General features: G+C 32.0%; 7 protein-coding genes and 1 long non-coding RNA gene across 8 annotated transcripts in view; 4 read left to right on the top strand and 4 right to left on the bottom strand.

The window, feature by feature from the left end:
* The window catches only part of LOC128182882 (uncharacterized), a 9005-nt gene extending 6414 nt beyond the window's left edge, over positions 1–2591 (bottom strand). Inside the window, exon 1 of the mRNA XM_052851647.1 lies at positions 2051–2591. Coding sequence (XP_052707607.1) covers positions 2051–2591 — 541 coding nt within the window. The remainder of the gene's footprint in view (positions 1–2050) is intronic.
* Positions 2592–14488: 11897 nt separating this feature from the next.
* On the bottom strand, positions 14489–19641 carry LOC128184485 (uncharacterized). Its single transcript, XM_052853989.1, has 3 exons — positions 18814–19641; positions 18050–18178; positions 14489–14968 (listed from the first exon to the last, which is right to left on the bottom strand). Exons 1-3 carry the CDS (start codon positions 19556–19558, stop codon positions 14562–14564), a joined length of 1281 nt encoding a protein of 426 aa, XP_052709949.1. The 5' UTR covers positions 19559–19641; the 3' UTR covers positions 14489–14561.
* Positions 19642–23009: 3368 nt separating this feature from the next.
* Positions 23010–25768, top strand: LOC128184365 (baculoviral IAP repeat-containing protein 3-like). Its single transcript, XM_052853807.1, has 6 exons — positions 23010–23245; positions 23337–23509; positions 24217–24298; positions 24420–24560; positions 24763–24870; positions 25183–25768. The coding sequence occupies exons 1-6, from the start codon at positions 23044–23046 to the stop codon at positions 25374–25376; spliced, it is 900 nt and encodes a 299-aa protein (XP_052709767.1). The 5' UTR covers positions 23010–23043; the 3' UTR covers positions 25377–25768.
* Positions 25769–26737: 969 nt separating this feature from the next.
* LOC128186146 (baculoviral IAP repeat-containing protein 7-B-like) lies at positions 26738–32049 on the top strand. Its single transcript, XM_052855883.1, has 7 exons — positions 26738–26918; positions 27225–27373; positions 27535–27683; positions 29752–29863; positions 30419–30567; positions 30769–30856; positions 31331–32049. Exons 2-7 carry the CDS (start codon positions 27229–27231, stop codon positions 31480–31482), a joined length of 795 nt encoding a protein of 264 aa, XP_052711843.1. The 5' UTR covers positions 26738–26918; positions 27225–27228; the 3' UTR covers positions 31483–32049.
* LOC128186145 (uncharacterized) lies at positions 32045–35666 on the bottom strand. The gene is made up of 4 exons (XM_052855882.1): positions 35485–35666; positions 34711–35175; positions 34446–34546; positions 32045–33905 (listed from the first exon to the last, which is right to left on the bottom strand). The coding sequence occupies exons 1-4, from the start codon at positions 35555–35557 to the stop codon at positions 33642–33644; spliced, it is 903 nt and encodes a 300-aa protein (XP_052711842.1). The 5' UTR covers positions 35558–35666; the 3' UTR covers positions 32045–33641.
* A 5860-nt stretch (positions 35667–41526) lies between these two features.
* On the top strand, positions 41527–61169 carry LOC128184343 (uncharacterized). The gene is made up of 16 exons (XM_052853784.1): positions 41527–41824; positions 44195–44362; positions 44902–45032; positions 48159–48288; positions 48578–48646; positions 49858–49973; positions 51469–51553; positions 52268–52522; positions 56192–56286; positions 56627–56743; positions 57282–57342; positions 58242–58352; positions 58935–58999; positions 59380–59451; positions 59790–59959; positions 60174–61169. The coding sequence occupies exons 1-16, from the start codon at positions 41690–41692 to the stop codon at positions 60314–60316; spliced, it is 1923 nt and encodes a 640-aa protein (XP_052709744.1). The 5' UTR covers positions 41527–41689; the 3' UTR covers positions 60317–61169.
* Positions 61170–61314: 145 nt separating this feature from the next.
* LOC128184344 (uncharacterized) lies at positions 61315–64286 on the bottom strand. The gene is made up of 4 exons (XR_008243725.1): positions 64027–64286; positions 63761–63910; positions 63096–63127; positions 61315–61815 (listed from the first exon to the last, which is right to left on the bottom strand). It is a non-coding gene; the product is annotated as an uncharacterized LOC128184344 (long non-coding RNA).
* A 3390-nt stretch (positions 64287–67676) lies between these two features.
* Positions 67677–69910, top strand: LOC128184949 (uncharacterized). The gene is made up of 2 exons (XM_052854599.1): positions 67677–67812; positions 68064–69910. The coding sequence occupies exons 1-2, from the start codon at positions 67722–67724 to the stop codon at positions 68402–68404; spliced, it is 432 nt and encodes a 143-aa protein (XP_052710559.1). The 5' UTR covers positions 67677–67721; the 3' UTR covers positions 68405–69910.
* The last annotated feature ends 2179 nt before the right edge of the window (positions 69911–72089 follow it).

Raw genomic sequence — 72089 nt, 5'->3', positions numbered from 1 at the left:
GCCGAAGGGTGATGGATTCAACTCCGGGTAAATCCACGTACACCCTTGATTTCACCTTGATAACGAATATTTATTTCCTATGTAAAAAAAAAAAACAACAACCCAAAAACCTTTCTCATGTCCATTCAAGGTTGTATTAAACCTTCAAGATATGCCATAAACGCATTTATTTATATTTTATTTGTAAGTCGGGTGTACGGAAATCTACACCCGGCTTATTAGCCAATCAAATAACATGTTACAAGCTACGTACATAGGAAATAAATGCTTTTTATCCCACGAGTTGTGTGTTTTTTTGGGCGGATTTTTTTGAGGATAGAATTTTTTTTGGATAAAAATCATATACCATCGCAAATCATGAAAGATTCTTTTTATCACGTTTTACAACGTCTTTCGTTCAATTCTAAAAAAAGAAATTAATTGTGAGCCGCACGACACATTTACTACATGACGTCAACAGCTTTACCCATGTAAAAAAGTTCCTTAAAGATTAGCAAACAAACGTTGCATTTTCAAATATATATTTATCAATTCATAAAAAAAACACCATGAAATGCTTCAGGTACAACGCCTCACTTTTCAACTGAATTATTATTTTATTTTTTTTACTTTTTCATTCTCATCAATCAACAGCTTAAACCTGAGAAATGTTTTTAGTGTGGTATCAAACTTTTATTGGATGTCATTTAGTGATATCTACCATATATTGAGTTAAACGTGCGATATATTTAGGGTAGCTAGGGTAGTAATGATATTTGATTTTTATCCAACGAGTTGTTTTTTTTAAATCTCCGAGCCTTGGCAAGGGAATAGAAACCACAAAACAAAATGGATAAAAATCACGTACCATAGCAAATAATAAGAGTTTCTTTTTATCTCATGTTTAACCACGTATTTTGTTAAATCTTAATCTTTTCTGTAAATTTTATAATTTTGAGCTGCAAAGAACAATTCCTACAAGAAGTCAACAACCTAACGCAGAGAAAAAGTTCCTTAAAGATTGACAAACAAATATTTTATTTTTTAACATATTTATATCAGTTAATAGGGAAAAATGAAACAGCATTAAATGCTAATTCCATTTATAATTCTTCACTTTTCTACAGTTTTATTCCGTTATATTTACATTTTAACTGCCTTTGCCTGTGATCACATTACATCATTTTTGAAGCCTATAGCCCAATAATTTCATAAAAAATGATCGACACAAAATCGGCGTGTCTTATTGCATAACCTAAAAACGGTATTGGCTACATCGCGTAGTGATACATAGTAATACATGTGCTTCATGAAAAAATAGTGGTTTTAAATTGCTGTTCTAAATTGTACAAATTGGAAATAATATAAATAAAGTAATAAGGAATCATTCTTTGAATATCATGAGGTAATAATTTCGGTCGGAGCGTGGTCAAATCTATCATAAAGCACCTCTGGCTTTATTGGATTTGACCACGCTCCGAGCGAAATTATCTCCTCATAATACTTAAAGAATAATTCTTTATTCCTAATACATTTTCATTTTACGTCAATCAATCCCTTTAGGCACGTAATGTTTATGACGTCACGGGGCTGAAGAACACACAATGTAATATCAAAAATTTATCACATGAGTGATATCCACCGCATATTGAGCTAAACATGTGATAAAACATATTTTATTGTTTCAACCTAGTAACCTGTAAAAGGAACGTAGAGTTTCGTTTTCATTAAAAATAAGTTTAATTACATTTAACAGTAAGTATGTCCTAAGTTTCGCTTCGGTCACCTTTGGCAATTTTTAATGAAAATAAACAATCCTTTTAATTTTACCTGTTAGTTGTGTGCAATTGAAATAAACAGAGGGCAACAATAATATCAAATTATCATATCTTTTTAACAAATAGATATTCAAAAGAATAATTTTTTAAACGTTCTATTAAAGGGAAGTCTTACACATTGTACCACTCGCGTTCATATGCATGTACAATTGATTTTTGTAGGAATTACGTTATTTTGACACTGCTTTCTATAGGAACTGTAAAACTGTAAGACAGGTAAATTCTAAACATACTTGCAGTTTGGTCATGGACATCGCGTATTGCACTAATCAACGACTCGTTCAGTCGTTGTATTGTTGATCTGTCTATTTCTGATTGCTGTCTGAGGTTTTCCAACTTCATGTTTTGGCTACTAATCTGGCGTGTTAAGTTATTAACTTTTGCCTCGCTTTCGACCGATTTTTTTGTTAAATGGTTCATACCACTCAAATACGTAGAAAATTCCTGAGAAGAAGGAAGTTTGGATAGTTCGCTTTGTTCCGCTTCCAGAAAGAACACTCTGTTCTGTAGCATTTGTATTGTAGATCTGTCTTTTTCAGTCTGTTGGTAGAGAATTTCTATCTTTGCAGTTTGTTGCTTCAGATGTTCTATCTCTGTAGTTTGGTTTAAGAGCATTTGCATCATGATCTGCATCGTTTGCATCATGTCAGCAGGGTCGACGTTGTGTCCAGGGAAACCGTGAATGACATCAGTCAAGTTTACAGCGTTCCCTGTTACCGTTATAATACCCAGAATGGACAAAATGATTCTATGAAGTGTATTTTGAAGGTACATGTCGAAATAAAAACCTTTGAACGTGATATCGGACCTCTACTTTTTTCACTATCCTCGTATAAACCAGTTTTTTTTTTATTTATATACTTGTAAGCTAATGTCATGGTACGCTCAATGACACATAATGTACACTAGAAATTGATATATTAGTTTGATAATGAATTAAACACCACCAGAGGTATTGAAACAGACGAGTATAAACTGGACCTTAAACTCATTTAAGTTTGCTGCTTAGAAACATAAAAATCCGTTTCTTTGTAAATTTTGTCTAACAACGGTGTACATATAACAACACAGGTATCTGATTAAAAGTTCAAACCAATCCTTTATTTACTTTTATTTCGAACTGAGTAACTAGGGAATTAAGTAAAGAGGCATTATAACTGCATGTATAAAAAATAATGTTCATAAAATATTATAATATCTCTTAAAACAAAATGGCATTGTTAAATGCCTTGATGAACATCCACATATATTTAGTTTTCGTTGTAGTTTATACTTCCGTCCGTTCACTTTTAAGTTTTTTGCACAGTTAGTAAAAGGATCATAACTCTTTAATTATTTGATAAAAAGCAGGGCTGTGTAGCAACCTCTAATGATACACCGTCCACAAATGATGTAATGTTGCATTAGTGGTCAGGATGTTGACCACTATTGATATAATTTTATCATTAACGAACAAGCTAACCGTCCGATAATAATATAATTTCAGATTTATATCAATAGCGGTCAAAAATCCTAACCTCTAATGATATGGGGAAAAAAATGAGAAATAAGTACTACCTTGACCACTAATGATATACATTTGCACACATTTTCAATTGCATTAGTGGATGGATTTGCAACCTTTAATGATATGATATGATACGATACGATACGATACGATATGATATGATATGATATGATATAATATGATATGATATGATATGATATATGATATGATATGATATGATATGATAAGATATGATATAACTAGTTAAACAATAGTGATCAAGTCAAAGAATATTGACCCGGGTTTCATTTTTCAACGTTGATTATTGATTCGGGATGGGGGTTGGGCTTTTCTAAAGTTGAAAACGGAGACCAAAAGTCATGAAATTTATACCCTGGGTCATTTTTCAACAGCTTTAAAAAAGTCTTTTTTCTAATCTCTGATGAACTCACACGTTGAAAATTGACCAACTACAGGTTTTAAACTGTCTTTGAAATGGAACTTGCTCTACGCAATTAACATGTATCTGATTAAAATTTTCAGTTCCATATTTCAATTCTTAATATTGTACGATATTCATGCCGGTAAGGATTTAAAAAAAAAATTCTTCATTTTTCCGATTACAACAGTTTGTTATTAAGACTACATGTATGAACTCTGTGTCCTGTTATTCAACTGTGTAGATACAGCTAAAAAGAACATACGTCAAGAACAGCACCGTCTGAAGCCACGGTCCGTATATATTATAACTCTCTCCAACATGATCTTTCATGTTGGCCGCGGTTTGCGAAGGTGGTCAATATTTCCGGCAAATCACTACAACTTTATTTTGAGAAGTCATGATAATTAACTGACAGCACAATAATGAACAGTTGCACATATTTGTATTAGACAAGTCGCGATCAGTGAATATTTGATTAATTCAACTTAATAATATCTTTTCTTAAACTTGCTAGATTACCTATATTAAATGATGAATAATCAGCTACCGATCTCTGATACTGATGTCTTGACAGAGAAAAATAATGTGTACTATACAGATACAAACACTAAACAGGCACCTTTTCGTAGGTGTGTTTAGGGAGTATTGGACATTTATGACGCATTCGCCGGTGTACCGAAGAATATTGACCCGGGTTGAAATTTGATTTGGGGGGGGGGGGGGGGCATTTTTCAACCTTGAAAATTGAGACCAAAAGTCGTGAAATTTATACCCGGGGTAATTTTTCAACAGCTTGAAATATTTTTCAAATCTCTTATGACATCGACACGTTGAAAATTGATCCTGTTGAAAATTGACTCCGACTTCAAAGTTTTGAACTGTCTTTGAACAGAAGTGTAACTTGCTTTTCACGGTCTTACTGTACATGTATGTACTTAAAAATTTCAGTTTCAAAACTTTAACTCTTTCATACTGTCCGCTATATTTGCCGACTTGGGTGATTTGACATTTCAAATGTTGATTTTTCTGACTTCAATCATTTAATTTTTCATTAGACTGAAAACGTGGTATGTAGCAACCTCTAATGATGCACTGTCCACTAATGATATAATGTTGCTTTAGTTGTCAGGATGTTGACCACTAATTATATAGTTTTATACCGGGTCAATTTTCAACCCTGGTCAATATTCTTTGTTACACCGACAATCATATGATCACTATTGTTTAATATTTTAATTGAACCAACTTGAATTGATATTCTTTGTTGTTCTAATCAATAATTAACAAACCTACATATTCAACTTATCAACAGATTTGTGATTCAGTTGTATTACAGACCACAATAGTAGTCTAATGTAATAGTCGAATTAGGCCTTTTTATGTTAATGAAATCACTCTAAAAGTTGTACAATAATTTTTTAAAATCGTAAAATTGCTTTTCTTCAAATGTTTAATCTACTAAAAATATCTAGCACAACTCATTCACACTTCACAGCCTACTCAATATTCAGGGTCATGAACCCTTGGGAGCCATCATTGTTCCCAACAGAGACAACTCTTGAAAACGTGCATTGACTATAGTCTGTTTCTTTTATCTTATTAAAATAAATAAATTCAGAAACGTTTTCAAAGCATTTTAATTATACATCATACATATGACAATGAGTATAAGGCATGAAAAATGCATGAAAGAAATACATTATCAAATGTAGTACTAGTAATACACTGTATTATGTAAATTGAAAAAAAATACACAGGTTGTAAGAGATTTTTTTTAAAATAAATTTTCTTAAAATGAAAAATAAATCAATAAAATTGCATATATCAATCTTTAAAAATCATAAAACTAATAGACATGCAGTTCAACATAAATAAAGTGATATATTAAATGAATAGGATATACTGTACAGCAATTAAAGATTTAGATGCCATATTTCAAATGATAGGTAATTAAAAATTAATCACTAGACTTGTTTCAAAAGCTCCATACCATTTAATCAATGAAATAATTGCAGTAGGGCTATTTGTATCTAGTTTAATATAATGAAAATTAATTAATGACCCTGTATACATCATTCTAAGAAAAAAATAAAGTAATTGACATGCTGTTCTAGAAACTAAAGTGATACATGTATGTTACAGGGATCAATAGGATATACGTTGCAGCAATATTAGATATGAATGGTACAAATTTTATTGGCTTTGTTTCCAGACATATGATTAAACGGAAAAAAAATTATATTTTAATTCTTTTTCATCTTAAATGATATTCTAAAATATATTTATTTTTGTATTTGATGGCTAAAACTTAATATTTTTCTGTCAATTTCTTTTGTTCATGAACAAGACCTATACCATTTATCAGACAATTTTTATATATATTATGTCCATTTCCAATTGTAACTGAGTACTTTTGTTCTGTTTGTATACAAAAGAGTATTTTTAAAAAAAACTTACATAAAATAGTAATGCTAAATTTAAATTAAATAAAGATAGCTGTTTCCAAAAATTTTACATGTATATGAATATGTAATATAAAAACATATGTTAGATGTATAGGAAAAATACAAAGTAAGTGCACACGATAAAAAGTTTGTTGGTATTCATTATGTGAACACTTATTGTTAAAACAATTCATCCAGTAACATTTAAAGTGCCCACACCTTTTTTATGTAACATGAATAAGAATGTTATGAATGATGTGTATAGAACAAATTCTTCTGTGGATGGCTCCATGAATCTTGAAAAGATGGTGTGAGTTGGTAAACAAGCAGAATAAGGTTCCATCCTAATCTTCATGCGTTCCATTCTAGAAATATTCATTAATGTCATGGTCTGGAAACTAAAATAGAATAAACATAAAGAATTAATTTTTGCAAACATTGTGCACTCATCAAATACTTCAAATATATTCAATGCAGTTATTTCAAGAATGTGCTACATGTATAAAGTGATACTGACAATGTAATCTTTTCTAATATTGTACATACATGTATTACATCATTTTGCCGCTAATTTTAAACCTAGCTGAAAGTTTCTTTATCTTTTTATTATATATATAATGTCAAAAGATAGTTGTGCATGTACTTTCAGAAATCTTAAAAGCCATAAAAACAATTTAGTCCTACAAAACACTTTGAATTTTTAAAATGATTATACAAATCAAATGTGTACTAATATACATGTTTACATGACAAAGAATTGTGAGCCCTGTATCTTGCTTATAACTCTACGAATGACTCTCAAATTTCATTTGATCATTAGAAATGCATTTCTGAAGCATTTTAAATAATAAAAACATAAAAATAAAATTTGACCAAAATCGTGACCATGTCCCTTTAAAGTTACAAGTGATATACATTTTAAAGCAATATCACTTATACGACAAAATCAAGAAACTTGGGTCAATCAAGTCTGCAAACATGTGAGAAATGTAATGAATCACATATTTAAAACAGAATCACCAGAAACCATCTGCCTTTGTTACCAACTGGTGTAACTTCAAAGATATTTAGATTTCCAGTGGACAGAAAAATGTTGAACAAAGATCAAAGTCATAAACACTTATGTAACACATGAATTTCTGTATGAGTTGCAACTATCAACGCTCTATGTACACCAAAATAAGATTGTGTCAAAAACAAAAACTAATATGAAAAACATATTTACAGCATAAGAAATTCATGGGGTTTCTGCAAATCCCATTCTCTCAGAGAGTGTGAAAGACATTTATTTAAGTTTATAACATTTTCAATTTCTTGGTATTCCTTTCAGAGTTAAACATTCCCACCACTTCAAATACCGATAATCATGCAGTGTTGCAACAAGATGCCCATACAAACCTTTCTCTTCACAAGACATGGTGGCTGTTTAGAGGACCTTGCTTGGCTTTCAATCAGCTTAAGGATGTTGTTTACACAGGGTTTGAGTTCTCAAATTCGGATTGTTATAAAGTTCAATATCATGAGTAAAATTTGTTCTAATCACAAAAAGTATTTATGAAATGAATTATTATTGACAAACCATTCTATATTTTTACAATATTATGGAAATAGGCTTAAACAAAGTTAGACATTTTCAAAACAGAGGAAATTCGGACTAAAATTTTCAGATTTTGTTCTTCACTTAAATATTTTTGGTAGTACTGTAATATTCAAAGTTAAGATTTTATATGTAAGTCAACATAATTTTGCATATTTTCTGTTGGTTTTATCTCACTTTTTCGTTTAGATATTTGAATGGCACAGACTACAAAAATATTGAAAAATGCTTAAAAATGATAAAAGACACCTTATCTCAAAATTATCATCATTGACCTCATATAACTTTTATGCCTGCAGAGTAAGGTCAAAATATCTAGTTTAATGCTATAAATGTTTTGGTATTATCATCATTCAGTTTTTTGTAAAATTGAATCAAAAAAGTGTAGGAATTTGAAAACTGGTAGAGGAAATTCGGACTGGAATATTCATAAAAGTTGTGATTGAAAACTTAATGTTTTGTGTCTGTTTAGTGTCACTGCCATTCATAAACTGTATTTCATTTTTAAAAGAATTAAGCAATTTAAATTTTTTTTACAAATAAGAAAATCTCAATCATAGTGTTAAATTTTCGGGGATTTTTCTTAAATTTTCAAAAAATATTCAATGGCCATTATCTCAAAAAGTAGGTCATTGACCTACTTTTTTGAAGGTGAAAAATAGCACTACCATGATAGGTCTTTCACACACAATAGATGGTTTTTCATTATCATCAGTGGAATTTTTTTTCATTCTGAGTAAACGTATACCTTAAACCAAATATATATCTACATAATGAGGACAAGTTGAAAGTTTATTACATGACAAAGAAGTACCTTCTGGGCTTCAGTTGACTTGACTGGGTCATTAGCAATATCAAATTGACAATATCTTCTATATTCCTGATCTTCAGATCATCTGGAGGCCACAGGTAAACCTGTAGATTAGAAGAAAAAAGATACACTATCATAACAAAGCTAAATGCTGTCATTATCAAAACAAAGGGTGTGTCCCAGATTACACTTTTTATGCCAGGCACATGCAGTATCTGAGACATGGGTCAAAACATTACCCTTGTAACAGCCATACCAACTCATTGAGTAGGAAATGACATATATATGTAACTATTAAATTTGTCATGGCTTTTCATACTCTCTCTCTCTCTCTCTCTCTCTCTCTCTCTCTCTCTCTCACACACACACACACTCACAGTCTATCTCTATTTCTCTCTCATTCTCTCAATTGTATAAGTTATATTTACATAATAAATACAGACCCTTGATTAATAAACACTCTCATCGTTTATAGATAAATAAGACATAAAGTTAACAGTTTGAAAGAGATACGTGTATCAAAACTACATGTACGTGTCGAGGAAATTTCGTATGGATATGACTGAAGCCAGTGAAGGCATGATTGACACAAACACAATATTCTAGGAATAACACTATTTTTTAACGTATACTGTACTAGGTACATGTACCAATATGTGTAAAAACTGACTATAGTACACCTGCATACACATTTCATACTAAAACATGTCTTTCAAGTCACATTTCACAACGACCATAATTTATTTACATTTTGGTAACACATGCAGTGGAATTATTGCACTACAGGTTTTTAAAAAGGTATTTATCTAGTCTAACGTTGTAATTGAGTATGTTCTTACCGATACATGGCTACCCCCCAGCACGTTTCAGATTGTTGACAAAATCGAAAACTGCTCTTCGTGCGGTTACATGCTGAACAATATTTAACGAGATAAGACCCAAACTTCGATTTCACATTAATAAACAATTGTTCTGCAACTTTAAATAATTTAAAAAGCTTGCCGCTGGAATAAACATGAACTTTTACTTACTTTTTCTATCTAAACTCCTCTCTCGATTTACAAGAGTCTTGAACTGATCTCGTTTAAATCCCGTAAATTGACGTTTTTTAGGCGTTCTCGGTTTTTTCTACTTTTTCGTTAATATAAAAATCAGAAAGGCTCCGATTATGCTAATAAGGCTGTGAGGTGTGTCATTTTTGTTTAATGAAGAACAATTTGGATTTTAAAGTAAGCAAACGAAGTCATAAATTGTATGTATTTTGTCTGTATGCAACTACTAAGTATTTCATTTCAAGTAACCCGGCAAAATGTCAGGGGCAATGTCAGAATGGTATATATTACAATAAAGGACTATATATACATGCACATGTATGATCAAATAACTGCCCCCCCCCCCCCCCCCCCCCCAATTTTACAATTCTTTTGTTGTATCGTATCAAAATCAAATCTTTATCCAACATTATACAGATGTTGTCTAACATATTAGACTCAACATTTATAACCATTGTCCATGACCTGGCTGTCCATCTATGACGTCACTTAAGTAGATTTTGTTCGCAAATGTAAATGTCGTAATTTTTCCTTGATATTTTGCCTATGTAAGTATATATGGGGTCTATGGGGACAGGCACATTTTTTAAATAAAAAGGTAAATACTTACAGTATGAATTAGTATTCAAGAGGAAAGATGCATTAAATCAAAACTTTTGAACATAGACCACGTATAAACGTCAACCCAAACTTGTACCATCTGATATCAGAGCTGAAACGAAAAACATATCAGAGTAGACTGTTAAGTACTCGTGTAGATAAGTCCACTGTACCTTTTTTCATAAGTGTGCGAATTTACTCATTAAGTCTTGCATGTATGAACTGAATTATGTTTTGTTTTGTGTTTACTTTTTTGTTTAGTTATGATTATGAGGTTTTTTACATGTACAAATAATTGAATAGAATAAAAACCAATGTTTTATTTATGTTTCAAAATCCTTGTTTATAGTGCTAACTAATAGTTTACCCACGTGACTGTACGATATTAATTGCGTCGAAATCTATTTAAGCTTGCAAAACTGTAATTCAGTAAAGGAAACTATCGACCTCTAATTGGGATTTTTCATGATGCATCCTTATTATTTTAAAAGTGACCAATAAAATCAATACTTTTTATAAGTTTATTTATATTTCCCAAAAATTTCATTGATCCTTGTTTATAAAATTAATTAGTGTATTTATTTTTATGTACGATATTAATTGCATCGAAACCTATTTAAGCTTGCAAAACTGTAATTGCAGAAAACACTAATTACATGTTCGTTTACCTCTACTGTGGGTTATTTAATGATGCTTCCTTATTAATTATAATAATTAATTGGCGAAGAACTCAGTGGTACAGTTGCCAATTTTATGAGATAAATTGTAGGTAAATAATATCACCATTCAGTTTTTCAATGAATCTAACAGATGTTATAAAACTTGAATAATATACATAAGGCATGTTTGACACTGTGCTAGAACTAAAAAAAAAATATTATGTTAATAAGTTAAGCTTAATATTTTTACATCTTAATAGTTCCTTTCTGTGCCTTTCCATTTTTAAACTTTCAATGTCATGGAAGACTTATAAAACAGATTTTACTTTCATCACTTGAGTACCTAGCTGCAGGTCTGTAGCTCCCGGTCTGAAAAAATTCGGATGAAGGACCTGGGAGCTACAGGGCCACCCATTGAAAAAATTGTATATTTATTGCGCAGAAAAACGTGCGCTAGTTTTCGACTAATTTACCTTATTTATACGCAAATTTTGTGAAAACAATTAGTATCATTAAATTCTTCATGCAATTTACTACTTTTTTAAATCAAAATTAACCAATATTACATGTAAATCATATCTGTTAGCATTGAAAATGAAAAAAAAAACAAGTATTCCTTTTAAAGGAATGATCGGCAATAATGATATATTGATAGCTAGAAGCAATCAACATGATCAGTTTGATGTAAAATAATTCAAAAAGTACAGTATTCTTACAAAATATAGAATATTTTGAATCTGTACACTATTATTTCATCATTATAAACCGTCAGCAAATTTAGTTTTGAAATCAAACTCCTAGTCTAGTTTTATATTTTTAACGTAATTGTAAAATGTTAATGTATCTTCTTCATCAGAATACTGAGTAGGGCTCTTCAAAGAGCATTAACACGTATACAAAGAAACAGTTGGATTAAAATAATTTAATGCGGCTGAAAAACATTGAATGCACACATTATAACTTGCTATTGAGGTCGCATTATAACGTAATCTTGTTTATAAATCAAGCCGTGTAGCAACCTCTAATGATACAACGTCCACTAATGATATAATGTTGCATTAGTGGTCAGGTTGTTGACATGATATAATTTTATCATTAACGAACAACCTAACCGTCCGCTAATGATATAATTTCAGATTTATAACATTAGCGGTCAAAAACCGTAACCTCTAATGATATGGAAAAAAAATGAGAAATAAGTGCTACCTTGACCACTAATGATACACATTTGCACACATTTCAATTGCATTAGTGGATGGATTCGAAACCTTTAATGATATAACATGATAAAAGATTATATATATATATATATATATATATATATATATATATATATATATATATATATATATATATATATATATATATATATATATATATATATATATATATATATATATATATATATATATATATAAAAGAAGCACTAACAAACCAACAACACTCGTTATCTATAGTGTCGGATCAAAAGATACACGGTTATAAGATGAAATATAAAAAAGCACTAAAAATAACCAACGACGCGAACAATAAAGTAAAATATTGTCAAATTTTCGGGACGACCCGTCCCTTCTTCAGGACAACAAAATAAAAACTACATATGAAGGAAGACAAACATCTACAAAACTAGCACTAAACTAAAAACTAAATAATATATAAAAACTAAAAAATGAATAAACACCAGATCGAAACGTGGCAGCTACATCTTTGTATTTAAGATTTCAAGCCCGAGAAAGAAAAATCCCGTCCGACGCAGCGGACGGTCTGTGAAGAAGTGCTAGAAGATAATGCGAACGAATTAATTTGCTAATTGGGGGTTGCTGTTAATTTAGTTGTACTAGTAAGAGAATTCGTAGTGAAGGTTTGTAGGGAAGATAGGCTCTGTAAAAGATCGCATAAAATATACATAAGAGTGTAAAAACTAATGGGAGTTAAATAAAGAAAATAAAATGGATAAAAAACAATTAAAAACAACAAAACCAAGGAACGAGCTAATAAGTTGAATAAATTACACGAATGAAGGTTTGTACATGTACCCAAAAGGATGATGATGGTGATATTGCTACGCTTAGTTGATGTTCATTTTGGTGAAGTCACTTAATTTGTTCATGCCGTTAGGGCGGAATGACTTCAGTCTATGCATGCAAAATTTTTCTTTATTTTTTTCTCCGCATCTGTCCAGTCTGGGTTGTGATCAATAACCAAAATCATCATGTCCTCCCATCTGTGACCATCTAAGTTAAAATGTTCCCCGACGGGTTCTTTAATTTTCTTAGTTTTTGTGGTGGAACGATGATTATTGATGCGCCTGCGGAGGTCTCCTGTTTCCCCTACGTATTGTTTCTGACAAAATTTACAATTGATGAGATAGATACAATTGTCAGTACGACAAGAAGTATGTGCGAAAATTTTGTAAGAACGGCCAGTGATGGGGCTTGTGAAGTCGTTTGCATCAGAGCTGTGTTTGCACAACCGACATCTGGTGTCAGAACAAGTTTTAAAGCCACCATTAGGTAGAGGGTTCTTTAGTTTGGTTCTTACCACCATGTCCTTAAGGTTTCTAGGGCGCTTGAAAGCTGCCATCGGGGGGTCTTTGAAAACCTCATCCATTTTATCAATGCTGTAGGGATTGGCAGGTTCTTCTTTAAAACTGCATTTAGACCCCTAAGGACAGGGTGGTAAGTAGTGACAAATGGGACTTTGTTGTCTTCGTTCATGGGTTTGTATTTCAAAAGGGATAAACGATCCTCTTTAGCTAAATCATCAATTGCATTCTGTACAGAGTGCGAGCTATTATTAATAGCCCCTGGCACATAAGTGTGATTTTAGGTGTTGACTTTGCTCAAAGCATAGTTCTTGAGTTGAACAAATACGTCTGACTCTGGTGGCTAGGCCTTTTGGTATGCCTCTAAACGTATGAGGTGGGTGGCAGCTAGACGTCATTAAATAGAGGTGGGAATCTGTAGGTTAAGTATAAAGATTGAAATCGAGTTTACCATCGACTAAAGTTGAAGTAGAGTCAAGAAACGTATTGTTGAATGAGGAAATGTCCGTCGTAAATTTGATAGAATGATGGAAAGAATTGACAAAGTTAATAAAATCATCGAGGTTGTTTCTGCTGTCAACCCACTTCATTTCGATGTCGTCTATGAAGCGCAACCAACTAAGAGGTTTGAAAGGTGACTGTTTTAGTAGGTTGCGCTCTAGATTACCAATGAACATAAGATGGTGCCATTTTGGTGCCCAGGGCAGTGCCACTGACTTGAAAGTAGTGTTCTCCATTGAACACGAAATTATTGAATTTTAGAACATGCTCTAGGAGCTTGGTGAGAGATTCAGTTGAAGGGATCTGAACCTCTCTAGCGTCCCAAACCTCTTTACAGGCTGCAATACCTTCGTCATGCGGGATGTTGGTATAAAGGGATGTAACATCCATCCATCTGGTTATTTTTAGTGCTTATATATATATATATATATATATATATATATATATATATATATATATATATATATATATATATATATATATAATTTGAAAACATTTATTATATGAGATTGAGAGAATAAAATAGATACGGTATTAATTATTCTCAAGCTTTATTGTTTTTCAAACGATCTTTAAATCAGACATAATGACATGCAAATCATTTTAACTAGTAAAGTTTAAATCCAGAAAAAGTTATTACGTGTGCACTATCACTGTAGAAACCAGTGCCAAGGTACCGTCTGACCCACACTCTGTCACCGGTCTGTAGATGTAAGATAACCATGTTGGTTCCGGTCTGGCGAATCGAACTGCTGCTCCCACTGGACCAAGCCATGGCTCTGACCTTGCTGGATCCATTCAAAACTATGTCTAGTCGGATTTCTTGTTTGTTCTCAGACTGAACGGAGACATAGAACACATATGTCCCCGCTGTCGGCGCTGTAAAGATACCAGTACTGGGGTTGTAACCTGTTCCTTCACTGTATATTACATCAGGGAACACTAGTGTTCCTCCTGTCCAAGCAGAGTTACGTGATGATATTCCCGCAGTAAATGCATGGTGGTTACTATTATCTACAATTCATAAACTACTTGTTAAAATTGAATAAAATGATTTTATAGTTTAACCAAAGGGTGCTGATGCAAGGGTGGATATATAAAGAGAATCACGGCCCAAATTCACCGAAGAGTTTTTGTGTTTTATTTTTTCTATTTTTAAGCCTCCCCCCCCCCCCCCCCCTTTGAAGAAGGAAGGGCATATTGCTTTGCTGCTGTATGTCTTTCGGTCGGTCGGTCGGTCAGTCTACCAATAGTTTCCGTGCATTTTCTTTGCAGAGGTTGCACGCATTCAAATGACATTTTGTATACAGATTTATTATAATAATATCTAGGTCAAGTTTGATTTTGGGTACGATCGAGCAATTTTCGACAGAGTTATGCTCCTTAGATTTAGTAAAATTCCTCTTATTTTCATTTTCCGTTCATTTTCTTTGCAGAGGTTGCATGTATTGAAATGAAAATTAATATACATGCCCAGATGTATCATGATTATCTCAAGGTCAAATTCGATTTAGAGTACAATCGAGCAATAGAGTTACGCTCCTTGGACTAAGTAAACTAATTTGCAGTTTCTGTTCATTTTCTTCATAGAGGTTGCAGGTATTGAAATAAAATTTAATATACAGATTGTCATGATAATATGTATGTCAAGTTTGATTTTGGGTACGATCATGCAATTTTTGACAGAGTTATGCCCCTTTGACTTAGAAAAATTCCAATTATGTGCAGTTTCCGTTCATTTTTTTTTTATTCATGGATGTTTCCAAGGGAGGGGGAATACGTGTTTTACAAACATTTCTTTTTAATATTTTTTATCCTTTTTGTAAGAATATATGCTAAGAGATATATTTTGTTATTTATCGTCGATATAATAACCATATAAAATATTAACTTTAATGACATGGTTGTTAGAGCTAATTAAAAAAATCCATTGCACAATGCTGCTTTTAAAATGTTTGAACTTGTTTGAAGGAGAAGTTTATTTTTCTCAATATATGCAATTTTATTCTACGGCAAAACATCGTGCTTTTATCGCTTGTTATATAGCTATGAGCATTTCTGTTGTATTCATGTATATATTTAAAAGTTGTTTTTCTTTCTTATTAGAATCAATTGATGTTAAAAATATGCTGAAAACTTATCAGAAAGTAGCGGATTTCTATAACATTTTATTCAATAGATAAGTATAAATATTATGTTTCTATTTAAAAACAAGAGGCCCGCATGCCTTAACGGTTTCTAAGTACCATCTAAGTGCCGCGGGTGGATGGACCTGTCATGTAGTCTCATGTTTGCATTTTTAGCTTCAATTTTGAATTCTAAAGCCTAACCTGAAACTCCACCCACTTTTACCCCCGCTTTTATTATTTTATGTTTGCAAACATCAAATTATAAAGGGGAAAGGTGGCAAGAGACGGAGGAAACTCAGATTACATGTATCAACTATAAAATACCCTGGCTCCAGGGGCGCAAACTATGGTTCAATGTTCTCTTGACAATGAGTAAGGTGAAAGTTTGGTTTCGAGAAAGTTGTGAGATTTAACAGCCTGGGCGCACTTTTGTTTTATTAAAAATGCACAGTAAAGTATTGTGAAGACAAATGAATATAATGCATTTACTATAAAAGATACTGTGTACAACACGTTGAAAAATCAAAATTTAAGAATACGACATTATGGACATAAAAGTGCATTGAGTTTACCTCCCCCTCCCCAGATAGGAGAGTACAAAGGAATTATTTATAAAATTTTATGCATTTTCACTATGTGGCCTTATTGGCTGTACCCAAGGGTATGAAACTCTAATCCAGGTGAGATGAATGATACAATTAACATATAGGTATAGCGTTGCAGGAACATCATAACCATGTATTCAGTTTATCTCCCACCGGCTGTGTAAGTAGAGATTGAAGAAGATTTTCTAAGATTAAAATACATTTTCACTATATGGCAATAATGGATAAAAGATTTCTTTAAAATTTCATCTTTTTTCCCATATTTTACCCCGCGCCCATGGGGCCCAGGGATGATAAGGTAACATAATTCATAATTTTTATTCCCCTTATCCTAAAGGTGCTTCAAGCCAAAATTGAGCAACTGCCCTTGCAGTTTTCAAGAATAAAAATTGTAAAATGTTTAACGGACGACGTAAAACGCACGTCGTCGGACGTCGTACGAAGACAAATTGCTATAGGTCACCTGATTGACTCAGGTGATTAGAATTATATCATTTAAGTAACTCATATGAACTAACAAAGCAATTTGTTAGACCTAATTGTCATTTGATCCATATTTATAGTGGTTTTTGGTATTATTGAAGAAATTGCTTGACTCCGCGCTTACGTATTCGAAGCCGCCGTCGCTATTTTAAAAGTACGATTTTGCCAAACTTTTAAGTAATACATAAAGTATAAACTGCAAATATTACGTCATAAATTTTTTTGTAGAACTATAATTTACTTTTTATATGACACAAAAGATTATGGTTTTCAAACGTTTGTTTGTCATATTTTCGTTAAAAAACCTATCCATAGGCTCTGATCGGAGCAAAATCACATTATTGTCGTCCAGTATAAAAAATTATACTACTTTTCCATAATACAGAATCCTTTTAAATGCTGAAAATTTGACAAATTGTTTTCATCTAAAGTATACCGCCTTTTAACTCTGCAATATAAACTCTTTGCATCATTTGGCGTTTTAAGCCATTTGAAGAGGGCGCATTTATTTAATATTTTTACAAAGGAGTTATAACGCTCATTAAATCTGCATGATTAAAAAGCATTCGCAGTGAACTCTGTAATGCTAATTTATAAAGTCATTTTGTACTCTTACAAATTTTTCGGTTTTGTTATGTATTTTGACATCAACATATTACGCAATTTTATGTTAATATCACACCTTTTAGTACGGATGTTTACAGTTAGAAGTATAAATGTTATCCTTTTTTAGCGTCCAGATTTCGTTGTCCTTTATTGAAAGTTGGCTTCACATGTACAGTGTGTTTCATTTATCATTTTAAGCATACTCATGTCTACCCACTTAATAAAATGAAGTAACTGTTATATTTGTTATTGATATGTAAAGATTCTTTTACCGCAGTTTTGTTTGGACAAGTTCATGTTGGCCACTTCCAACGAAGCCACAGCAGACGACAGTTTAAGCTGCTCATACTCCCACGTTTTTAACTGTGTTTCAAACTTGGCGACTGTTCTGTTGAGTTTTTCTGAAATATGTATTTCATACAAATGGTTATTGTGTTATGTTTTAACTTGTTTTGTTCTTGGACTCTTAGTAAATGACCTCTACGGACTTGTAAACCCTCTCTTATAAAAAAAAAATGATTGCACAAAATCACATTCTCATCGACACAAGAACTTTTCAAAAGGATAACACGCATAAATTCTAGATATCACGATTCCAATGAATTCTACAGTTTCGTAAAACATTTAAGTTTGTAGCGATCCATATTCTAAGGATAAAGTTTGGAATCAATCAGAAACTTTTCAGGATTTCAAAAAGAGCACTTCTTCTAGTTAAAGTTAATGTAGCTCTATAAGTTAAAACTGGGTCTAACCAAAACTTTTTAAAGTATACTGATTCAAAATAAAAAATATGTCAAAAATCTTTACAATTGTGAAACATATGCATGTGGTTTGGATGACAAAGTAGTTTTACAAAGAAAAAAGCAAAATATTTTGAAAAATGCAGATATTGTTTTATCGAGCTAACATCAATTCAAAAGAGTTTTTTTTTCTTTTAAATATCCCTAGATGATATTAACACCATTTATAGAAGCCATGATTATATTTCCTTCAGATTAACATTAAAGCATATACATGCAGATGTAAATACATGTACCTGTAAAGTTTCTTCTCATTTCTGTTTGAGAATCCTCTAAATTTTGAATGAGCATTTTGCGGTTAGTAGAGTCGTTTTTGTTTTGAAATAATTCAACTCTCAAATCTTCATATGAGGAGTTGAAATAGCGTTCCAGTTCTTCGTATTTCTTGTCTCTTGATTCATTTTCAATTTCCGTGTGTTCCTTGAAATCCAACAGGGTGACCGAGAGGTATCGCACTTCTATTTTGATATCATCGAGAACACTATGAGTTTTGTTAAACATTTCCCGCCTTTTGTCATCTGAATCCTTCTGGATGACGTTTAATTCGTCGTACAGAGTACCATAGTTCTCGTTAACTGTTTGTAATTTAGTTTCGAGCTCCATGATCCTGGCCTCACTTATCCTGCTACTGTTCTTTAGTTCATTATTTTCCTGTTGAAGAGATTTCACCTGAATCTTTAATGCGTCAATCGTCTGCTGTTGTCCGGTAACTCTTGCGTCACTTGCTGCTAGACTTTCCTTCATAAGGGTGACGTCATTTACCAGTGCATGGACGTTCTTGACCAAAGTGAGACGAATAACAGTCTCTTGGTTAATCATCTGTCGAAGGATGCTCAACTCGTTCCATTCCTGGTCTTTGGTTTCCAATGATGTAGAAGACTTGTTTTCTCCATCAGTAAGAGACGAAGAAATAAACTCTGCATTTGAAAAACTTAAAAACTTAAAACTTAAAAATACTACTAAAATACAAACCACTCTCATAATTTCGATCTGTGAAATAGCCTTCAAGACTATAAACTAGTATTTATAAGACTATGTCATGTGCTTACTTTAACTAAACTATTTCACAACATGAAGTTATTCAGACGCCCAATTTTCATCGGAAGAGTCTCTTTTAAATACAAACGTGTGTGAAGAGGTACATGTATACATGTAATTAGATATCGTTTATACCACTTGTTACAATTTTGTTATAATTGTAAATAAAGTAGAATCACTTCAACATCTAGACAAATAATTCCAAAAATGCTTTGTTTTGAGTTTCTTAAGAACCTTGTTCTAAAAAGGAGCTCTTATGCTCTTATGCTCCTTATCTTTCATACAACAAGTTTTCAGAAACATTATTTGCGTGCTTGCTTTCCTGTGAAACTAATATTTCTCACAACATGTTCTTTCTGCTGCTAATTTTCGGCCATCAATACATGTAAGTAAAAAGAATGAAACAGAACACAATGTTAATAGTTAAAAGGAAAGCGAAAAATACCTACACATGCTAATATATAGATAATTTATAATTTAAAATAAACTGTATTTTCTTGTTTAAAGGGGCATGGTCATGAATTATTATGGCAATTATAGTGTCAATCAAAATTTGAATATCGGTGGACGATCGAGGTCTATGTGAGATAAAGAGCTCAGAGTTATGTTTCATGTATATGCAAACAAAACCCATGTGTTATTGTTTACGTTATAACGTCTTTATTGGGAAATACGAGGTTTTAATAGAGAAACATAACTTTAAGCAGTACATTTAACTATTGTAAACAAAACAATGGCATAACAAAAAATTGTACCGTAACCTATGAAATTCACATTTTGGTGGATCATTAGAAAGTCAATAATAGTAAAACATTGTAAAACATAAGAAATATCATTATTGATTGTGGAACATTGTAAAACATCTGAGTAAAACATTGAAATACATCGATCTAAATAGGAAAAAAAGGTTCTTTGCCATGCCCCTATGAATAACTACGGAAAAGTATTAGTCCCACGTTACCCGTGTAACAAGTGCATTCAAACTTTAAAGCTCGAAGTTCTAACTTTAAAGTTGGAAATTTCAAGATTAAAGTTGAAAATTACAAAAACAAATTTGAAAATTCCAAATGAAAAATTGAGATTAAAATTGAATATTTCAAGATTAAAGCTGAAAATTGAAAAATTAAATTAAATTTAAAGTTGGAAATTCCAAGATTAAAGCTGGAATTCTAAAGAAAAGAATCACAACATGGCACTAATACATGTTCGCTTCCGTAAGTAACAGTGCATGTATCCCAAGTCCTTAGTGGCAGGGGAAAGTCTGTGATTTTTTTGATACAATTCACTGTAGCTAGGGTATGAGAGTCTGCGGAACTCAGTAACTAGAATTTCTTTAGTTCCCATTCAGCGCAAATACCTTGAATTCACACCTTATTAGGCGAATCACCAATTTCTGAGGAAAATTACTAGTCAAAACGTGTAAAATGTTCTACATATATGTAATTGTTCATTACGTTCATCATTTCATCTCTATCTACATCATAGAAAAAATTCTTGTTCGTCATTCAACTCATAATACTCAGAATAATTTGGGCTTTATTGGATTTGATCACGCTCCGACCATGAAAATCGCATCATAGTACTTAAAAAAATGTTTCCTTATCACTTATATAACTTTCAGCAATTGCACGATAAAATGCATGCAATTGAAATTTTACGTTATTTCCATTTCGTATAATTAAGCACCACCACCCCCCCCCCCCCCCACCCCAGTTTGTCATTTGCGTTATTGATAAAATTGTAGAGTTATACGTTTCAAATCTGATTCGTAGTGTTATCGCAAGCAAAGACCCTGGAAAATTTAATCACGTATATACAAATTAGTTAAGTAAATATGTCGACTACTTGACATATTTCAGGAATAAATAGAATTCATCACGGCCTGTATCCTACATATATATAATTGATATTTTCAGTGAAAGCTGAGGAGATGGGGGAATAAGATGGCGCAACTGCCCTTTTGGTTTATTCGTAAAATACAATAATTTATTTCAAATTTAACATTTTTTTCAATTAAACATATTTTATATGTGATAATACAAGTTTACAAAAGGGTAATTTCTAACTATATTCAGTTTGAAATATTTCAAAAAACGATAAGAAAAGAATAATAAATCCTAAAGCTTTGGTGGTATCGAACCCACAACCTAAAAACCTATGTTCTATAAAGTTTCTGTACTTAATGTCTGCTGCACTAACCACTGAACATTTCATTCACAACAAAGTGCGTTGATTAAATGCTTTATGAGAAGTTGGCCATGAATTTACGGACTTTAATATGTTTCTAAATATGGAGCTCAGACCCACTATAAAAACGACACTATTTGGAGGTTTTGACACGCATACGCAAGCTTAAATCAACTTATTTGAAGTATTTAAAATGTTTAAGGGTTACAAACCGATGTTACGTTAAATATACATTGTTTTTAATTATTTTCAAAACAATGTATATTTAATGATATTTTAATTTTGCAATACCTAATTATTCCTCATATGGGCATTTTACACGCCTTATTCACCCGTCGTCTTTCTCATAATTAAGCTTTTGATCAAATGCAAAAGAAAACATGGATTATCTACAGGTAGCAGTGTAATTTTTTTATGAATCTCTGACAAAGCTATATTTAGCATCATAATCAATCATAAGATATACTAGGAGTTAAAAATAGAGTAGACCCTGTATGCGATTAGGCTTTTTATAAACATTGCAGAGAAAAAAAAACCTTGGTGTATTTAAAGATTTTAAAGTCTGCTATGATTAGAAGCTAAAAAATTTATATTAATATATTTCTCAAAAATCTTCATTATACATGTATTTGAATAACAAGACAATGTACCTATCGTACTTGATAACATGTACCTAATGTATTTATATAGGTATTCAAATTAAGATAAAATTCAATGTTAATTTTCAAATTTTTAAAGGTTGAATTCATCGGAAATCACAAAAACGATCATCGTTTATTTTAAGAGATTCTCGATGCGTGTTATTGAATATGTACAGTTTTGTTATTACTTGTTTGAAAATTATTCACTAGCCGGGGACGTATAAAAAGTGCTAAGCATGTGCATACTTCTGAAAAATGAGAGCAGCATTAAAGAATGAATTTTACACATTCTTTCGAAATGAAACAAAACTAACCTCCTCTCATTCACTGACATTAATAAGTTAACTTTATTGAAAATACTTTTATTTTTATTCTTTTATGTATAATATTACATAATTGATTATTTTAAATGCTTACCAGTAAATTCCTAGTTATGCTTAAATTTGAAATAACTGTAGGTATACTTATATCTTACGTATATAAATATTGCAATTTTCTAAAAATAGATAAGGGAAATTTGTTGTTTTTAAATAGAGGCCACATTAACTATATAAACAGCAATCGGCGGATAACAGCAAAGTTTTCCTACAATATTCCCCAATGATCGTCGCAAGGCGAAATGCGAACCTCACATCGCCGCTAGATGGGTACCGAGAGAACAGCAGATTTTTAACCAAAAGCAGAACAACGTCGGCTAAGTACCCAGGGTATAGCAGGCAATCGGCCAGAGCTCAAACATTTGCTTCATGGCCGCTGAAAGAACAAGCCCGAAAATTGTCTGAAGCAGGATTCTTTTCTGCACGTAAGACGATTAGTTACAAAGAATAAAATACAACTTTCACAATATGGAATTTGTTGTTGGTTGTTTTTGATTTTTTTTTCGTTTATTACAGAGTTTGATGATTTAGTTCGCTGTTTTCAATGTGGGGTAGGTTTGCGGAATTGGGACCCCGAGGACGAGCCGTGGGTGGAGCATGCTCGCTGGATGCCCCTATGTCCGTTTGTCGTTGCCAATAACTCTGTGGAGTTTATTGAACGTGTCCAGGAAGCTGTCCGTCAAAACGAGGTATGCTACAATAAATTAATAAAATGTTCATAGAAAATGTAATAGAAAATTCGTAACAATTCAATTGTTTTATTGTCATTGTACAAAGATACTCTTTTTCTTGAAAAAAAAAATATCAAAGGAATAAAATAATTATAATTATTATAGCGCAAAATTCAATTGCCGGTACCATAAAAGTGATTAGAAATAAAAAAAAAACATAGTTATTGAATAATGTTGCTCATGAAATACATTTTCGATATAAATTGTATGCAAGGATTTAATTTTTTCTGTGACTAAGTTGTATTGATTTTTGGGAGTTGATTTTAATCAACTTAGTAAGTCACGTAAGTCTTAAAGTTTACTGTCGGAGATAAACGGAGATAGCCGAGCATCTGATTGAACGAGGATAAAGATCATTATTGGTTGGATCCATACAATTTTTGAAATATTTCGAATACCGATACATAATTTGACGAAATCAATTCTATTTTTAAATATTACACAGCATGATTCATTAGAGGTTTTCTCGAAATTATTGTCGGAAAAGTCCGAGAATTCATATTATAATAAAAATGTGTGTAATTCAAATACAGATTATGAACTACTTGCCAAGCAAATTAACATATCGATGATTTTAAGATAAAAAAATAATCGATAAAATTAACTCCCGTCAGTACTTCAGTACTTTGATATTAATATTAGCATGCATTGTTCCTTTCCTTCAGAGCAATGCTGTAAATGCCACCATTGACCTGTCGGCAAAAGATGACAGTGAGCAGGATTGTCCTCCAACAAACGCAAAGAAAGGTACATATATTTACAAAATTGAAGTTTTCATATAATTAATCGTTAATAACTTTGATTTTTGCTTGTTTATTCAAGTTTTACTTAAAACGATAACATCTGGGGTTTTTTTTTTCAAATAAAGCACATGAAGAATACGAATACCCAGAATCCACTTATGAGAAAAATCCCCTGTTGACCAATGCGGCCCAGAGCGTGTTGGAGTTCGGGTATCTCCCTAAAACCATCAAAGAGGCCATAAACAACATCATTGGAAATATTGGAGGTAAGAAATACTTCTTAAAATCATTCATAATCATTTTGAAAGATATCAATCGTATAATATCAATTAACTATTGTCAGACAGTATTGACAGGGATGTACGGGGGGGGGGGGGGGTAATTTTAGCTGAATATTGACCATATGATTCATTGACTGTTTATAGAGGAAAAAAGAGAGATAATAGAGGAATTTTTTTTTAATTTTAGGTTGGAAAAATTTAACAGGAGCCTTAATTATGGAGGAGATATTTCGACTTGAAGACAATGGATATTTGTTGTCTCAGAAACCTATTACCGGGAAACATCTGTCCAATGGTAAACTATTAATTTATGTGATTCAAATACCATGCAGAAAATGTCTCGAAGGGTTGCCCCCCCCCAACCCTCTGTAGATTCCCGCATGAATGTATAATAATTAATTAACGTACAATATCATTTGTAAGTACATGCGTCCCAGTTTTGATGTAATTGCTGATGTTTTGATCCAGTAAAATTCATTGCAATTCATTCGTATATATAAGGGGCATGTTTCATTTTATTGTTTGAATATTATACGTCCTGATGTTAACGTTGATGTAATTGTTGCTATTCATTTATTATAAAAATTGTGATTTTTTTCCATTCCAGATGAAGTGAAGAAAGAAAACGAATTAATGAAGGAAGCGCAGATGTGTAAAATCTGTTGTGAGGAAAAGGTCTCTATCGTTTTCTTACCATGTGGTCACTTAGTGAGCTGTGCACAGTGTGCGCCTGCGCTGAAGAAATGCCCAATGTGTCGGAAACCCATCAAGGGCTCCACAAAAGTCACTTTCGGATCGTAAACTGACATTTTGTTACAAAGAGTCATGTGCCAGTTTTTTTTTTTTTTTCATGAGAATTAACTCAATGCCATTTGTATACATAATTCAACAGCTAAACCCAAGGTGTGCCAAATCAAAAGATAATTGCGAAGTAGTTACATGTTTGTGTTTATGATGAGAATTTGATAAGTGATAAAATGTAAAAGCATTGAATATACATGTAATTCAAGTGTTCTAGTCAATTGCAAGTGACCTTTCAGTTACCTTTAAAATGATAATATTATATAATACCAATATTTGTATCAGTTGATGTTAAAACTATTTTGCAACACTAACAAACTAGTAACGATCGTGTACTCAGTGCTTGTGTAATGAAAATAGTATAGAATGTTGAATTAAAAATATAAATTCTTGTTAGAATCTCCTTGATTTGCAAACTTTGTAAAATGATTTATTAGTTTTCAATAGCATCCCATTATCGCGGTATATATAAGAGTTTGTTCATATTAGACGGAATAAAACAAAGAGTACGTATACAAATATTGTAAAACTGTACAAAAAGATTGTAACGTACTTGTAAATGTGTATATATGGTCATACTGTATGCGTGAAGTTATGTATTTAATTTTAAGACATTGACTTTTGCATTTTTTAAAAAGGTTGTAACAATAGGTTGTATGGAAAATGTCGCAATGAAATATTCTTTTACATAAATGATGATAATAAACCTAAGCATTATTAAATGAATTGAAGTTTTTGTTTGTCTCTTGATCATGAATTGATGCAATTGACACCTAAGAGATATACCGCTAACGCGGGTGATGTATTTTTTTTCCTGCAATGTTGGCATCTTCATATTCCACATAAATCACCGAAGCCGAAAACATTTTATTTTAAATAAATTCAGTATATTGGCATCGATGAAATATACATGTACCCATAAAGTGTTACACCCTGCTATAGCTCTCTAGACACGTGGACGGTAAATCACCGGTATGAAAATCGCGCCGATCTAGTTAAAAAGAAATGGTAATAGATACATTATTTTATTTTTAAAAATATCCTTTTGATTTGATATTAAAAAAGAAAACTTGAAAAAAACACATTCCAAAGCTTTTTTTAATTTGAAAGAATGCTAATTTGCGTGATCTAGCAGCTACAACCGAATAATGGCATCGTAAATCAAGCATTAATTTTGTCCTCTTCAAAATAAATATATACAAAACACATTTTCTTGATGTGCCACATGGATGTTTTAAAGATCTGGGTCGATAAAGAGGTGTTGCTATAAGTGCTTCCGCATTCCTATAAACACAAATGAATCATACCCTTATTTGTTGGAAATTTCGACAGTTAATTTTAGAATTTCAGTTAACAAAATTGATGAAACAAGCGTTTTGAAATCATTTAGAGATCGTGGCCAAAGGTGTTGACTTTTTACATTGTTGTGAAGTGAAATAATTTCACTTTATCCGAAGACGTTCTCAGATTGTCTCATAGTTTACTCTTTAAATTTGTGGAGGTTTCTTGTTTATTTCGGATTGACAGTTTATTTCAGATCAGGTAATTTTTAAAACCTTAAGTTTTCAACTTTCTGACATCGTACATGAAAAATTTTCCAGAAGTTGATATTTTGCTGAAGGTTGTACTTATACAACTATGCTTTAATAATGCGCCATATATTACTAATAAACCTTAGTCAACTGGTATACTTTTTCAGACGAATGGTATTTATTTATAAGAAAACATAACCGTGGAAAACCCCAAATCTAAAATTAACCTCCTGAAATCCTTGTTTCTAAATATATACATAACACGTTAATTGTAAATATATCCACGGCTAAAAATAGATCTAACTGGTTTGTTTAGGTAAATGTCTGGAGCTTATCGGAAGAATATCGATCATTCATTCCATCATCCATATTATCAGTCATTTGAAAGGCGGATTCAGAGATTTAAAAATTGGACCGGGAGTGTTGATCCACGTCTGTTAGCCCGTGCTGGCTTCTTTTACACAGGTATGCACAAGATGTGTTTCAATAGCTCTCTATAATATGTATTCCAGAGCTGCTGTGTCATTCTACATTTTGTCATTAACAGGCGTATTTGAAAAACACACAGAATATATAAAAAAAAATCACAGAAGACAAATGTATTTTTGTGTGTTTGTCATTTTTAGATAGAGAGGATTATGTGATATGCTTCGCGTGTGGAATTGGGGTTAAGAATTGGGACAGTTCCTGTGATCCTTGGAGCGAGCACCAGAAGTACAAGCCAAAGTGTCCGTTCCTGCAGACGGGCTTAAAAGACTACAGGAGAGAGATAGAGGTGAAAACAAAACTACTACAGTATACAGTATATGTATAAGTTATAGCAAATAAACCTTGAAAACAATAACGCAACATTCTTTGGTGATTCATGCGGGATATGAAGGTAGCGACGTACATTGCAAAAAAAAAAAAAAAAAAATAGGACACGCGTTAGCGTTAGATGGGCAGTCCGTGATTTTTCTTTTTTTAAAAAGTCTGTCCCAAGATATTTTTGCCGCATATTTTCATAAATTATTCGATATTTATAGATACCTCTTCGTTCAGACGATGTTCATTCAATAGTGTGGAAAAATCCCAAGATTTCCCTATTGAAACGCCCCCTCTTTCTATATACGGCTAAAAATAGAAAGTCTACGGGGATATTGCATGCCATGATGAAGCCCGGATGATAACGTCAAAAAATTGTGCGAGGTATTCCGAGTGCCTTCCGAATGGAGAAAAGATATCAACATAATTCCCCATTATAAATCTCCGTAGGAAATCTGTTTCCGTTCCTGTTATTTTTTACGAGAGGGTGAATGTTAATGTGTGAATGAAGTTATCGTGAAAATTTTCCCTTTCATCGATTTTAATTGCACTTCTTTCACAAGTATGTGTACTTTTATTAAAAATCGTCCAAATGTGCATCTATTCATAAATATCTTGGGACAGACTATAGATCGCTGTAGGTTTCGACAAGTTAATAAACGGGGCGTTTAGATTTCAGTCCTGTCAGTTTCATGTTAGTTTTAGTCGCTGTACAGGTTTCGACCAGTCGTTAAACGGGGTGCGTTGATTTCTGTCTGGCTGTTTTTAAAGAGCTGTGAATTACATGTAACTATAGATCTAAGTTTCCGTTAGAAATAGAGGGAATCATACTCGGTAGTTGTATATATTAAATTATGGTCAATTATATCATATTCCATGAATTTAAATCATTCATCATGCAAGCTCAGTCTTTTTCTCTCTCGTTATTCAGATGGTAAAGACTTTTTTTAACAATGTTTTTTTCTCTGGAATACATGTAAATGCTAAGAATTGGTCACATTGTTAATATGAGTAACCAATTAAATGAACACGTTATATTACCGTAGTTCAGGTTGATAAAATGTGTATTCATGTATTTCCCGTGCATACCAAAAATTAGAAGTTGGGACTATTTCCATATGTTCATTTTCTTACTGGAAATCATTTTATGAAAAAAAATCATTTAGAATTTTACAACCACGTCTACGTTAATCGCTTTACTTGTATCGGGAAATCGATTTTCGGAAGTTAATTTTAATCAACTCTCCTATGCAGTTACTCTGGCAAACCGAAAGTGAAACAGTGTTTGGACCTAAGCACAAATCATCACCGCTAAAAAGACTTAGTTCTCGGAAATAATCGATAAATTTGCTGTAATGAATTCTGAAGCATTGTTTTTCAAGGAAACTTATTTATTGAAAATAGTTAGATTTTAAATGGTAGGAAACAATGTAGACATTTTTTTGTAGTGGTACATGTACGTATTCCTACGTTAAAGTTTACTATAGTATCGTTCAACCAGACGATCGGTGGTTTCCGTAAATCTTCGACAAGCAGAGAATTTCTCTTGCTTGTCGGAGATTAATGGAGACAGCCGAGCGTCTGGTTGAACGAAGCAAGAGTTCAATATTGCTTGGATCCATACAATTTTTCAGAAATAGTTCGATTACTGATACGTACGTTGATGGAATTAATAGTACATGTATCTTTAAATATTACACGACATGATTCATATGGGGTTTTCTCGAAATTCTTTTCGGAAGAGTCCGAGTATTCATATTATAAAAAATGTGCGTAAATCAAATACATATACGAAACCACTTGCCATGCAAAATAACATTATCGTTGATTCTAAAATAAATAATAGTCGATATTTAATCAACTCCCGTCAGTACTTCAGCACTTTGATTTCAAACTAAAGCAACTGCTATATATATTATCTGTTATTTCGAATTTTCCCGTTGGGCTACTGTTCTGAATCTACCATAACTGATGCAAGTGTGTCTGTATATCCCAGGGTGAGGAATATTTTCAACATATCCTAAACAATTTAACTCTAGGCATCGAAGTTCACGACGTTTGAAGAACGGTTGAAGTCTTTCACTGAGCTATGGCCTGGGACGGAGTTTCAGGATCCAGTTCAAATGGCAAACGCTGGGTTTTACTATCTCGGTATGTGGTCATTTATAATTACCACGTGATTTATAGAGCATGAATGATCAAATGATTTACATTTGGCGTTTTATTTTTTTCAAACTCACAATTTAAATAAATTAATTGTTATATAATAAAACATTTCAATATTATAATACTATATATTCCTATTAATATTTTCACTACCATATACATATGTACTCAGTTCCTATAACACCACATTTTTCTTAGATCTAATTGCAAGCTAGCTTTGGTACTGAGCAAATATGTATATCTCCCCAAATCAATGCGATAGGTTCAAGAAATCAACGATCAATATACGCCAGACTTTTTGATTGCAATAAGATTTGGAAACGATTATTTATCTATAGATTATATAACACGTACATGAGTGACTGACACCATCTATTATAACTATATAAGGTTGTCCGACCCTCATCCTCAAAATATTTTTTTTCATCATAAAAATCTAATTTTTCCTTGAAATTTTATAAAAGAAATGAAATGAAAAGAAATTGTACAGTTCTTGATATTAATAAATGTTCATGTTTTTCTCTATATCCTAATCATCAGGTGTTTGTGATCATGTCAAAAGCTTCTGTTGCAACATTCATCTTCGTTCGTGGTGTCCCGAGGACATTCCGATAAGGGAACATTCCCGATGGAGTCCGGATTGTGATTACGTCAAAGAACGCCTGATGACAGAAAACTTGGGAAAACAGGTAAGTTTCACTTTTAATAAACTGTATGAAAGAAAACAATAACTTCATAAATATTATGAAATATCATAGATTTATTTTTATAATTTATTTTTTTTTTTTTGGGGGGGGGGGGGGTCATTTGAAGAGACTTCGTAAACTACATTTACATAGCATATAGACATATGGATTATAACGTTTTTGTTTTCTATTGCAATATTGCAGAAATGTCTTTTTGAAGAAGACAAAACAACAACGAAAATTGGGAAAGAAACGATCGTGAAAAAGAAAGCCAAGGCAGGAGATCTAGAAGGTTGGCAACTTAATATTTATACTATGATTCATATTTAATGAAGTAGTTTTCTGCTGAATATAGAAACTATCTAAGGGGTATAGGAAGCATTTCTTTGAATTTTAATTCAAGGGCACTTAGCGTCGTTTTGTGTGTGTGTGTGTGGGAGGGGGGGGGGGCAGATCTACCCAAAACTCTTTAAACTCTTCTTGTCCCAAACGGGGGGGGGGGGGGGGGGGGTTGCAGTTTGTTGTCCAGTTATAAATAACAGTTCTTAATATTATAATGAGATAGATAATACGTAAGGTTTTCATTGAAAAGAGACCCCCACCCCGCCTCTGCTACGTGCCCGCAACGCTGCATGACTAAATTTCTATCATACTGTAAATGTTGATTTTACTGGGCGGGTGTCGTTGTCATATATAAAATTATGTAATATGACATTGCCATTCAGATTTGGGTTTTACAATGAAATTTTGTTTCATTTTTATTAAGAGGACTTCTGTGAAGCAGAAATACATTCTATCAACGAACTGGGCCAGGGGCTGTCCATCCGAACTGAAGATTATGGAAACCATTTTGAAATGGAGACCATTTGCACCACGTCTATCAACGAACTTAGAAAACCTCTGCTGAAAAAAGTTTAAGCAGAAAATCTTTTTAATGGCATTTTTTGACTTTTAATTTCGTTTATTTAAAACAAGTTCATTCAAATATTCATTATTACATCATCATCATCATCATCATTATCATCAAACATCGCACATTTAGTGTATACAAATAAACACCTATATCGTGGTAGATATCTTTTCTAATACAGTCAACCAGTCATTTTTAGAACAGTATTTTGCATACAGATTTCTTTTCAAACTAAATAAGAGGTTTTTCTCTGACATTTTCTCACCCTTTAATCTACATTTCATCTTATATTTATACATACTAAAGGTAATAAAAGGCATTTTTTGACTTAAATAAGAATATGTGTATATATACATATGCAGGATGGCTAACGAATTACCCATTAGATGTACATGTACAAGACTTAAGACTTTTGTTTTGAGACCATAAATTCTATTATTACTCGAATAATTCCTTTAGTTTAACACAGATCTCTTAATTCTTTAGTTACACTGTCCATGTACATGTAAAATATTTTCTTGAAAAAAAAAATGATAATGGTATATATATAATATATTATCGACCCCCCCCCCCCCCCCCCCCCCCCCGAAATCGGGCTAATAAAATAGATGTACGATATCGATGCTATGTCATAAAGTGTGATGTAAAACTAAAGTTTAATTAACTAGCAATTTAGATATTATTAGAATTGTTAAAAAGGTTACTATTCAATGTCCATAATTGAATGTGTAATGTTTATACATTTACTTCTTGTGATATGAAAAAAAAACTCAGGTGAAAATCAAACTTTTTACATGTATTTCCCTTTCCGATATCATAATTTTGTACTGATTGATAATCAAATTTATTTATATAATTTATTTTGCTTTTATGTGTATTTTGTTTTTGAAAAATAAACAATATTTTTGATAATGTTTCATATTTTTTTTTAACTTTTTGTAAAACGGTTCCTTTTTTTTTTTTACCAAAAAGAAGACCAACCCGTTGATATATTATAAGTACTGTTCGATAGAAGTGGTCAGGAAAGCGGTACAAAATAAAAGAGAATTGACAACAATTTTCCATCCCCGTGTAAAACTATCACATATAATAAGTACATGCATTAAAATGACCTGGTTTTGTGTGACAACGACATGAATTGAACATAACATTCTGAGTTTGTATATATCTATTTGGATCTTTTTACGTCGATTAATTATTATCTAAATATCCATCAAAACGCCGCGTCTATGGAAAGGATACACATAACAGTTATGGTGAAAAAAATACAATAATTAAAAGGTGTAACATTCAATTATTCGACGTGTTTAGTTCATTTATCACTCTTTCTTTCATGTATAAATGAATTTTTCAAAATGATGAACAAATTATGATGTTGAGGCTGATGGGTATAGGAAACTATTTCTTAGTGTAGGATAGTCGAGAATGCACATGTATACAGATACTGTTTGTTGATATAAATTAAAAAGGTACAAAAGAGACAAACGAAAAAATAATTAACAAATTCGACACAACTGGAAGTCAATAATTTTTTTAAACGAACTTAGACCTGATTTAGGCTCAAAATTTTTATTTTTATTTTCCCGTCTTCCCGTTTTTCAATGTTTAGAATGGTTCATATAGGTATTTTTAATGTCTCATCAAAATTTAAAATTCACATATTGAGTTACAAGCAAGATATAGAATTTGACATTCTTTGTAAACAAAACTCGAGTCTTGTATTGTGTACCTATGTGTGTTTTATTGGTATAAGTTTCAATCAAATGTCGCTTTTTCTGTCGAAAATATTGTTTATGAATACATTGAATCAGTTTATCTTGTTTACAACGAGTCATTTTGTCAAAGAAATGGTAATTTCTTGCAATACATAATTATTTGTAAACAAATATAAGACTCGAGCTTTGATAACACAACAATCAATTCTTCCCCTGTATCTCTCTCAGTACTTGACTTTAAACATTCAAATTTTGGTCAACTATTCAAAATGCACTAGTAAACCATTTTATACAAATGAATTAAAAAAAATTGATTTCAAATCGTGTCTAGGTCCCTTGAAAAAAAGTTGTTTGGTATGTGAAACCTTTAATGGGAATATTTTTTCCCCTTCATTTACTGGCATTTATCCCGAACAAGAAAAGAAGATGGCGTCTTTCTGAATGAAATGTAGTCAGTCGTATATGGAAATGATTTTCCGTCGAGGTTTTCGTCGTTTCGGTTTTCTGGGATGTCTTTTCTGTTGGCCCTTCGGTTGGGATTGATCCTCCAGGGTTTCTGGCTCGGGTACGCTTTCTATGGGAGTTTTGATTATCGTGAGTTCTGTCATAAATGGCGCCACCTGAGAATTTTCGTACCACATTATCATTCCATTCTCATCGAATGGATTTGTTTTGATGCCACTGTGTTCCTCCGGGTCGTATTCAAAATCTTCTATCTAAAGAAATTGAAGAAAAATTAAACGTTTCAGATTGGTATCAACAAACTGAATAAAGGAATCGCTCCTTAGAAGGGTTAAGTATTAATTAGATTTACATATATTTATCAACAAATTTACCCTATTTTGAGACAAAGCTACAACTTAAATGTGCAATAAAAATTTGTTTTTGTTGTTTGTTTTTTATGTTTGTTATTTTTTTTTTTTTTTAGATTTTTGAATTTAAATCTGCAGCTGCGCAGTTCTAAAATAAAATCACTGCAGAATAAGGGACTTGTTCTGTACTTGTGTGAGCAATTTGCATACAAAACAACATGCAAAACCTCATATTTATTTGTTTTCTATATTTTGACAACAAATTGAGTCGAATTTTTTTTGGCATTAACAAATTATTCAAGATTTTAGAAAGGTGACCGGATGGATCCCTTAACTCTCAGTTGACAGAATGACAGAGTACTATCAACCTTCGTCGAATTGCTGTTGACACAAACTAGCCCACAATCATGTTTAAATGGCTTTAATTATTTTCAAGAAATTTACCTTTGGTTTCATGGCTGACTTGTATACCAAAGCCGTAACCCCAACAATCGCTGACATACAAATTACAACAGCAATGGCAATAACAAGAACATTGGCTTCGCCTAAAAACGACCAGAAATTTAGATGAATATATCACATATATGTTTTAATGTGTGTTATACAAATCTTCCTTTTTATGCATCCTTAATATACTTTTGCTATTTATCAAACATTATGTTACTTACTTAATATAGTGCTTTACATTAATTCATAAAGTAGTTCTTACTTTTTTCGCTGTCCGATTTATTTGGATTCAGTTGTAAGTCGCTAGTGGTCTCAGCTGTTGTTTCCATGACCGTGGTGACCTCAACAGTGCTGCTTTCTATGGTAGAAGTGACGTCATCAGTGCTCTCTGATGTGTCATCGTCCTCTGTTGATGATATCGATGATTCTGTTGTAGGATTTTCCTCTGACGAGTTTTCGTCACTTCCTGTTGTGTCGTCATCTGTCGTAATGTCGTCACTCGTAGTCACGTCGTTGTTTGAAGAAGAAGTCGTTGTCTCTTCAGACCCTGTATTAATATTTGTGACATCAGAGCTTTCGGCAGTTGTCTCGACATCTGTGGTTGTTTCATCCTCAGTTGTTGTAGTAACTATTGTTGTTGTTGTTGTTGTTGTTGTCGTAATGGATTCCTCTATTGTTGTCTCTTCGTTAGGGTCCTCTGTTGTAACATTTATTGCCACACATGTCTCTGTCAAAGAATACTTATACAGCTTGCGTTATAGTATACTTATACCTGTAGAGTTTATCGTTTCACTTCGACATACTTTTGTACTATGAATCAAATCTAACGCCTGTTGATATCTACATATGGAAGAATTTGCTCAGATATATCTAAATAAACGGATACTTACTGACTTATTTTTAATCACTGGAATATCAAAAAATAAATTTAGAAAAAAATATTTCGTATAAATCAATTGGAAAAGGGGAATATCTAACGATTTACTTCTTCCTTAACAATGATCACAATCAAACACATATCGTTATAAATACATACCTACAAATAATGAGAAAAACACAAACAAAAGCAGCAATGTTTTCAATTCACAAGAACCCCGATATCCCATCATACAAAGAGTAACAAATTAAATTTATCTATCATTATTAATTACTTGACACTAATTAAAGGGACCGTGCTTATGATTCGTGGCAGCTAGACCGAGCCACTGATTCTGAAAGAAGGTACATGCTCGGGGGTACAATGCATGGGTTCTGTATGCGTGTGGTTTTGTTTTGTTTTTTTTTTTTAAATATTTTATTGGGGGGGGGGGGGGGGTACGCGTGACATTTCAGTGATGTTTTGTGATAAAACATTCATTTGATGGATAAACTAGCTACACTGGCATCTAATAATCAATCATGATGAAGGAAAATTGATTTAATGTCAAAACTCATGCTTTTTAAACATTCACTATTAATATACTAAAAATCAACTACTTGTAAGCTGTCCAAAGATATAAAAATATTCCCAGCTGTGTATTTAATCTTTTAAAATAATCATATAAAAGCGAGCGCAGTAAGCTGGGGTCCAATAGCTAATTGGCGGGAAAAGGAACCAGCAAAAGCTACCCATTTGTCAAGAAAGATTTGGCTGCATCCCAGAATTCCTTCGCTCCCAGTAGTCCAATGGTAAAAATGGCTGATATTACACCCAGATTTTACGATGCCTTGGAAATTATCAACTTAAGGTTAAATGATAAATATACATTCTAGCAATACATATACAAAAGAAAATATGTATGTTTACATGCTAGTTTGTTTGTTATCACCTCTCAGACGGGTGTACCCCCTTGCGAAAATTATTGACAATTATGAAATTTGCCAGACGTCCGTTTTTCCTAAAAATAATTACCAATTTTGGGAAAATTAGAACTGAACATACAAAATAGAGTAGGAATATTTATTTAAGCCATATCTCATCAATAATTTTACGCAAATTTTTGTAAGTAAGTACGCTTTATGGACCTGCAGGCATGTTCACGAAGATATCTTAGGACTATGGTGTGTCCTAAGTACATCTAAGGATACGTCTTAGTCTTAAGTCTGTTTCTCGAAGCTCTCCTAAATTTAGGAACCGCCATAACTTTGTCCTAACTTTAAGACATCACCTACCTTGTCCTAAGACCATTCTAAAGCTATAAAATCACGGTTTTAGGGATACTGGGATGTTGTAAAGCCTTTTCTTAAGACTGGTAGAATAAGGCAATATTTTCCACAGTTCCAGCATTTTCGACAAACATCAAATTCCTAATCCGGGAGGGGGGCATAGTTAATTATTCTATCATGTATGTTCATTTTAACAAAATGATGTAGAGGGGGACCCCAAACTCTCACCAAGTCCCCGTTGCTATATGCCTGCCTTGGAGCTGACAAATTAAGATTTTTTTTCGCAAATACTCTCTCTGTTGGACGAATGAAAGTTATTCACTTATTTTCTTATCTACATTGTACACTCAATGAGTTACATTTTTTGTTTTGATTATAATAATTTTTGATAACAATTATTTAAATGTCCTTTGCTATAAAAAGTAAATTTACATCGGGTTACATATACCATGCGCATTCCTAATTTTTATCACTTATTCTGAAAAAAATAATCTTTAAAAAATTTGTAATGTTGAATGAACTGTATTTATATATTTTCGAGATATATTACAACTTATTTCTTATTTAACATGTTCGTGTATTCTATATATTGCAGATTAAAGGGAACTGTTTGTGTTTGTACGAGTACAACTACATGTGTTTCCTCATGTAACGTTTCAAATTCTATGAAAATCGCGTGTTTATGTATTACATATACTTGAATGACAAGATTCTCAAATGTTAATTATGAAATGACAATACACACGTGTTGTTTACATAATTATCTGCCTGTAAGCCAATTATGTCCTGATAAATATTTTCTTTTTTTTAAAAAAGAACAGTTATTTGAATTTTTTGGGGCTTGTAATATTTTTAATTTGAATTTTTTTTTTTTTTTTTTTTTTTTTGGGGGGGGGGGGGGGGGTTCATTTAAAGAAAAACAAACTAAATTGTTATTGGTAACTGATATATATTTAGGTAAATGTAAAATTATTGAAATGCATACAATAAAATTACTGGTTTTAGGCCTTTTGTGTTAACTACCGAGACGTACAATTTTCTCTGGCAAAATGTTTAATGATTCATCCCTACACAAGTCTCTCAAATTCGATCTGAATGAATAATTGTGAAAAATAAGAATGGTTGTAGAGGGTTAGGATATCCTAACTTAAGATGTTCCTAAGTAACCGTCGAGCTACATCTTAAGACGTGTCCTAAGTTGATCTTAGGATGTTCCTAACTTTTTTCCTAAGTCATATCTTAGGAACACACTTAGGTCATTTCTTAGGAAAGTTTCGTGAACATGCCTGCTGATGTATCAAAATAGAATACAAAAAATGCAATGCTAGTATCGCGTTTGGTAATTTTTTTTTTTATCATTTTATGGACTCAAACTTAAATTCATGGTGTTTATTCTATTCATTGACATCTTAGAAAAAAGATTTGGTAAAATAAATTGTATGTTGACGGATTACTTTTCACGCTATAAGCTCTAAACCAAGTAGACCCTGACGAAAAAATCCGTAAAATCACATTTTGCTACAGTTTTCTGCCTAGATCTGTCAACAATGTTAGATATTATTTAAACATTAATTAATTGACGATTGATTAAATTCGAAATAGCTTCTGTCTCTAAATTTAAACCGGTTTTAGTAAAAGAAAAAGAAAAATCCGGGGGGGGGGGGGGGTCAAAACAAAGAAGATATAAGCATACCTGAGATCCTGGTTAATCATAAGCTTCGTTTTTCATTTTAATTAAACAGAATCGAGTTTCTCAACATTAATCATTTCTATCTCTCATGGAATACATATATTACCGTTCTAATTGCTAATTATTGCCATTGTTTACAACAGCGATGTAGAGCAAAATCAATACCGGGTATCAAAAAACGCTTTGTAAAAGTCGAACCAATATTGTAAAATCCGTATTATGACGTAGTGCGATACTCGGACTACTTTAATTTGAACAAGGTTTTTTGTAAAACCAAAAAGAAATCATGTACATGCTTCCTTCCCTTTGCAACTAAATGTTTGTCGAGAAACGTGAACAAATATATATATATCTCATACGTGTGGTGTATATTACCCGTGTGATAAACCTTTGCTATATCACACGGGTGATGCTATATCAAATACTTCCGGTCGGAACTACTTTTGACACAGCCCCTCGCTTCAACGCTTCATTGCCTATTTTCGAAGATTTGCTAGTACTTTCAACATAACTATATCTACTACAAAAATTAATATAAAATTGATTTTGTCAAAGATTTAAATTACAAATATGAAGGAAAACACATAACTGCGTAGAACAGGCGTCGGAACCGGGGGGCTTTTGTGAGGGGGGGGGGGGGGGGGGGGGGTTAGCTCCCCACCCCCACCTTTTTTGCAAAAATATTCATAACCGTAACCACAAGACCCTTTTTTGGTCAAGATTTTTGATAAATTTAGCCCACTTCCAACTTTCAATTTGCGTTGTGAAGTTTATAAAACTGCAAATTACGTTAACTATCAAGGAGTTCATCCTGACGACGCGATGAAAACAGAGCGCTCTGGTTGTGTTTATAGGCCCCCCCCTATACAAGGACTTACCGAAATAATGTTTCGTAAGACTTTTATTCCACCACCAGTAAGCATCCTTATTCACTATTTTCAATTTCGAATCATAAGGCTAGCCTAGTGTTTGTTTTATTAAACATCAACAACTGTTCCTCGTTCGAGTCAATATTCAAACTAACGAGCATTCGCAACTTTGTGTATGTCAACAACCTTGATTATTCAAGTCTTCTAATCGGAATTTCCATTTAATTAAGAGAATAAGCTCTAAGAAAAATTATTTAGAGCTTAAAAATTATTTTAAGGTTTATTTCAGTGAAACTTTACATTAAAACAGTTAGATTTATCTCAGGAATGACGTACTACATTGTATTGCGCAAGGTCACAAATTAATAGCCGCATAGCACAACGTTGCATCATCGTTTTTAATCTTTGAAAAACAATTCGGGTCACATAAGGGACTGTCTCAAAATCTTCATAATATAAATCAAATTGTATGAGATAAATAGAACATCTATAATTGTGTGATTTTATATTTGCTTTATCCAACTCGTTGAAATGGTTATATTCGCTCGGCAAGCCTCGCGAATATATACACCATTTCAACTCGTTGGATAAAGCAAATATAAAATCACACAATATAGATATCCTCTATATATATATATATATATATATATATATATATATATATAGAGGTGGAGCGGAGGTGGAGCTCCAACAAGGTGAATTTCTTTGTGCTTTATGTATATCTTTATCATTCACTATGGGCAGGTATATGTCAATTTGAGAGTTATTGCAATGTTTGTGCTTATTATATGTATATATCTATGCAATGTGTATCGTCCCGATCCTCTCAAATTGTCGTTTAACTGCATTCCACCTGTATCTCAAACGACCGTGTAGTGAGCGACCAGCGCGCTAGGTTCCCTTCGTCATCGAAAGCAAGATTTTTGTCTTGCCTAGATGGCCCAGTGGTTAGCGCGGTGGCCGCTCACTGCTAGGAGAATGGGTTCCAGAGGTCGTGAGTTCAAGCCCCGGCCGGGGCGGAGGTGGAGCTCCAACAAGGTGAATTTCTTTGTGCTTTATGTATATCTTTATCATTCACTATGGGCAGGTATATGTCAATTTGAGAGTTATTGCAATGTTTGTGCTTATTATATGTATATATCTATGCAATGTGTATCGTCCCGATCCTCTCAAATTGTCGTTTAACTGCATTCCACCTGTATCTCAAACGACCGTGTAGTGAGCGACCAGCGCGCTAGGTTCCCTTCGTCATCGAAAGCAAGATTTTTGTCTTGCCTAGATGGCCCAGTGGTTAGCGCGGTGGCCGCTCACTGCTAGGAGAATGGGTTCCAGAGGTCGTGAGTTCAAGCCCCGGCCGGGGCGGAGGTGGAGCTCCAACAAGGTGAATTTCTTTGTGCTTTATATATATATATATATATATATATATATCAGGCACGTAGCATCAGGGGGAGGGGGTGGGGCTGCCCCCCTCCCCCATTTTTTCCCGCAGCAACTAATTTTTTTAAATTTACATATAAAAAATTGAATTAACATGGAGTCACCCCCCCCCCCCCACTTTTTTGGGAGTATGTAAAATATTGATATGAAAATAAGAAAATTAGGAGTGAAATTGAAGTTAATACTACGCCCCCCCCCCCCCCCTGTTGCAACTGTTGTTTTCAACTGCAAAACCTTCAGAAAAATATGAATGATTATTACGATATTTTAATTAGTATTTACCTCTTTGTCGATAGAAAAAAGGACACAACACTCATTGTTTTTGAAGTGGATACACCATTTTCACGTTATCCTTGGAAACATGTCAGTACCGGCGCGGATACACGACAGTGTTATATATTATTTACATTGATTTCCACTATTTTTTGGTAGCATCACCATATCAGGCACAGGGGCCAAGCCTGTTTTAACATTAATTTCAATGTAACCATAAATAAATTTAATGTTAAAACGGGCTTGGCCCCTGTGGGCTGTATGTACATACATGCATGTATGCACCAATATTTCATGCATATATATACACGTATAATTATAATTATATTTTCCAAAATTCATATCAAATGGATTTAAAACGTAAAATATTTTCTTATCATTTCTATCGTGTTGATTGGCATATTTAAATGTTGCTCGGCAGGGCATTTGGTGTATATAATTACTCGAGAATTTGTTTAATTTAAAAACGGCATTCCCTCGCCACGTTTTAAATTCAAAGCGCACATTGTCATAATTTTTAACACTAGTAATTTCAGCACTAAGAATTCAAAATTAAAAAGATCATTTGCGTCCAACTAAAAGTCATGTATATGTATTATTGGGACCAACATCATTATTTATTAATTCATCGGGATCGTTATTCTGTTTTGTTTACGATTTTTCTCTTTCGGTTTCCCGACCTAGTTCGAACCAGTTCTGTGCTTTTTGTTACACAATAGATGCGCAGGATTTAAACCGGTCCTAGTCGGTTACTTGATTTCCGTTTGATCTCGAACTAGCCGAAACCACTTGGCACTTGGTGTGCTCAGAACTACGTCATCTACTGTATGATCAATTCATTCATTGTATGGTGTGGTGCTCGAATTTACAACACAGACACCATGAACAGCTTCAGAAACTTATGGCGTTTGGCATCTTTAGCGATGGCCAACACTATTAACTCGGCAAGAACTGTTGTACCGGTAAGTCATTGAACTTTCAATTTTTTTATTTTATTTTATGTTATTGTGGGAGACATTGTCACTTGGGGGTACCTGTTTAGTATAATTATTGATTCGTGTTTGAAGTAGGCCTACAGATAATGTGATAATGATATACGTATTTTTTTTTAAAAAGTCTTGTCATGATTTTATAATTTTTATAAAACACGAATTTATTTCATAAAAAATAAATATTAAAGGTATTTAACATAGCATTTTTTTTTTGTTTTAAAGAGATTGACTTGCATGTAAACCTGAATATATATAGAAAATTAAGTTTTTGATTTGTCAAAGTAAATTAATGGCATATGGTTGTATCTAAAAGTGGATAAAACTGCATGCATCTGCAGTGTAAATTTCAGGCTGTCAAATATATTTATGTAGCGTGATTGGATGTGTGCCATGTACACTGCTGGGTGATAAAAAAAAAAGGAGGTCGTATGGTGTACTATGTTGTTTGTTCATTCAACATGTTCTTATGTGTAGGGTACATAGTTCATTTAGACGTAAATAATGTATTTTTGGGAGTTGATTTTAATCAACTCTCCTATATATGCAGTTACTCAGACAAACCGAAAGTGAAACAGTGTTTGGACCTCAGCACAAATCATTGCTGCTGACAAGACTTAGTTCTTGAAAATAATTGATGAATTTGATGCAATGTATGCTAATTTTTAACATTGTTTTTCAAGGAAACTTATTTATATTAATAAATGCCTTGAAAATAGTCAGAATTTGAATGGTACGAACAATTTACATATTTTTTGTAGTCGTATGTATTCCTACGCCAGAATTCAATATAGTCTTGTTCAACTCGACACTCAGCTGTCTTCCGTAAATCCTTGTCGGAGATTTACGGAGACAGCCGAGCATTTGGTTGAACGAGACTAGAGTTCAATATTGCTTGGATCCATACTGGCGTGCGACCACTTCTCGCCGAGTACCATTTCTCGCTAGTACATTGTGACGTCATTTTTTCGTCTATAATTTTATGTGTTGATAAAATGACGTCACAATGTACTGGTGAGAAATGGTACTCGGCGAGAACTGGTCGCACGCCAGTACAATTTTCGAGAAATATTTAAAAAAAAATTCACATTATAAAATTGTGCGTAATTCAAATTAGAAACTACATGTACTTGTCATGCAAAATAACATATCATTGATTTTAAAATAAATAAACATCGACAAAATCAACTCCCGTCAGTTCTTCAGTACTTTGATTTTCAATAGGGATATGCATGCCCCATCTTGTGGAAGGGGGGGGGGGTGTCATTCAAACTAAATTACATGTGGTACTCTGACTGATGCCTCACCCCCTCTCCCCTTGGGAAGCAAAATTATCCCTTGGATCTAAATGGGAAGAATGTTTTGATTCCCCATGGACCCCACCCTAGTGTCAGTGTATAGCCATTAACAACTGTGTTGAAATCAGAAAAGTTAAAGCTATTAGCCTATGTCCACATGACCTAAACAGTAAATGATCATGATAATTGTAAAAAATGTTTTTGCACTTACATCATTTAACATTTGTAACTTGTGACAAAATGAACGTATCTTATCACTAGATATATACAACCAATAGGATATTGAAAATGATATTAGCTAGAGAAACAAAAATAATACAAGCATTAAATCCCAGTTTTAAGTCATTTATTACCTTTTTTCAATTTAATGAAAAAGTGAACATGTTGAAAATGGACTTTGCTTTTTAAGAATCTAGAATATTCTAGTAATTAGTCACACATGTACCTGTGTCATAGATTTTCAGGTCATTGATACAAGGTCAAGGTTGTTCATAATAGCATGGCTGATAGAACTACAATGGCAGTATATTCTTAAGACTACCTTGCTTTCACAATAATTAAGGGGTTAAATCAAGCATTAAAGGGGTTAAAGGCGTTCAGTGATCAGTATTAGAAGCCTCAGATTTCAAAATGGGCAAAATATTTAAATTACAGGTACATATTGGATTTCTCATAAAGCCCCCTGAAATTGAAGTTAATAAATTCACCTCTAAATTAACCTCAAAATCATTAAAGGCTTTGTATACCTCATAGCATAATGATAATATGTAGACATTTCAAAAACTTATTTGATAAAAAAATTTATAATGCAGCAATTCCATTATCTTTATACCCTATGCTGTTACATTTAGCTTTTCACTGACAAAAATTCATAACAAATACATTAACATTTCTTTTATCTGTTGCTCTTGCATGAAATAAAGTTCGGGGGGGGGGGGGGGGGGGGGGGGGGGGAGGGGGGTTGTATTTATTTGCCTTAACTTTAGAATATGTACATGTTTAATATATTCAATGCAAGTTTTCATTTGAATTCATTGAAATACAGTTGGTAGCTAAAGAACACTTGGAAGAAGATGATAAAGTGGAGAAACTGTGTGATGAATTCTGGGAATGGAGGATGAAAGAGAGTCCAGAGTTTGCCTCCTACTGTGGGGATCAGCGGTACTGTGATTTATTGGACGACATCGATACAGAGGCATTCAAAGGCTTTGAGGTATGCCAATGGAAAGTTCTTTTATTGAAACATTTTAGTGTTTGGATGCCTTGTCTAAATTTTGAAACATTCTATGCTACAAAGGTATTGGTTTTGATTTGCATTAAATACTAGTTTGCATTTCATGCATTTTGCAATGCATTCTTGTTTTTATTACCAATATAGACACAATCATTTACAACTCAGCACTATCATCATGATCATCTGACATCAGTTGTGTTAATTACTCAATGTTTGCAAATGCAATTAGGTACATATTCAAGTTTTTAAACAAAATCATTATGTCATAATTCTGATACATACATGTATTAAGTATAATGTAGTAAACAGTTTTCAGTGAACATAGTGTGCATTACACATATATGAAGTGAAATTATGGCTTCATTGCAAATCTTGCTTGAAAGTATACACTATAAAGATTTGCAATAAACTTGGAGAATTGTTATAGAAATATCATGTAGATGTAAATAGCACTCATCAAATGGTGGAGTTTTTGGCTTGATTCTTTTTCCTCATTTTTCTAATTTTCTCATTTTTAGGAGGATGTCAAAGAAATGGCAAAGAAAGCTGAGGAAATAGAATGGAATAAATTATCCAAGTCTGGCAAAGCTAATCTATATTTGCTGAAGGACCAGTTTGATACATTCATTGATGGAATGGAACACAAGGGGTAGGAATTTTAGATACGCTTGTAACACATACATTTTATTTGATAAAATACTCATGAATTTTGAAGCGGTTTCTGGACAACTTGAAATCTTTTCTTTTTTTTGTGGCAGACTTCCAAAATCTACTTGGGAAAGCATTGTCTACCTCTCATTGACAAGTTTTATAGCTTTTAAATTTCAATACTCAGATCTATATATCTGGATTTGAATTTCATGCTTTCAGCATGGTCATGACATAGTTTTAAGATTTTACTTCAAAAAAAAAAGAAAAAGAAGACTAAATTATGAACAAGAAAAAAAAAATCAATACAGACCTGACATTAAGGTACAAAATATTCCTTGCAAACCCAGTAACAAATCTTGCTGAACTAATTTATGATACTTCAGGTGGGAACAGATTTGTTAGGATCCCACTCTGCATGTGTTCAACTTGTCGTGAACCTCACATAAAAAATGCCTTTCTGGTATTGGGGTGTCTGGCTGTTTGTCTGAAATCACTTTTTTGGTGCCTATTTTATCTCCCATAAGTCTGACTTGTCTTCTACAGGTACCGCATATATAAAGTGCCTTTCATGTAACAGAATGCAATAACCTTGTAAAAAGTCAACAGGTTCGAATAGATCTTTTAATTACTGTAGAAGCACATATTTTTGTTGGGTCAAAATTTCGTTGTTTTTAAACCAAATAAAGTTTTGTTAGCATTTAATTTCGTCATATTGTAATCTCTTTGTATTCACTACTACTTGGGTTAAAATTTCGTCATGGATTTAATTCCGTTGATTTACACTGCCAATGAAAATAAAGAAAATAAATCTGCAACGAATATTTCTGCTTTTACAGTATATAATATAGATATCTTGTTCCAATAATATTTTTCCTCTCTTTCTAAAACCAGCTTTTACTTAAACCACAGAGTTCCTTTAAGTAAAAGGTTGTGCAATGACCTTGAACCATCTAGGTGTCTGCATGGTCTACATGTATGGTCAAGGTTATAAAATATCATTTGAGCTTTGAATAAAATTCTTTCTCCTCTTGGCTCTACCTGGCTCATGCTTCCCACAAAGTGCATATGCTAGGAAAGTGTGTGCAATCATCTTGATCATTGGCTCCATGCCCATGGTTTTGTACATGTTGTAAAACTCGATATTATTAGAATTCCATTTCACTGCAATCTTTAGAGGGTAAAGTACTGAATAGCTTTGTTTGTTGAGGATTTTTGTCATTTCATCTTTACCATACAAAAATACAAAAAAGGAAGTACGTGCATGCACGTGCTACTCATCAAGTCCATTTTTAACCGGGTTTTCCAACGGAAAAATCCGGTTATTAAAATGGTGAAAATGGCGGGCAGGTGGGCGGGCGGGCGGGCGGCTGCCAAAAGGATACCCTCATTGTACGGATAACTCCTCCTACAGTTTTTAAGATAGATAGTTGTTCTTTTGCAGATCAATTGTACATATATCAGAGGTTTGCATATTGCTAGGATTTTGATTTCTGATAATTTATGAAAATAAAACCAGCTTTTGGACTTAGTCATTTTTTGGCAAAATATTGCATATAGGGTACCCTCATTGTACGGATAACTCCTCCTACAGTTTTTAAGATAGGAAGTTGTTCTTTTGCAGATCAATTGTACATATATCAGAGGTTTGCATATTGCTAGGATTTTGATTTCTGATAATTTATGAAAAAAATACCAGCTTTTGGACTTAGTCATTTTTTGGCAAAATATTGCATCTAGGGTACCCTCATTGTACGGATAACTCCTCCTACAGTTTTTAAGATAGGAAGTTGTTCTTTTGCAGATCAATTGTACATATATCAGAGGTGTGCATATTGCAAGGATTTTGATTTCCGATAATTTATCGAAAAAATACCAGGTTTTGAACTTAGTCATTTTTTGGCAAAATTTTGCATATAGGGTACCCTCATTGTACGGATAACTCCTCCTACAGTTTTTAAGATAGGAAGTTGTTCTTTTGCAGATCAATTGTACATATATCAGAGGTGTGCATATTGCTAGGATTTTGATTTCTGATAATTTATGAAAAAAATACCAGCTTTTGGACTTAGTCATTTTTTGGCAAAATATTGCATCTAGGGTACCCTCATTGTACGGATAACTCCTCCTACAGTTTTTAAGATAGGAAGTTGTTCTTTTGCAGATCAATTGTACATATATCAGAGGTGTGCATATTGCAAGGATTTTGATTTCCGATAATTTATCGAAAAAATACCAGGTTTTGAACTTAGTCATTTTTTGGCAAAATTTTGCATATAGGGTACCCTCATTGTACGGATAACTCCTCCTACAGTTTTCAAGATAGGAAGTTGTTCTTTTGCAGATCAATTGTACATATATCAGAGGTGTGCATATTGCTAGGATTTTGATTTCTGATAATTTATGAAAAAAATACCAGCTTTTGGACTTAGTCACTTTTTGGCAAAATATTGCATCTAGGGTACCCTCATTGTACGGATAACTCCTCCTACAGTTTTTAAGATAGGAAGTTGTTCTTTTGCAGATCAATTGTACATATATCAGAGGTTTGCATATTGCTAGGATTTTGATTTCTGATAATTTATGAAAATAAAACCAGCTTTTGGACTTAGTCATTTTTTGGCAAAATATTGCATATAGGGTACCCTCATTGTACGGATAACTCCTCCTACAGTTTTTAAGATAGGAAGTTGTTCTTTTGCAGATCAATTGTACATATATCAGAGGTTTGCATATTGCTAGGATTTTGATTTCCGATAATTTATGAAAAAATACTAGCTTTTGAACTTAGTCATTTTTTGGCAAAATGTTGCATATAGGGTACTCCATTTCACTGGATACGTGTTGATAGGATTATGGATACAGTTCACATAAAAGAAAACCCGGTTTGCTGTCACATTGACAGCTTTTCTCTTGTTTTTTCATGAATCACTTTAATACACTGTGAAGCATTGCAGTCAATCAAGTAGAGTATACATTAGAATATAAAAATATTTTCCTGTATAGATGACATAATTTTGCGGTTTCGTTACAGCAGGACAAAACATGTACCGGTAGATGTTAATTAATTTTGATACACTTGAATTTGCAGCAAAAGCACTTGTGATTATTTTCAAACTTGTTTCAGCTGGTACTTTCCAATAAATTTTATGGATGGTCTGCATGCAGATATTCCAAAAGTCATTAGTACGTGTCCGAGGCAGTCGGAAGAGGACTTTGTAAAATTCAATAAAAGATTGGAATGTTACGCCAAAAAAGTGGGTGAAATATGTGAAAAAAGTCTCTTTTTTTCTGTTAAACAAATTTTTACATCATTGAAATGCTTCTCTCTTTGCAAGAAAAAAAAATTATAAGAAGCATTGAATGTTTTCTGTTTATAATCAAAAGTTTTGTTGGTATCTTGTTGTTTATATCAAATTGATTAAGTCATTTTATAATTAAGTCATTCATGATTGTAGAAAAACACTTTTTCCATACTAGAATTTCACTTGATTTTTTTGTATATATTTTTTTCATCAATCTATTTTCTTTAAAAATTCATTTTAGGCTCAACAAGTGATACAGATTCTGCGGGAAGCGTTAGAAAATGGATATGCTTTTCATATGTACTCTGTGGTAAGTGTCTGTAGGTGTACCACTATTTACTTGGATGTGTGAAGTTCTGTCTCAGTCAACTTCTATTCTCGATAGATGTTCACAACTCACAATTGATGTCATTGAAGATCAGACTGAATATTAATATACGTATATCAGAATTTATGGGAGAGAATTAAAATTGTAATTAAGACTAAGTAAACAGTTGTACGAATATCGGATACAACTTTCTGAAGACAGCATGTTTGTATCAAGGGAAATACATGTTTGTTTGAGCATGTTGAAGGGAAATGTATTATACTGGTTGTTTATTATGATCAGGCAAAGTACAAGTAAAATTTTCGGCACAAGTAATCTCTTGTGTCCCAAATAAGGAAGATTTATAGTCAGTGTATATGTGTGTTAACAACAGGAACTGTTGAAAATAGGGCACAAGTGTTTCAATAAGGATGTCAAACATAGCTTTCTTTTCATTTGCTCTTGTTTTAATGTTATGATTGGAAAAATTAAATTTTCTGATTTAATTATTTAAATTAAGTTCAAATTTTACGCTGTAGTCATGTAGGACTTCACCAATCACATTTACACATATGCAATGACTGTTTATAGATGTGTTACTTTTACACTGTTTGTTAAGGTTTTGAAGTCACAGATATCGACCTTAACATACAGTGATATAATGGGGTGAAAATACAAGTCAAAACCCAGGATCTTGAATCATGCCTGTATTCTGTAGTCCAACTTTTATTCGGGTGTTAGAATTTTTTGCGAGGTTCGTGAGAGCCTCATTAATTATCACAAAGATTTCTAGCCGCAGATCAGTATTTATCATATAATTTTAATGAAAAAAAAAACTGAGGCATTAGCGTGGAACAGGCTTGGATACAAAAATTAGTTTGAAGCGAACCAGTACAGGTAAATCGCAGAATAAAGTCGTCGTTGCGAATAGTTGTTGTTTTACAGTAAGCAAAGAGCAACTGAAACCTGTTAAATTGACTTGTAGTTACACAACTTTTAACATGCAGTTCAATTTTCATCTTCGCTAGCCAAGGTTGACGATCCATGGTATTTCTCGACTATTCAGAGAAACACAGTGGATCGTCACCCTTGGTTAAGTGAAGATTTACAATTTTATATCAAACTGAAAGTTAATACCATGATAAAAAAAACACTTTTTTTTTAAATCATACTAGAGTATACACAGACTATATTTTTCATTTATTTTGGCATAGGAAATGGTTCCAGAACAGATCCAGGAAATGATCACGGAGGAACTGACTCCAGACAAAGATGTATTCTTGACTCCTTACCTGGATGCCACTCCAGATATCGTTGATCCAGAAACCAGGTTTGCATGATCAGTTAAAGACCTACACCACAGTTAGATATACTTTACAATAACTTCCCCCATGGTTTTAAAAATTGAACCACAACTTTTACAATATTTTATTAGCCATTGCAGAAATTATGTTGTCAAAAATATTAATGATTTTGATGAAAATAATGATTGAGTTATAAAATATTGTGTCCTGCAGTTGCAATTTTTCTGAAGGGAAAACGGGTACATTACTGGCGTGCAACCAGTTCTCGCCGGGTACCATTTCTCGCCAGTACATTGTGATGTTATTTTATCAACACATAAAATTATAGACGAAAAAATGACGTCACAATGTACTGGCAAGAAATGGTACTCGGCGAGAACTGGTCGCACGCCAGTACAGTAATTACCTGTCTAAAAATTCAGAAAAATGAAAAAAAAAAGTCTTTGTCTTTTTTAATACATGTCTAATTGAACTGTTGAAGCTATCATTCTGATAAAGGTAAATAATTAATCAACACTAGCATTTAAGTTCTTAAACATCTTTGTTCTTGCAATTAGAAACTCTCTTTTAATCACATTTTTACCTTAAGACTTGCAGTAACTGTTGTGTCTATAAATTATTTTTGATAGCATAGAAAAAGTACAATTAAGGACGTTGTTTACTCAGGGTTTGAGTTTTCAAATTCGGATTGTTATAAAGTTCAATGTCATGAGTAATATTTGTTCTAAACACTAGAAATATTTATGAAATAAATTATTATTGACAAACCATTCAATATTTTTACTGTACAGATTTTGTTTTTCACCCAAATATTTTTAATAGTACTGTAATATTCAAAATTAAGATTTTATTTGTTAGTCAACATAATTTTGCATATTTTCTGTTGGTTTCATCTCACTTTTTCGTTTAGATATTCGAATTATACACACACTACAAAAATATCGAAAAATTCATAAAAACGATAAAAGGCACCATATCTCAAAATTTTGATCATTGACCTCATGTAATGTTTATGCCTGCAGAGTATAGTCAATATACTTAGTTTAATGCTATAAATGTTTTAGTATTATCATTCAGTTTTTTGTAAAATTGAATCAAAAAAGGGTAGGAATTTAAAATCTGATAGAGGAAATTCGGACTGGAATATTTATAAAAACTGTGAATGAAAGCTTAATGCTTTGTGTCTGTCTAGTGTCACTGCCATTCATAAACTGTGTTTCATTTTTGAAAGAGTTTAACGATTATTATTATTTTCACAATTAAGAAAATCCTAATCATAGTGTAAAATTTTTAGGGACTTTTCTTAAATTTTCAAAAAATATTCAATGGCCGTTATCTCAAAAAGTAGGTCATTGACCTGTACATTTTTGAAAGTGAAAAATAGCACTACCATGATAGGTCTTTTACACACAACAGATGGTTTTTCATTATCATCAGTGGAATTTTTTTTCATTTTGAGTAAACGTATACCTTACTGGTACTAAAATAAAAAAAAAATGATGATATTTGAAATATTTTCAGTGAAAAATTACTAGAAGAGGCAAAGGAGATTATTTTAACAAAAGTCCGACCAGCCTTCAAGGAACTAGCCGAGTACATTGAAAAAGTAACGTTGATCTTTGGCATTACTAACTTTAAGAACACACATAAATGAATAGTACGGTAATACATGTATAGTGCGTTTAGCATGTATAGGGTACGTTGACAAATAAAAAGTACAGTAAAACATGCTTATAATGAAGTCCCAGGGACGGCCAATTTTACTTCGTTATAAGCGTAATTTGTTATATCCGTCAAGTTTACAACATGAAATAGAGACTTGGGGAATGAAATTCACTTCGCTGTAAGCATTAATTCATTATAAGAGTGTTCGCTATAACCGTGTTTTACTGTATAATGTTGATCTTTGGCATAATTCAACTATTACAGCACACAGAAATGGATATGAATCATCTACATGTAGCATTTTTAGAGTACATTGAATTGACAAAGAAAAAGTAATGTTGATCTTTGGCAATATTCAACAATTACAGCACAAAAAAATGAGAATGATTTCTTATAATAGAAAAAATGGACAAAGAAAGAGTTTTGTTGACCTTGGGCACTGGGTCGCTTTTTCATCAACCCATATATAAAAGCAATTTTCGCTCATTTCTATTATTTTTCAACCTTCACCAACATGTTAATTAAAATGATTTAAAAGAAAAAAAAAATCTCTGTTCTTTCTCCCCACCCCTCAGAAGAATAAAAATTCCAATAGGTCTTTATCTTGAGTGTATAATTTGCAATAAGTAGTTCAGTGTGACTTACTGGTTTGTAGGAGTATCTCCCTAACACACGAGAGGATGTTGCCCACACCTCCCTTCCCGATGGGGAAGCCCTCTACCAGTCGTGTCTGGACTTCCACCTCTCCACCAGCATGACCGCCAAGGAAGTCTTTGAACTTGGTCTGGAGGAAGTGGACAGGATCGAGAAGGCCATGAAGAGAGTCACCAAGGAAGAGGGGTATGGTGACGACATCCAAAAATTCAAAGAAGACATATCCAAGAAAGAAGAGTTCCATTTTAAAACGGGGGTAGGTGTCCTTCATGTTTTTAAGTCTATAATTATGTCTTTTTACCCTGTTTTGCTTTCTCAGACTGGATTTTCTTATAATATCTCCACACTTGACTTTTTTAATCTTAATAATAATAATATTGTTTTAGTGGGTGTGAAAATCTCCACTTTGTTGAATGGAAAAGGTATTGTGTATTACACTTTCAGAAAAATTGTTTCAGGTTTGATAACTCTAAATAGTTCTATTGTCATAGATTCTATTGAGAAAAAAAAATAATTAAGGATAGACCATAGAGTACAAATTTAATTGACACATAAAATGAAAAAACTTAATGAAATAGATCTGTGAAAATGACTATTTGTAGTCACTAAGATAAGAACAAAAAACGAGAATAATTTCAAAAGAAATTCTCTAACTTTAATATTTAAGAGGTCAACTTTTTGTAATTTCTCTCTACGTCTTAAAAGTGATTAAAAAGGCATTGTCCTAGCTGTTCTTGTATGCTTTCTTTTCAAACAAAATGACATGTAGGACTTAATATTTATTGCTTTTATATCTTTTGGAAAAGAGGTCAACTTTTTGCAATTTAAATTCTCTCTTGGTCCTAACTATTTTTCAATTTGTACTTCAAAATTTTAAGTGCCTTATTCGTTTGTTTTCTCCTCATTCCAAATGTTTATGAGGCCAATGAATCCACGACCTGAATGTCTCCACTTTCAATCCTAGAAAGCCTAGCTAGTAAGCACCCATCTTCGTTTCCAATAGTAACCATTAATAGATAAAAATTATTTAACAAACCTTTTATTTAACACCAAGTAATTTAGATAATTTTGGTCATGAATCTGTGTTATTTATTTGACTCACTGCAAATTCCTACATGTTGGGTGTAAAGAGAATATTCATTTAGGAAACTTTACCAACAATTACAAGCAGTACTTATATTGAGGATATTTTTGACAGGTTCTTAATACATGTACATAATTAATGTACAGCAATAAGATGTGCTTTTGAGCTGAAAAGAGAACAAGGTATATTTACACTGCACAGGTTCAAGGTTTATAAAATTCATGATATATTCATGTGCACTAGTAAGCGAGCATTGCAGAAACATGAGAAAGATATATATATATAAATATATATATATATATATATATATATATATATATATATATATATATATATATTTTTATTTTAGGATCTTGCTTCCTTCATATCTAATATAACCTATCAATGAAAGCATTTTACTGTTTTATATTAATGTTACATCTCTCTCTGAATCCCCTTCATATACGAGGGTTGTTAGAAAAGTTTGCGAACAAAGTGATTTACGGTAAAATTACTGCGTACTTTGTATGTTTTATTAAATGACTGTCAATTGAAAATAAGTATGCAAAAAATCACATGAATTTGATTTTCTTTAAAAAAGGTACATCGATTATTACTTTGCATGAATTAGATTTACGGAGCACCATTTCATATTTCCACTACGTCAGGTGACGTTTAACAACTGAAAGTCAAATCTGCTACTTTTTCAATGTAAATACCTTTCAGTTCCACACACTTTTCAAGTAATTTAACCCATTTATAAAATGCACGTTCATATCATAATTTGACAAGTTTTTGTACAATGTCTTTTGTGGCATATCGTAGATCATTTAGGTCCAAAAATCTCTGTTAACGCAGTTTCAACTATAGATATAAAGGAAAAAAATGAAATCCATAGGTGCAAGATGCGGGTCGTAAGGGGGGGGGGGGGGGGGGTGGTCTGCTACAAGAGCTCAAAATATCACTTCTTCAACCTTTAAACCTCTGTGATTCTAAGTGTAAACCTTTGTTCTAAAAAAATAGAAGCATTGGGTCTCCATCAGAGATTTTCCTGCGTGTACACAAAATTAAATAAAGGCCCGGAGCTCTAAGACGTCCATTAATGTTAACATTTTTTACTCATTTTCCGAGCGTTGTTCTTCCAAAGTTGGCGATAAAATGGTCAGGAATTCTTCAATTTAATTGAAACTTGCACAAAATGATTTTTATTAGTCATTGTGATGTCATATGAATATCATGCATTTTAAGCGCTTATACAGTACATTTTCTTAATAAGGACAAATGCGTACAAAATATAAAAAATTTAAAATCTGACATGCTCCGTGAAGCATATGTTATCAAAATGAATATGCTTTGTATTTTTTATAGTGCCTTCAAAACATGCAAATCTTTACATATTTCTTAGAAAATCTGAAAAGTTTCGCTTGTATCATGTGAATAGTCCGCCCACAATCATAATTGTCCGCGAACTTTTCTAACAACCCTCCTATTCATATAAAGCGAGTAGAGGTTAAAAAGTTATTTACCGTAATTATCTTCAATTGGTTTATTAAATAGAAATATTAGCCAATTCTTTTATGTACCAGTATGGATAAACCACTTTGAAGTCTATATAAGGTTAAGCAGTCTATGTAGTCTGCTTCAATGAAGCCCAGTTTTGATTGATCAATAAATAATCCAGTCATAAGCAAGCAAAAGTGTTGAAGATGAAGACATCATTTATTTAAAAAATATGTACATTATCTAACTTATTAAGGTGTTTGAATTGTAGTGGTATTACTGTTTAAATATTGGTTTGATGGTATGTATGAACAATTCAAAGAATGTTTTTTTTTTTTTTTACACTTTCATTGGTTGGAGAAATACAATTAATTTAGTATTATCAATAGTTATATGAACTCAATCAGGTTAAATAGGGAAAAAAGGAAGAGACAATTCAGTACAGATGTATAAAATAAGGGTATATAAGTATGTTAATTAAGTACAATGATAAAGCACAACATTATAAACAAAGGTGGTAAGTGCATACAAGCAGCAAGCACTTGATACATGTACATTGCATCTCCATGCATACATAATTTTAGGATAAAAAATAATTTGCAAATCAAATATATTGATTATAGTTTCATATATAAATTAGTACATGTAGCTGGTTTTTTAGCAGTTTAAAAAAAGTTTGAAATTTTACAGGTATATATAGGGTTGAAAATTAATTTACCTTAATATGATGGTTTTAAACATGTAATAGGAAATATATTTTCAATTGTTCAATTTTTGAAGTTTTGTTATTTCAACAAGCAAAGTTATACATGTTATACAAGTAATATTTTTTTTTTGAAATAAAATTTTTGATAGAGTTAAAAATTTAAGTGAAATAATAGAAAAGAAGAATTGTTGAGAAGATAAAACAATCTAGTGTTGAAAAAAATAAAGGGCAACAATCACTTGGTTTTGAGAAAGTTAAGACAACCATGAGAATCAATAAAATATGACAACATCCTCTCATACGAAAGATTCATGTTTGTTTAAATAAAGGCCCTGGATCAGGCCATCACCAGGTACAAAACAGCAACAATTTCTCCAGAAGATCGGAACCTTGTGTAAACATCAGGTATATTAAAAACATCTTAAAGAAAGCTATCAAAGGGAAGTAATTCTCTGGCTTGAAAGAGCTGACCCAGCAACGGAGGGTATAGGCTATACCATGCCCCTTTTTCTTGGCCTAGCTCACCAATTTTTTTTTTCTTATTTCCATTTTTTATCACTCTTAATTAGATAAAAATGTATTTTTAAAAATTGAAATATTGATCAACTTTGTGGGAACTTGAACATCTGACTTAATTTTGTATGTGTCTTTTTCAGGAGGAGCTATTGGAATATGTGAATGACATTTGCTTCAAGAAAATTCAGCCCAAACTGAAAAAGATCTTCAAATTCTTTCCTGAATCTCCCCTGATGTAAGTAGATTAACAAGTTTGAGCCATGTTTGCATTTGTGAAAACTGTCAATTTTTAAAAAATAAAAAAAGATCGTAAGTGACCATTATTCAAAGCAGGCCCCACAGCCATAAAATGAAAGCAAGCTAACTTTTAAGAAGTCTCACTGTATAGCAAAATAGTCATGCAGACTGGAGTCAAAAGCGGAGTCCAACTTAGACATTTAAGTAAACCCAGAGCTAGAGATTTAAGTAAACCCAGAGTTAGAGTGAAATTAAAAAAATATATAAATTTTTTGATTTTTAAAAAATTAAGTAACAAGTTTGAAAAGCCTTACTCTTTGATTATAATTATTTTTTAGAATTGAGGAAGTTCCTCCAATAATGGATACTGGAGACACAGCATTCTACTTCAATGGATCTCCGGATGGATCCAGACCTGGAGTGTACTACATTGGAACATCACATCTGGATGCAATGTAACTACCTTATCATGTTTATAGTTTATATATATGAATCTAAATTTGCAGTGAAATATTAAACCAAACTTTTTTTTAATAATTTAATTTCCTCAATTGCCTTTAAGAACTTGAAGTATGTTCAAACAAATTTGATCCAAAAAAAGAATTATGCATGTATTGTAAATTGAGGAGGATGGCGGAATTAATAAATACTGAGGAATCATTAGATTTCGTGGTGGTTCAATTTTCATGGAATTTGTGGGTACTTCTCATCCACGAATTAACATCCTCCACAATTAATAATTAATAAATTAATAAATTAGGGTAATAAAGTCGTATTTCCCACAGAAATCAAGAACAAAATATTCATATGAATAATCACCTAATTTCTGGTTTTCATACAGAGTTGTGGAAAATTGAGATTTTTCAATGTACTTTTCTTTTGAAAGGCAAATTGGTTGAGCAATGCTATGAAATTGAATTGTATGTACCGAAATGTTTTTCCTTTACACAAATATGCTTATACATGCAAGTTGTTCTCTTACTTTCTTTAAAGTCCTAAATATGAAATAATGGCCCTGAGTTTGCATGAAGGAGAGCCAGGCCATCATTTTCAGGTAATCAATAAATAAGTTTTTGAGTTTTTAATCAACTTGAATTTTACAAGGGTTATATAATTGCTTTTTTACTACCATTTTATTCCACGAATGGCATAGTGAGTTAAGCATGCACATATGTATCTTAAAAACAAATTGAATTCTTTAAAAAAAAAACCACCCAGCACATTAAATTGCATAATTTTTGTAAAGTTGATACACACTACATGAATAGATAAAAATTGAATGTAAATGAATTCATTCATACTTAAGTAATGGTTTAAAAATAAAAGGGACTCGAACACGGATTTAGATCAAATTTTTTTTTCTTTTTTATGTATAAAATGGTTTATTTGCTCATTTTGAATGATTGACCAAAATTTGAATGTTAAAAGTCAAGTTTTAAGAGAGTTACAGAGGTAAGAAATCATTGTTATGTAAACGAAGCTCGAGTCTTATATTTGTTAACAAATAATGTAAAGTATGGATTTGCCATTTCTTAGACCAAATGACTCATGGAAAACAAGGTAAACTGATTTAATGTGTTCTTAGATAATATGATAATCAGAAAAGAGCAACATTTAATTGAGACTTATACCATTAAAACACATAGTTATGTAAATCATAACAAAGTTCGAGGTTCATTTACACAACAAAGATTTTCAAACTCTCTATCTTGTTTATAACTCAATATTTGACTTTCAAATTTTAATTAAAGAATTAAAAGTACCCATATTAACCATTCTAAACATCAAAATTGGAAAAATAAAATTTTAAATTTTGAGCTCAAATCGTGTCCGTGTCCAAGTCCCTTAAATGTTGATATTAGTCCATCAATGCTGCTTGGAAATTAGTGCTATTCAAGGCACAAAATGTACGGCAATTTGAAATTTAGAAATCATTATATTTCTTTATTGTAGGGAATGTATGCTATGGAGTCTGAAGATATCCATCCATTCAGACGATGTCTATGTGACATCAACTACTCAAGGTCTCCAAGTAGATTTCCAATGAACACAGCATTTCTAGAGGTAATTAGAAGCTCTAATTTGGATACTACAGATTCTTATTTTTCACGAGTACTTAATTTCAAAATTGCAAGAATATGAAATCGCTAACACCAGATTTTTATCATAGTTTACACCTGTCAGAAAAAAATAGAAGAAAAATTTTAAAATTTCACGTGATATGCATATGCCTCTCACGATTTTGCGCTGATATTAATTCCTCGTGTTTAATTAGGAATTTATAGTACTTCTTCATTCCTTGGAGGATTTTAAAAATACATATTAAATTGATGGGTGTTGCACGCTCATGCAAATTACTAGGTTTTTAATAGTGCAACAGGATTTCTTTTTCATTTGGCTTATCATAAGCATAGATACTATGATGAGCTATTTGGGATGTCATTGATTACGTGGGAATCAAAAAAATATTTCAGGACTATATATTTTGTATCTGTAGCTTCTTTTACTTGCCACACATCCAGTGTATTGAACGTCTCATAATGCATAAATTTGCATACCATATCAGGGTTGTAGCAATAAATAATTAATACATTCATGTTCTACAAGTACCCATAGTGTTTATAGAATTTCTGTTTTTTGATACAGGGTTGGGGTTTATACTCGGAGTTTCTAGGCGAGGAGCTAGACCTCTATGAAGACAACTATTCCCTGTATGTATGATTATATAAAACTGCATGTTTCATCAATTAAATTGATAAACACTGTCTCTCCCAATTTGTTAGTCTTTTACAAATTTTTATTTCGTAATTTTGTGCAAATTGCACTGATAAAGTAAAACTGTTGCTAAAATTTTAAGGATACTTGAATTTTTTTTTTTTGCAAAAATGGATGATCATTTTAAAAATCTGACATAATTATGTAATTTTGTAAATTAAAGTTCAGTTAAAATATACGTAAGAATTAAACATATAAAATAGCACAGACTGTTTCTTGTCAAAAGACTGGGCAAATTGATTATTTTAACTGGTATGTTATATTATTTTTGTTTTTTGGAATCTTTTTTCAATAGAATTGTCTTGTAATTTTCCAGGTTTGGAAGATACTGCATGGAGATGCTAAGAGCGGTCAGGCTTGTTGTTGATCCAGGGATTCATGCATTTGGGCAAGTCTTAATTGCTGGGTTTTATTTTCTATTATCATTAATTGGGCAAATTTAACTTTTTTTTTTAAATTTCTTGTTAAATAAATATTAATAATTGTCTGTCTATCATTATTGTTTAGTGTGAATTTCAATTTTTCGCTTTTCTTGGTTTTAAGTAGCATTTTCCACATATTTTAGTCAGTACTAAAACACTTTCAAACAATACATATATTTTGTCAAATTCTTTAAGTAGATTTTTAGGTTATGTACTAAACATATGAATGGATTTCTTTTATATTCAGTGTAATGTTTGTAAAATTGATTTGCAATAAAATTTAATATTTATCATTTTTTTCCAGATGGTCTTTCGATCAAGCTTTGGATTTTATGATTGAAAAAACCTTCATGGACCCCAAGATGCTAGAAGTGGAATGCAAGCGATATGTAACCTTTCCGGGACAAGCTTGTGCATACAAAGTGGGAGAGTTGAAATTAAAACAACTTAGAAAGAAAGCTAAAAGTGCACTAGGTATGAACACTTTATGAAAAGAACTAAAATTTTGTTTTCATTTCTTTTTCAAAATTTACAAGATTACCCCTTAAGTTAAAAAATCTTCCAAGTAATGGATACAACTTATAACTTGCAAGTACATTTAACAAAAGTAAAAATAAAGAGGGGTTGATTGAAACAAAAAATTCTGCTACTTCATTGTTTTTAAAGTTGATCAATATTTTGTTTGCAGGTGATAAGTTTGATATTAAAGACTTCCATGACGTAGTACTACAGTGTGGAGCGGTGCCCCTCAAGTTTTTAGAATATGAAGTCAATGAATACATCAAAGAAGAACTAGAAACATTGATGACTCTAGAATCACTGGAAGATTGAACATTCTCTCTCTCTAGGCCCCACCCCCAAACGGCAAATAAAAAACTCCACCTAGCCCACCCACTTTGGGCAGTGAAGAACCACAATGCTTCAGTTGCATAGAAAAGGCTGCCTTTGGGATATCACATCCTTAATTTATTTCATTACATCATCATAGAGTTTTAACATGGAAAAACAGTTTTTTGAACAAATCATGATACCACTTGCAGTGGGTGTTAGGTGGATGTATGTATTATGATTAATGATGACTGTCCCTTACTGCATGTGGTGTGAAACTTGACCAATAAGCCTGGTTTGTTGAATGCCCATTCATTTTGACCGAGGCATAAGTACATTTTGGTAGTAAGATATATTTTGAATCCAAAAATTTTATGGGGAGAAATGATATTCCCCTCTCCCCAAATATTAAAATATGGGTAAATAAAATTTCATGCATTGAACGTGGTTTTTGTTTACAAGGCTCTAATCCCATACTTGGTTTTATTTTCCCCAGCAAATTTATCATATTGATAAGTAAATACGATTGATCAACAATTTTTTTAGACATTGAATCTCAAAGGAAAATGCAACTTTAATTTCCTCTGAGTTTTACTGTAGATTATTCGAGGGACAGGCAGTCTAAATTATTATGTTCAAGAGCACATTCTGTGATGTTTTTTGTTTTATTTTTTGTTTTCTTGTTTTAAATACTAAAACACCGTCAAACGAAAATTAGTGCTAAAAGTATTGCGTGTATTCTGCTTTGCAAGAGGTTTTATACATGACTATCATAGTATTTGTCTCTTATTGTGAATAACCTGGTTAAATTATCATTGAAAATAAATTATTGAAAAATAAATGACCGAAAAAAATCTTTGCGGTCTTTAAGTTTGGTTTTTCATAAATTATAGTTGAACGAGGAAGTTGTTTTGAAGCATTATAAGTTAAAAAACTCTAAAGGATGTTATTGTTGGTGATTTGATATATTTCTCTCCTCTGGCACAATAAAGTGAATGATATGCTAATGCTTGGTAATGTAGAGACTTTTAAATGATGTCTTCGGGCCAAAAATAACCAAAGGAGAATGACGTAAACAATCTTTATAATTTCTGTGTTGCAACGCTGAAGCGTTGTTTCTTGATAGAAAACTTTCTCGTTGACCGATTTATATGTTAGAATAATATAGTACACGATAACAGATTATCGTGATAATTTATGGATGATTTAATACGACAAAACATTTTCTAAACCATCCTTTTTAAAAGTTTATATTCTAGACGTTTAAGTACACTTTTGCAAGAAGCGACACAAAGTGCTTATCAATTGCGAAGAAATTTGTATAATAAAACGGGTTTGTGATGATGTTTACAATCAGTTTATTTGTGCTTTCTTAATGCTACATCACCCGAACATGTTATAGGTCTTTATAAGCAGTGCAATCTTCTTGGTACAACCTTGTGTGCTGCATGTAACAGTTCATGAAAACAAACCCTTCTGAAACTCGCCTTCTCCTTGAACAACTAAAACAGAAAATGTGTACTTATTTATTAATTATGATTTGGATATCATATTAGGAAGAGTTATTGTGACCAACTAGTAATGCTAATGTTCGACGATGTTTCAGTCATTCCGATGCCATATTGTTTTGTCGAAATCAGCAAGACAGAAAATTAGAAAAAAAATAATGTAAGTAATTTTTTCACTTTCAATTTGATTATTTTATTATTTTTGGCTTTTCTAATTGAAAAGATCGTTTTTTGGATATTAAAAAGTATACTGATAAAGAAATTGTTATTGTCACAATAATATTACCTCAGTTTTGTACTCCGAAGCAACACTGAATACGCTTTTTAATATTTAAGGAAAAATACAAGATAGTGCAAGTACGGCTTTATCTATTTCTTAACAATGTACTGGATAATTATGCCAGTGCCGAGGTGTCATTTTTACACCCGTCTAATGTGTATGTTTGGAAAAATTCAAATATGTTATATGGTAGACCATTGCTGGAAAAATTTATTAAACGATTTTGTTTCTGACGTTTATCATCCGTCAGGTGAATCTTATTTATTTACAGTATTTAAACAGAAGAGAGAATATACCATTTAGGCAATGCACAGGGACATCTTATCCGCTCTGCTCATATAATATATACATGTAAAAATAAGTGTATTATATATATATATATATATATATATATATATATATATATATATATATATATATATATATATATATATATATATCGTAGAGAGCAAAGCGGATAAAATACCCCTGTGCGCAATGATCTAACATTTAGTATAATATGGATTTACACATAAACATCAGACACGATATAACCCTTCAGTTTTTTTTAGTTCTTTGTTTTAATGTTTTTAAACTGAGGAACATTCATTTAACATTTCTGGTATTCATGTGTTTATCCACAGTACCGGTTTCAGAGGTTACATGTGCAGGCAAATATATAGATTCCGAAGAAAAAATTCGTTAAGAAAATAAATTTTTAAAATACCGTAATTTTTAGTTATGTAGTGACAAAAACGGGATTTTTCAAACTGTTACAATTAGATAACTTTAAAAATGGCAAAAAATTATTTTCAGAAAAAATACCAAATGAGTATATTACTTATTGATACATGTAGGTGAAAATCTGTAGCTACCAGTCTGCTAAAATGTTGCAACTTAAAACAATACTTGCACTTGCCAATACCATTCGTTCAAAGATAGATGTCAAATGTTTTTCAAAAAGAATAAAAAGTTATACATGTTGTAAAGTGTGGATTGTTAAACAAATACTTACTTGTTAAGGTACTTGTTCCGAATTATCTGCCCCTGAAAGAAAAAAAGATAAAGATTATATCAAAGACGATTTCTTTTAATGCCCAGTCTGTGTTAATTTGGCATATTGTGGCAAATACTGGTTATACAGTAAGATAAAATTATTTTAAAAGAAATAAAACCATTTTAACCACTTTTTTGATGCCTTAAATGTACCGTTGATAAATTCTCAAAACAAAAAAAAATTGATAAAAATTGCCCCTTCGAATATTCACTCAGAGCGATTCATACTTTTAAGATGTTTTAAGTCGGTGCGAAAAAATCCAAACATTTGAATACTTAATTATGTTTGTATATGTATACAAAATTCTTCTAAACGAGATTAATATAATCTAACAACTTTCTTGCATAACCATCCGTTCTAACTACCAACGGAGTGCGTTTTCTCCGCAGCCCCCCCCCCCCCCCCCCCCCCCGCTGAATATGATGTAGCGTTTACCTTTGGCATACTATCAAATACACATTTAAACATGTGACAACACTTTGGCAAAAACAGAGCTTATACTTAACAGATACTCAGTGCAATTTTGTTCATAAAAGAGTTCCTTAGGGGTTGTAAAAGATTTTTGTTAAAGCACGTAACTACAGATCTAGAACAGAGTGGTCAGAAATACATCTTGGTCTTACATTGATGATATATTCAGTCCATGTCCTATCTGTCGCTGAAGCTGCATACGTCGTGCAAGCATATTCATGAACTCCAACTCTCCAAGAATGCCTCTTTTTCTTCCCCCTTTTAATGCAGCCGTCCGAATTGCATTGTTCTGATTAAATGAGCTGAATTAAAAAAAGAAAATGATGAACCAGAAATAAAGAAAAAGATTCGAAATATCACGCATTTTAAGATTTTTGATCATTTCCATACATGTATACCTATACATATACATGTATACCTTTCCTTCTGTTCTCTCTTTAGAATTTTCAAATCCAGTTTTCCATCAAATCCTAGGCATACAAGTGGCATAAGACATAGAAAAGTAGCCACAAATATGCAGGTTTTCTGCATGATGAACCGTATATTTTAGACCAATGTTATAAGAAATAATCTATTTGTCTCAAGATATGGGAGATTCTAACTTACGCGCTCATTTATACCTACAGATTACCACGATAACTATTCATTCATGTCTCACCAACATTTTAATATTCCACCCCCTTTACAATTATCCTAGTTTTAATTTGTAAATAATCTAATTTTTGCCATGAACCTGCTCAAGGCAAAGCTCACCAGTTAAAGAAGACCGAGGAAACAAGATGGAGAAACTGTTCATTGGTTGAATTATAAAACATCCTTAAATAAACCCAAAGCGTGATCAATTATATTGATAAAGAAAAAATCTGTCCGTGCTATAAGGATGCGGAAACATAACATGACAGATGGCTGGTAAATATAAATAATCATTTACAATAATACTGTAGTTCAGTAAAACCATAAAAAAACCCACTTATAAAAATAACCAAACAAACAATTAAGCGAACTAAAAAACTACGATTTCTACCCATCACGAAAATGTTTGAATAATGTCCATTCAATGAATTACTAAACCGGTCCCCTTACCAAAACTCTACCTGATACAAACACAACCGTTTTAAAATTTACTGAAAGACATCAATATATGATTTTTTTTTCACTTTGTGTATTGTTGCATGGGTTAATTTTATTACTTTTTTTGTCAAAAGTATAATGTTCACATCATATTTATAATATAATAATCTATCAATTGATATATATATATTTTTTTTTTTAAAGTTTAAATTGGTTCAATAATCCATTCATTTGAATTAGTGATAAATAAGTTCGATATGCAACTTAAGTGTATGTGTAAAACGGTAAGATAAAAAACTCAAAATAAAACTGCATTCCAATTACCTTTAAACTTATCTGAACATAATTTTGAAATCAAAGACCCCCCCCCCAAAAAAAAAAAAACCAAAAAAAAAAAAAAAAAACCCCAAACAAAAAAACCTGTAAAGCTTGTTTGTCTGAAAACGAAATTGTTATCCTTTACTTTACATCCCTTGAAAACAATCACAAGATTTGAGCTCTTTTTTTAGACAAGATTATCTAAAGAATTGATTTAATTTAAAGTGCTCAAGTTAACTAAATTAAATTCATACATAAAAAATAAAAATATACAAATTTTGATAATTTTGATATCAAATCGTGTCCAGGTCCTTTTTGATAGTTTTTATTCTTTATCCAACGAATGCGTAGAAAGTTTGCGATATAATAAACAATAATGTGGTCAATTGTAAAGTAAAACATTTTTATTTAAAAAAAAAATCTCAATTCAAATCATTAGTCCTTAAGGATATAAAAAGTAATATAGCTACTATGGAATCGACACTGACGAAGATGTACTTGTTTAACGATACTGTAGAAATTGAAATACTAGATACTTCATGTAATTTGTTTGAAAATAATTGCTAAAATGCAACCCCAAAGCCTTTACCATGTGTTGAAATATATTTATAATCAGCCTATTGCTAAACATACATTTTAAGATATTTAGGTTGTTTAAATACAGCAAAGAACTTTTCCGGTATTTATACATTTATCAATTAAGCTGTAAAACTGAAAAAACTGTAAAACTGTAAAACTGAAAAAAATCTAACTATTTGAAAAAAAATATTTCATATATATATATATATATATATATATATATATATATATATATATATATATATATATATATATATATATTTTAAGTGTTTCCTTTTTATAAACTTTTTAAATAGAGTACAACAGAAAGAAGAGTAAAAGAAAAACATTTTATTCAAACTTTAAAACCTTGCCTCAACAGACTGCTATAATTATACTTTTTTATGTATTGTTTATATATTTCATTGAATTACCCTATAGATTACGCGGCAATATCCCTCTACTACGTTAACTTTAACTGTCATTGTATTGTAGACGTCACCAAGTAACGCAATTGTTATTTTAAAAACGTCTGAAGATTGAATGAAAGCGCTAACGTTTTACTCTGTGTTGTCTTTCATTTTTCAAATTTATATATATATATATATATATATATATATATATATATATATATATATATATATATATATATATATATATATATATATTAAATAAGAAAACACGAAAAACGTTCAATATAGCTTAAGCGCTTTCATTTTAAAATCTTCGGAAGCTATATATATATATATTCTAACATAATCGTGTTATCACGCCGTTTCGTTTATTTAGTTATGAAGGCGCTGTCATGTGAACTCTTAGCTAGGAAAGATGCCTATTTTCAACTATTATTTCTGTTAAATATTTCCTTGAATATAAAATGAATATGCCTTTGGGATTGGTATTAAACCTTGTGGTCGTAAGCGCAAATTAAATTTTTGTTTGAATTATCATCCAATAAAACGACCATTAAATAGTCTAATGATTACTTTAATGTTTTTACGTGGTGGAATAAATATGTTTTTATGAGAGAATCATGATCACCACATCAGCTAACTTTTTGATTAAGATATTTTTCAGAATTGTCAATAGACTTGCAAATTTCTTCCCCCTCAAAAGAACTTATATTATCAAATATGAATAAAAAGGTCGTTTTTCACCCTTAAAACTATTCCTTCTAAAACTTAAACATAAAGACTGTACAAATTGTAAAGAAAAAATTGGTTGTTGAACAGTAGAAGAATCATAAAGTTTCAGTATGATTCCGCCTGTTCTAATTTTGTTTCAGATAATGACACATTTCTTCATTTTTCTTTTCCCAATAACAGCACATTCAATAAAAATTACACAACCTTTATTTAATTAAGGTTTGCGACAAACACGTTCTTTCTACATCGAAATGAGACAGTTTTTTTGAAGACATTAATTTCTTTTACAACCTGTTTTGATTTCATATTTCTCTTCATGAAAAGTATAACATGATTATAGAGAACGCGCTTTTAAAGTAATGACGCTTACAGCTAGGTGATTTTCAATCCCCGTGACTTAATTAGTGTTGTAAACCTGATGGCTATAACAAATTACGTTTATAACGTAGCAAAATCGCCCGTACCTAGCACCTCGTTGTAAGCATGTTCTTCTGTTTTAGCCATTTTTATTTTTTAAATTTTTAAACTAGAATATTTTTTTTACTAGTGTACTACTTAATCAAAACTATAATACTTTTATATGTATAGGCAAAATTAAACGGGGAAGTGTTTCTATAAAGTTTTAATTCACAATCCAACTTAAGTATCTGCAACTGAATAATGTTACTCTAGAAACATTGTGTTATGTCCTGACTACATATAGAAACAAATTCAATATCATGTGTTGAATTGTTTATCTATTTTTGTGGGATTTTTTTGCCAGTTAAACAAAGAGTGAATATACTTTAAAGCTTAAAGCTTAATTCAAAATTTCTTTTACGACATTTAATAAAATATACTTTGTTTATTCCTTGTTCATTCTATCATTCATTCATAATGAGTAAAATTAATTGCGATTTAATATTACATATTCGTGATCCCTTGTTTCAACCATGACCCGGATGATAAGATTGACATACAGTATATTCAGGATGTCGTTGGATCAAGAAGATAAAAGACAGACACTCAGGATACTCTATATATGATAACAATGGAGGATAGCCTACCCGATAACCCATTAAAGAGAGGGCCCTATACACTGTATTATAATAAGATAAACAACAACATGACAGGTAAGTTGTTATTTATCTAATAACTTTTAGATACATCATGGAAGAGAAAAAGTACATTCTGAGCTGCATAAATATATGAATATTAATTATAACATAATTAAGAACATCATTTTTGTACAGATACAAAACTGAACAAATACTTGATGTTATCAGAGTTATCTAATGTACATATTGTAGCTATTGGTATGAGATAAACTAGTTTTAAAATGTACTTATAGCTGATGGCTTATCGTACTGTAATTACTTTGCAGCCGTTTCACAGGACAACAGCCGTTTTAATCTGCTGGTTGTGAGGACAGTGGCGATGTCAAGCGTAGTGATACTTGTCTTGGCGTATGTCGGGATTACCGTGTCACAGGAAACTAACAAGCCGGATGTAGCCGACATGATAGCGGACTGTCGGACAATATGTGGTGATACCTTCTACAATTGCCTTATATTTGATTGTCAAAGTGATAGCGTGCTCTGTGATAAACGATGCACTATGTCTTTTCGCGAGTGTTACTCTAGCTGTGAAACATTCCGGGTGGACAAAGAACCAAGTACCCCTTTTATTGAAAACGAAGAACCATATAAAAGTAATGATATGTGAAATTAAATTAATTATAAGTTGCTGAATAGTAGAAAACAAGTATATAAACCGATCGTTGTAGATGAAATGGATGTTTTTAATTACTGTCTATCAATTAAAATGGGCATGGCCATAATGTTTTGTTATCCCTCCCCCCTTTAAATGTTTAAAATGGTTTTAGCATGGCGTTTTAAATACTCAATCAAGATTTGAGAGTCATTCTTTGAGCTATAAGAGAGATACAAAGCTCGCCTTCATTTCATGTCCGCAAAGCTCATATTATGTTTTGGTTTACATTTTAAAATTCCAAGGTTTAGACCTTAAATGAACGCGACAAACGTTAGAAACTGCTTTTGTATGTTCAAAACAATTTAGCAGATAAAAAATAATGCTTCAAAGGTTACTTTTACTGGTATTTTGAGCCATTTGTAAACAAAAACATGACAGTTTTAGTTAAATAGCAAAGAATTGTGAGCTCTGTATTTTTGTTATAACTCTACGTATGACACTCAAATTTTGGTTGATCATTAGAATAACATTGTATAAAATACTTACAAATTTTTGTTACAGAAAATATGTTGTTAAACGTTTCCAGGTGCATATATTAAAAAAACCCATCAATAATCATTAACAAATCACTAACCACCGCGTTTTTACTTATAATGTGTTTAAGTGAATTTATAAATATGATCGTTTATATATAAATAGAGTGTGATAACTTTCATATCTTTGAAAACCATGGCAAATATGTACTGAGCTATGTAGACTCCGGACCGTGTCTTTAGACATTGATAACTAAGTATTTCTAGCTATTTAGATGTTTGAATTTAAAGAACAGTCTATCATATCTACCTTTTTCTTCCCCTCTTTCGTGACGGTTGTCTGTTAATGTTTCAGTACGTAAAGTACTTCTTTTATGATGTTGTTTGTATGACAGAGATTTCTCTCATTACGTTTGTAACATTGTATTACAAGATCACCTTATATTCACATTTTTCACGGTCGAATATGTTTGAAAAAGAACCTGCCTTGAATTGCAATAAGAACATTTTTATTTGAACATAAAACTTTATACACCGTGTGATTTTTTCAAAACAGCAGTATAACAAAAATCGAAACTGAAACTAGATTTCCGTGTTTCTGAAGTTCAATTCAGGGGAAATAGTTTATGTCTTACATCGTTTTCCCCGAATTAAGCAGCTCACAGGACTTTGCTTTTTATCTTTAATCAAAATTTCAACAACAATTGAACGTTAGATAGAAAAAATTCATTTATTACATAGCACCAAAAACATATATATGAACATAGGCCTAGGGATTTAGATTTCCCAAATAAGTAACAGGTCAAAAACAATTTTTTCTTGAGAGAGATTGGATCAAACACAAACGTTTAGAAAACTTTATATGAGGATTCTTTCATAGTTAACTCACCAATTTGTACTACAATAGTTCATGAGAAGAAGATTTTTAAATATGTACACTACATTTAATTATTTTTTTTAACTTAGAATTCATCTTTGAGCCCAAGTATTGGTCTGAGTGTCATGGTTTAAATGACGAAGAGTCTACACTATCTATGAATTCTTGCGTAATAAATGCATCGTTTGTAACATTGTTGTTAATGAGAAGATGTTTATTTATCATTTTCCTATATATTTCCATATGTTATATCTAAACCATGTGGAGCTCTCGTATTGGCACGGGGTCACAGTTTTAACCATAATTATTTAAAATCTACGACATCTGGGGATGTTTGTACAGTACGTACCGGTATTGAGAAGATGTAATTTTCCCTACATATTCTATGTTGAACTTTGAGAGCTAGAAGGAGTGGTTGGATGCTGCAACAATTATTTTGATAAATCTGTAGGTGCAGTTCGCTCTTTGCTACACGTACTGGGTTTTAGTGTCTGCAATTTAACCCCATTTGGAATAATTGTTTTAGAAAAAACATACATATTTTCTTCGTTCTCCTTTAATATAAGCCAGAGTCACAACTGGTTGTATGTGCTGCGAGAGGATTTTGCAAGAAACGCAAGTGAATCTTGCGATTACGGAATGAGGTATGTTTACTGTAAGCTTGACTGTGGTTGTTGGACATGTTTTACAATCACCATGCTTTCGTTGCGAGATTTTAATGGAAATAAGCAGTGGCGCTTCACTTAAGGAACCCAAAAAATAACTATACGACTTGGCATGCACGAATGACGCCGTAAGGAGATCTCACTTGTCCTCTGCGTTACACTCACGTTGACAGCTAGTCTCGTCGCTTGTACTCACCATCAACATAAAATTGAACAAGCAGTGAACGCACAGGAATTGTAAATTATACTTACGCTATGTGTATACCAAATTTTCTTGCGTGCAAAGTCTCCATACATAGAATAAATACATGCATAACATTATAATGAAATAAATACCCAAACGGTACATGTAAAGAGAATTGACAGTTTAATCCATTCATCAAAATGCAACTGAAAGAAAAAGCTTTTAGTAACAGCTTCTGCCCCCCCCCCTTCCCCCCGAAAAAAAAAACACCAAACAAACAAATACGTTTTTTTACTTAAAAAAAAGTGTGAATTTTGTTAATTTCAATTTAACTAAAACACCAGTTTAAATTTTTTACATTTAAAACTATTCATGTTTTAAATGACAGGGTGAATAAAAAATGATTTGAGATGTTTGACCTTTTGATTAAAACAACGGAAATCAGAAGACAAATACAAAATTACATATTACGGAAGGTTTCACGCATTTTAAGTCATCAGTTTACAAGTCGTTAACTCTCCGTAATTAAACATGTAAACACATCAAGTTGTTTGAATGTTACGTTAATGCGATTGCCGTCTAAAATAGTTACAGTGAAATTGACCCACCGAGAAAGAATTTAAATTTGAAGTTATTCGATGTCCGTAGTAAAAGGTCTGCATTTAAAGATTGTGCAGTTCTTGAAGACATCAGGCTTCACTGAGTGCCATTTGTTCATGATATACATGTATGCCACGCTGCATTTTTTACATTTCCATGCGCTTGCGTCGCTATGAAGCGGAAGGAAAACTCAATATTTTTGTGTTGGACAAACGCTTGATAATATTTTTCTCGTTTTAATTGGATTTATTTACTTTAAACATCGTACTTTTTTCAAAAGTTCATCTTTTTATGTGATATATGAAATAAGTGGAAATCGTGAACAAAATCGATATTTAGTATTTCATGGCTTTGTGCTAAAATGAAAAGACTATTTTGAAGTGTTGTTCAGTGACTCTGGAAACTCTCTGAAATTAATATAAATTGTTTATTTGCCTATAAACAATTCCAATTCCAATTAACCATTCACAATATTTTGTATGCGATTATTTTATTCTGTAAAGTTAAAACAACGGTAATCTAATGTGTTCAAAATAGTTTATATCTTCATTTTTCAATATCTTGCTTCTATTACTTTGGTAACCGGTTCTTGAAACAACCGTTTAAGATTGTCTTACAGCCTTATTCAACAAAGGGTATCACAATACGAAAACAAAATGTGAAGATAATCGGTAACTATGCGTGGCGACCGAATTTCGATATCTACAGAGAATTAATATTTAAAGAGCTAGTACTGTGATCAAAGTTAATCCGATGGTTTTGAAATGTCTTTCTTCAAGTAACATCTAGTAAAGTATTCGATGAAATATTCGTGTATACTAAAATGTCCTACCCGCCA

Source organism: Crassostrea angulata, chromosome 5 (assembly GCF_025612915.1).
Source record: "Crassostrea angulata isolate pt1a10 chromosome 5, ASM2561291v2, whole genome shotgun sequence".
Taxonomy (NCBI): domain Eukaryota; kingdom Metazoa; phylum Mollusca; class Bivalvia; order Ostreida; family Ostreidae; genus Magallana; species Magallana angulata.
The sequence above is the reverse complement of the archived record's forward strand: the minus strand, read 5'-3'. Positions and strand labels throughout refer to the sequence as shown.

What these genes read in the sequence shown, in the direction of transcription:
- LOC128184485 (XM_052853989.1), bottom strand. Translation starts at nt 19,558, where the DNA reads ATGAGAGTGGTTTGTATTTTAGTAGTATTTTTAAGTTTTAAGTTTTTA. An exon ending in AATGAGAAGAAACTTTACAG is followed by an intron (nt 18,179 to 18,813) that starts GTACATGTATTT and finishes TACATATTTCAG; the next exon opens with AAAAACTCAACAGAACAGTC. An exon ending in CTTGTCCAAACAAAACTGCG is followed by an intron (nt 14,969 to 18,049) that starts GTAAAAGAATCT and finishes TATGAATTGTAG; the next exon opens with ATAATAGTAACCACCATGCA.
- LOC128184365 (XM_052853807.1), top strand. Translation starts at nt 23,044, where the DNA reads ATGATCGTCGCAAGGCGAAATGCGAACCTCACATCGCCGCTAGATGGG. An exon ending in TCCAACAAACGCAAAGAAAG is followed by an intron (nt 24,299 to 24,419) that starts GTACATATATTT and finishes TTTCAAATAAAG; the next exon opens with CACATGAAGAATACGAATAC. An exon ending in CATCATTGGAAATATTGGAG is followed by an intron (nt 24,561 to 24,762) that starts GTAAGAAATACT and finishes TTTTAATTTTAG; the next exon opens with GTTGGAAAAATTTAACAGGA.
- LOC128186146 (XM_052855883.1), top strand. Translation starts at nt 27,229, where the DNA reads ATGTCTGGAGCTTATCGGAAGAATATCGATCATTCATTCCATCATCCA. An exon ending in TGCTGGCTTCTTTTACACAG is followed by an intron (nt 27,374 to 27,534) that starts GTATGCACAAGA and finishes TGTCATTTTTAG; the next exon opens with ATAGAGAGGATTATGTGATA. An exon ending in ACTACAGGAGAGAGATAGAG is followed by an intron (nt 27,684 to 29,751) that starts GTGAAAACAAAA and finishes ATTTAACTCTAG; the next exon opens with GCATCGAAGTTCACGACGTT.
- LOC128186145 (XM_052855882.1), bottom strand. Translation starts at nt 35,557, where the DNA reads ATGATGGGATATCGGGGTTCTTGTGAATTGAAAACATTGCTGCTTTTG. An exon ending in GTTTTTCTCATTATTTGTAG is followed by an intron (nt 35,176 to 35,484) that starts GTATGTATTTAT and finishes ATTCTTTGACAG; the next exon opens with AGACATGTGTGGCAATAAAT. An exon ending in AGTCAGCCATGAAACCAAAG is followed by an intron (nt 33,906 to 34,445) that starts GTAAATTTCTTG and finishes CAATTTCTTTAG; the next exon opens with ATAGAAGATTTTGAATACGA.
- LOC128184343 (XM_052853784.1), top strand. Translation starts at nt 41,690, where the DNA reads ATGATCAATTCATTCATTGTATGGTGTGGTGCTCGAATTTACAACACA. An exon ending in GATGGAATGGAACACAAGGG is followed by an intron (nt 45,033 to 48,158) that starts GTAGGAATTTTA and finishes AACTTGTTTCAG; the next exon opens with CTGGTACTTTCCAATAAATT. An exon ending in AGTTCCATTTTAAAACGGGG is followed by an intron (nt 52,523 to 56,191) that starts GTAGGTGTCCTT and finishes TGTCTTTTTCAG; the next exon opens with GAGGAGCTATTGGAATATGT.
- LOC128184949 (XM_052854599.1), top strand. Translation starts at nt 67,722, where the DNA reads ATGATAACAATGGAGGATAGCCTACCCGATAACCCATTAAAGAGAGGG. An exon ending in GATAAACAACAACATGACAG is followed by an intron (nt 67,813 to 68,063) that starts GTAAGTTGTTAT and finishes ATTACTTTGCAG; the next exon opens with CCGTTTCACAGGACAACAGC.